Consider the following 70,442-nt stretch of genomic DNA (forward strand, 5'->3'; position numbering starts at 1 on the left):
AATGAACCGCAAAAAATAGCGGACGGACCAGCGATAAGCGCTGAAAAAACGGACTCGCGTTACTCGTGTGACCAGTCGCCTATGGCACGTTTTTCGTGCCATAAGTAGCACCTGAACCCAGCACCTCAACCCTCAACCTCAACCCAGCACCTCAACCCTCAACTTCAACCTCAACCCGGCACCTATCTATTTTCCGGCGCTATTTTTTCAAGCTACTTTGTCAAGCTATGCTTACATCTAGCGGAGGGAAAATTAAGCGACCCCGAACTTACATTGTGCCCCATAGTGACAGAAATGTGGCAAGTTGTCTGCTACACTTTTTTTTGCTGAAGCAGTCGCGTGGCTTTTTCTTTTTGCTACCATTTTTGGGGTAAGAGTTTTTGTTTATGAATATTGGTGTTAAATAATATGCGTTACATTAAAGAAGGTAATCCGGTCTCATTTATTTTTATTGAACCGAATGTTATTTTTGGGGTAGAGCTGGTTATCCAGTCCCATTTTTTTATTGTGCCACATCTTTTGTTTAATTTGACATTTTTTCTGAATACTGATGTGACGTGTTGGGGAGCTGGTTATCCAGTCCAATTTTTGTTATTTTACCACATCTGATATTAAATATTAATTATGATATTTCATTTATCAAATAACAAAGTAAAGAAATTCTGACCAGTTATATATTGATGCATACAACCCATTACATCATAGTTTAAACAAAGCTAATAATAATACTCCTGATTACTCATTGCAGAGCTCAAATACTACCTTTTACATTACCTATTCAATGTAATGTCTGATGGGCCAATAATCTGTGTCATATGACTTGCACTTCTTGAAAATTTACTCACAGAACAAAGTACATTTATCCTGTCATAGTTGTTGACTGAAACTCGTTGAACAAGCTGTAAGTACACACATACAGTTTTTGTATCATTTCGTAACTTTTACTGACTGTTTATGTTTGATTCATAAGCAGATTTTTTTGGCATTCACAGTCAAACATGGAAGATTCACATTCACTCAGCAATTCTGAAATTGTTCACGATGAAACAGATCTAGCTGAAAAGAGGCTAAATGAAGCCATGGCACAAAGGAAAAAAGAATTACAACACATGAAAAATATAATGGGGAGACAAATGAAACAGAAGAACAAAGAAGATCGAATCAGAATTACTCTGTTCAAAGTAATTTATTTGTCATTAATTTGGTTACGTATGCCTACTTAAAATAATTATGTTATATTATTACAGGAATCCTTTAAAGGAAAAAAGGAAGTACCTAAACGAAATAAACCATGGAAAACTATCGAATGGCAAAACTATTGGAATTCTTTGGGTAGCCACGAACAAAACAACCTTGACAGGAAGAAGTCCCACTGCCACAAGAGTATCTACACCAAAATAGATGAAATGGCTGAGAACTTCAATGCTTCAGTTGTATGTTTAATTCGTTATCCCAACGGAACCCAACATACCAAATATGTTTTAGCCAGTGGTGGGGGAATTCAGTTTGCCCAATCAGATTTAAAGATTAATTAAATTACATTTCATACGTGTTTTATGGTCAATTCAACATATATCAAAAGAACATGCCTTTGGTATGTTTACTGTAATTATGTATTTTTATCCCATTACAAGAATTCCAATCTCCTGTCCTTACTATTCGCTGGAAACCCTTTTAAATCAAACGTAATTTTATTTGATAGTTTCAATATTTTCATGAAATCAAAAAATTTCTGTATAAAATAGCCATACCCGTAGCAGAGCAAATCAAGGCGACGAGGAGGAGAACGTTATTTTTTTAAAACTTGTATCAAATCCTGTTGCCAAGACGGATTTAAAAAAAGAAAGGGCCAGATCGAGCTGGATTGAGCCGACATTGAATTAATAAAATTTAAAAAAAAAACGGGTAAGACGACGACACAAAAAAATGTCGAGAAAATAAATTTTCTCATCCAACTAATTACTCGATTTTATATTTCAAACTATAAGTTCGAAAAAGTCTCCGTAAAGAAGAAAGGGTGAAAAAAAACTGCTTTATTGCCGGATTCAGAAAAACGAACAACTTTAAAACCATATCAAAGTTGTATGATATCTGGTTACATACGTCAAAAATGACACATGCGCGGCAACAAAAGAGAACATCTCTAGATGCCGATGCTAGCCGGAATGAGAGCTTCTTCCTTTGTCTCTTGCGCCCCTCTACCGGACATTTCTACGCATCCCTTAACACAAACAAACTAAGCATATATTTTATCCAGATTGCAAAAAATCCAAAGGAGCTCTTCACATCGTATTTCCTTGACATTTCAATGATAATTCTAGACGAATTATTTTAAAGCTATTGCGCGTGTTTAAAAGCTTTGAAGAAATTGATAAAATTGGGAAATTAGTTTATGGTTATTTCCATTTATTGGCTTACAAATACACAATCTTTAAGGCGGATATGTAAATATCTTGCAGTTTCTTTTTGTTCATTACATGTCTTATTCGACCATTTACCCATTGAAAATGACTAAAAGAAATGTGTGTTGTCTTTTATAAAAGTTTTTGATGTCTCATAAGTGTTATACCCAAGGATGATAAATTCAACATTGAAATAGTAGCCACTAGTAGCGCGTATATTGTTCGTCAAATTTTTTACAAAAAGTTTATTTTTTAGCGCTAGATGGAGGTAAGAAACAATCGGAAAAATAATCGACAAAAATTAAAGGAAAATCAAATTTTTCCCAGAGAAATTTAATCGCCGATTATTTTTCAGCGATTATCGCTAGCAGCTGATTATCGGCAAAAAAAATCGCGCGGTAAGTCTGAAGCTACGAATCCAAAGGTAAAAAAAATATATGTTAAACTTCAAAACCCGTTCAATATGTTGGGATAAATTTTATTTTGATCGAGATAGTACCAGCCCCATGAATAAATCTGGAAGCTTTCTGGGAATGCGCTCCTTTATATTTTTCAGTAGTGCAGCCACTTGATCAAAGCCGCCATCTCCGTTACCCCTTGTCTTTCCCAAAAATTCAGGATGAAATGAGTCTGCATTAACAACAAGAAAATGTGTTCTGCACATTCGTATTCAAGTTTCTTAATTTTTTATAAGCTTGGTAATTAGGGAATTTAACAGCAAATTATATCCAAAAATAGAGCGAGATTTGAAGTTTAACACATATATTTCCTGCTAGGTAGCATAACCCCTTCATATTGAAAAAAATTGGAACAGTCGTAGTCCCATAAGACCCCTTGTTAAATTGTGGTAAGTGTTTTTTTTTTGGGGGGGAGGAGAAGTAGGTGCAATGTTTTTCAGTGGGACTGCGGTTAGGGTATAGGCTATAGGGGGACAACCCTCCTTACCAGGACTACGAATCCGAAGTACTTCTTGAACACGATTTTTACTAGAAGTGTGTTTCCATCAGAGTCTAACTTGTAGATCACCATGTTTCCAAAATAGACTTCATCATTCAGAATGAAGATCTGTTTGATCTTATTTTTTCCACATTTGTCTAAGAATCCAAAGTACTTCTTGAACAGGTAGATTTCTTAAACCATGATACAGTTGAGCATTTGATGTATCCAGCAAGCCCACAATCTCTCCAGTAGTGACTTAATTGAAAGTCATTAAGCTCACCGTCACACGGGCTTCGGCTCTTGGTACCCAATGATCTGGTTTACTGTCCAGCTGCTGCCGGATGTTGGAGATCTTTTTGGTGAAGAACTGCAAAAATCTTTCCGCAAGCTCAAGAACAGAGTTGTGCGATGGCAGCTTAAGGGTTGGCTTCTTCAGAAGAAAAGTCTCCACAATCTTTTACAGTGACATCATGGTGGTGTTTTCGTAAATTTGAATGTCGAGAGAAGTCACCTTTGCAGCGTCAATCGCGTCGCGCAGCTCCTGTACTGAAAATAAGACGAGAAAAACATAGAAACAAAGTAGAATAACTATAACACCATTGGGACGTTCTTTTAATAACTGTAGTGTAAATTCTAAAAGAATCAGAGCATATCCAATTATGTAAGTGGGAATACTGCATGTCTTTCTAGTTTTTTTTTTAATTTCAAACTTCAATGCATCACATCATCACACAGACCCGTCAGCAAGTAATGATGGAATTGTCAAAGCTAATATTGAAGGTAATTTCATTAAATTAATTGCACGTTTAGAGGAAATATAATGAAAGTATTGTTTCTAAATAGAATACGAGAGAATATAATCATTCTCAAATGAGAGAAGAAGTTATAATCACAGTCAATATCGACAACATTCCTGATGATCAGAAAAAACATGGAAAAAGGAGATTCCGTTGTTCAAAATATTGTTAGAAATCAATTTGGACCTTTTGGAATGTTTAAGTGCAGTCCTTTTCAACAAGCTCTACATATAATACCGTAATCTGGTGTTGAAGTTGCAAAAACCATTTTTGCAGCAAATGTGATTATAAAATTCACATTACAGAACCTTTTCACCGTCGATATGTTATAAGGAACGAGAAAATGAAAAGTCTTTTATCATCCAAACTCTTTGACAGTAACTTGAGGCCAGAATCAAAAGATAAAACGCAAATTTGAGTTTCATAAATATTTTAAATTAATTGTCTGTTACATTTTCAGATATTGCAGTTCCTTGTTTCTTACCTTCATTTTGCATAAATTGCGGATCATCAGAAATTATTTTAAAGCCTCCATCCAATGGTATTTCTGTTGTCAACCAGCACAGGGGTTTTACTTTCATATTTCATTTAACACGCCTACATTTTTCATATCGTTGGATAATCTTAAAATTGCGTCATGGCATCACTTGGGTCTTAAAGTAACAATAAAAAATAAGATATTTTATTTTTCTTCAGATAATAAAAGAAATCTTTTGCTCTTTTGGAACTTGGAACAAGATCTTCTCTACTTGGTTGCACTTCCGCTGGTGGATTTATGGAACTAAGGCAGCAAAGCACAAGAAAAAAAATAAAAGTAAGCAATGCAATAAATCACTATAACAGTTGTAAAAAGAAAAAAATTATAATTAATACTAAACCTGTTCAGAGAACTATCGAAAACATTTGAAATTCGATAAAGCTCCTCCATGAAAAGTTTGACAGCCTTTTCACCATCCGCAAACTCCCAGCCTGGCCAGTGTTGATCCTTAAGCCTTTGACGCCGGAGGCCCTTAGACCTGTTGCTGCCTTTTCCACTTTCTCAGCAGAAACTTTTTATGATTTTCGTCTCTTATTTTATCCTGCTCTTCCAAGTCCACCCCTCTTAATCCAATACCAACTTGTGTTCTCAAGAAATGTTTTCCTGCTTTGGCTCCTTCTATAACGAACAATATGAATCTGTCTATTTCTTCTAGAATTTTCCCTCATGGAATAAAACTCACTATAATCACCCCATTATTGAAAAAAAAACAAGGCCTTTACCCTGATGTGCTCTCTAATTATAGAGGTGTGTCCCTCTTTTCTCTCCAAACTTCTTGAACGTGTTGTTGGTAAGCAGCTAGTCCTAGAATTCCATTCCCTGTTTGTCTCCATGCAATCTGCTTACAGTGCTGCCTGCTGCCCATTCCACCAAAATTGCTCTTCTAAAAATTTTGAGCGATCTCCTCTCGTCTCTCGACAATGGTAATGCCGTCATTCTCACTCTTCTTGATTAAAGCGCTGCTTTCGACACCATCGACCATGGCATATTCTACTGGATCGCCTGTCGGCTCGTTTTGGTGTCTCTGGCCTTGCTCTTGCATGTTTCACTTAATATCTGGTCAGTCAGTGTTGGTGGGGTCACTGCAACTCCTACCCCCCTAATCTATGGTGTTCTGTAATGTTCCGTGCTAGGCCCAATTTTGTACATTCTTTACAATTCTCCCATGCACGAGATTGCAGAATCAGCGGGCATCTCCAATCATTATTTTACTGATGATTCTCAGGAATACGAGTCTTTTATCCCATCGTCGTCTACAGCCGACCAACAACGGTTGTAATTCTAGTAAATTAAAAAAAAATTGAAATCATTGATGATTTGAAAAGTTCAATTGAAATTCAAGATCAAGTTATCAAGAATAGTGAAATGGGCTTATTAACTTCTACTAGATCTTCAACCCCATCACGAACATTTGAACCTATTCCATTGGTATGATTTAATAAATAAAACTCTATAAAATATAACATTTAAATCTATATGTAGGCTACTATTAGGTATGCACTAGAAATTATGAACAGTCACAGGTATTTAGCTTTATATCTGTTATCAATTAAAATACCTAACTATAAAACAAAAAAATAATCATATTAATAAATTTCCAGGATTCTGATATTGAGATGGATGAAAGTAGAGAAGAAGGCAAGGTTATACCGTCTGTACCAGAGTCAAGACCCACGCAACTTCCATTGTCAAGTTCGACTGTCAGGCCAGGGCATACATCCATCCTATTTGAGTGTGGTGATTTTGCAATGCCAATGATTATTTCACCAATAGACTCTATGGCAGTCTTGGCGGGAGCGTTACCTTACCAGTAGTAGCTTTGACAGAGACTCCCGTTGTTGATTCAATTTCCAATCTGGGGGAATGCAGCAGTCGTTATGAAGTGCCCATACCACTAAGGAAAAGTACTGTCGAGTTAGCGGAGCTGGTCAGAGATATTTGAAATAACGCAGCTATTCAAGATGATCCGGACGATACCGAAACATCAGATGACGAGGAAAATTGGCATACTAAAGAAAAAGCAATGAGCAAGTATTCCATTGTGTTCTGGGTGTATGGACGGAATGCCTAGCAGAAGCCGCACTACTAGCGTCAAAATTATTTTTTAAATTGGACCATTCAGGCCCATTTTTGCGACATTCAGGCCCTGGGCTTGAATGGTAGGGGACCGAATTCGGTATTATATAATGTAAGGTATTATAAATTCAAGTAAAATAAAAATTTATTTAATTATATTAGTCAAAAATTTAATAGACATATAAAACAAACAACAACACACAAGATTCTGGAAACGGTCAGGCAGAGGAGGAGGACACAGGAGAAAATGAATCAAACGGCGAGGTAAAAATAACAATATATGTGATAAAAGTGCACTGGTAAATAAATCTGGATTTGAATAAATATGAAACCAACACAACCGCTGATATATAAAATTTAGACACTCCCATGCCGACCAGCAACGGGGTTATAACAACCAATCGGCGTGCCTCGCTGATCAGAGAAAGTGGCTTGCTACCAATTGTCTCAAAATGAACGAGGACAAGACTGATACTCTCTTCGTATCTGCCAAAGATAGCGTTAAGAAACAACTGATGTCATCGATTCCACTAGTGTTCGGTGGTGCCCACATCTTTCCCTCTCCACTGGTTCGAAATCTTGTGTGCTGCTTGACTCTCACCTTTCGATGGAAGTCCAGATCAACTCCTCCTGCAAAAAGCCTACTACCATCTAAGGCGAATTGCTAGGATCAAGAGGTTCCTCTCCCAATCCGCTATCGTTCAACTGATTTGTGCCTTTGTGTTGTCGCAACTAAGCTATGACAATGCCTTACTCGTCGGTCTACCCACCGATTGCATCGCCAAACCTCAGCGAGTACAGAACTCTGCAGCTCGACTAATTTGTAGCGTTCGTCGTTGTGAATCCATCACCCCAGTTGTTCGCTCCCTCCAGTGGATCCTGTTATCCAGCGAATAGTGTTCAAGCATCGCTTGTGTTTCGCTGCTTCAGGCTTGGCTCCCCTGTATTTGAATGATCTAATCAAACTTCGTGAATCTGATCTTGGTACTCGCTCCTCATCTCAGCTTATTCTTTTCTCCCACCATAGCCGTACGAAGACATTTGGCAATCGTGCCTTTTCTGTTGCCTCTCCTCATATATGGAATTCCCTCCCTCTTGTGATTGCTAGCTCTTTTTCCCCAAACCTCTCAATTTTCCTTTTCACAGTTCAGATATCAATTAAAAACCTTCTTGTTTAAAGCGTTTTATGTAAACTAATAATGTTTTAATATGTCAGAGCTAGTAGCGCCTCTAATCACTCATATGGAAAAGGCGCTACTCAATACCAAATGTAATACATTGTTATTATTATTATTTGGGGAGGAATCTTCCACAGCTTTATGTTGTTACTACTCCCTCATTTCATCTGACACTTATTTCAAGGTGAAAAGCCTTCTTGGCTTTAAAGGGGGCGAGTGAATGTAGTGTTGTATAGTTATATTTTGGACCGCTAGGCGGCTGCTGTTTTTAACAAGTTAACTTTCCAGTTTTAAAGTTAACTTTTTGGTTTTTATATTATACTTTTTATCAACTTTTATATTCCAATTTTTTAGTTAATATTCTTTTCTGATTTATAAATACATGTTAAGAATAAAATTTTATATCGTAAAGTAAAAGTGGAGGTTTTGGGCTCCCATAATTATGGGCCGCGAAACAAATACTTTTTCTGACATTTGTGTTCAAAAATCGATTAATAATTGGATTTGAAAACAAATTGGTATTCGATTCGAATATTGGAACCAAGTTGAAAATTAATTCAAAAATTTAAAAGTGATTTCATAAATTGTAAAAGTTTTGAAATTAAATTTCAAAAATTGAACATGTTTTGAAATTAAAGTAAAAAACCAAAAAGATTTATCAAATTTGGAGTTTTGTCAAATTTACATTTGCATATTCAGTACAATATTTTATTACTGAAATGGCAATAACCTTTCACTTGAATTGTCAAACAGGAAGTCATTAAAGATTTGCGAATAGTCAGCACTCTTTTTCTTTCCTTGGCCTCAGTTAAATGATTATTCATTTCTAGAAAGTTTTCACAAGACTGAAATTGTGAACCAGGTTAACCAAACCCGGGACAGACACATCAGCTGAAACTGTGGAATTTTAAGGTATCACCAATTGAGAATGTTCTAAAGAAACCAATTCACAACACAATTTATTTTGTAAGCTCAGTTTGAAATGAAATATCTATTACCAGTCACACACGTTACACGTTGTGCATCTTTAAGCTGTGAAATAAACAAGGCCAATTCATTAGGAGTCTTTCCTGGCGTATCCCTAAAAAATCGCCATATTTACTTCCATTCAATTTTCCCCTATAATATGGAACATGTAGCACAACTGTTACGCAAGTACAGAGAATATCAATTTAAGATCTGTCAATTAACCCATTCTATCGGTCAACTGATCAACTTTCCACCAATAATTCATTCTACAAACTCGCTGGTCACAGAAACAATCGTTACGAAATTGAAAGTCTCTTCAGCATCATTGTCCAATTTTTCCTTCCTTCCACATTGTAAAAGAGTTTCCTCAGATCTACATCCCAAGCAATCATTATTTCATGGTAACAGTGACATAATCACTCAAATATAACTTTCTTTCCACTGAGTTCCACGGTTTGCCAGTTATATAGACCTTGGTATGACGACACTTTAGAAGGCTGCGAATGATTATGTTCCTTTTTTCGTAAACGTTTTTGCACGATCATTCCACTAAGTAAGCTTTATTTGTGTATGATAAGAAGTGCAGAGAATGGCTATTGTGCATACTAAAATGGCGCCCACATTAGCATTTTACCGTTGTCAATCATTTTTCATTGTAATTCATTAACTATTCTCTGTCTCATTCGCGCATAAAGACCAACTATTTCTTAAATTTTGGATCATAGCAATAGCTTTCTTGATTGACATTTCATCCAGAATCAAAGTAATATCTTTTCCCTGCTTTCCGTGTGCCTCTTATTTTTCATCTCATTTAATTCCGGAGGAGCTTCCAACTGGCGCAAAGTAGTACCGAAAGACTCTAAACGGATGTCAAGGCAAAGACCGATCTTATTTTTTTCATAAGCAGCGTTGGACACATAACACAGGACACAGGACACCCAAGTAGTTGGACACGTTTTGGGGGATTGCGGAGATGTTAGCAATACCTGTAACGTAAAAATTTTCATTCATTTCTCATTTGTATTTCATTCATTCAATTAAAGGCTGAAAAAAATACTTGGCTGAAAAATCTTAAAAAAGATACTCAATAAGATAGTGATAATGAGGCTGAAGATGATCTAGAAAGCGATAGCGATGAGGATTCAAATCACGGCAGTTGTAATGAAAATTTAACCTGTCTTAATCAGTTCCTATTTTATTCTTATAATTTTTTATTCCAGTTTTAACTTTATCATCTGAAAAAACCGTATATTTAGAATGTAGAAACGTGCCTTCATTTCGCTTCTTTAGATTTTAAACATTAATGGAAATGGAACACACACCAGGTTATATCAGTGAAAAAATACCAAGTGAGCACCCGGATTTTAGCTTTGTTTTTAAGGAAAGGGGCTGGTTTAAGTGCGCTTTTGGTTTGTTTCGCCACTATATTTGGTAAAATATCAAAAGAACTATTTGTCTACGACGCAGACAGCCGAAGCACGCAGATGATACGCTGTGGGATTATGTAAATTTGATACAAGCGTTTTAGATTTTATAGTTACGGACTATGAATAATAATAATTATTATTATTATAATAGATTGTATTCATAAATCGCTTTTTCCAATTGTTTATGCTCAAAAGCAGCTCCAGACGAGGCAGAACAGGAGAGGTTGGAGCGTGAACGGAGGGAACGGTCTAGAGAAAGGTTGGAGCGATTCGTGGAAGAAGATCGTTTAAGGAGAGAGCAGTCAGAAGAACGGCGAGCTCAACAAAATCAGCCAAGAGATGGACAACCGGCAGATGGGCAGCAGCCAGCAGATGATCAGCCAGGAGATAGGCAGCCAGTTCAGCCGCCGGGTCAAGAATCGAAGCAGTTCAAATTCACGGTGGCCAGGAAGAGAATGAAGGTCTTCAGGAACTGGATGACAACCTCTTTAAGCGCGCCGGAAGCCAGGAATCTTCGTGATAGTTTCATTCCGAGTTTCCCTAACTCTGGTTTTGATTTAGTTTGTCCCCAGGTAGACTCTTCTTTTTCGCGCCGCTTCAAAGACATTAAAACTCCAGAGATGTCCAAGGCGGAGGCTACGGAAAGGTCCCTGAAAGCTGAACAGTACAAAATTTTGGATGTAGCGCGTCTGCTTTTATTCCTGAGAGAAAAAATTGCGGAATCCACAGATTTGAAAGATTCTCCATTGGCAGAAGCAGCAGATACGGCCCTGCGTCTCTGGGGCCACACGTTTCACAATGTGACTACCAGCCGACGGGAAAACTTGCTGAAAGTTTCGGATCCGAAATTTCTCTCCTTGTTGAAGGAGCCCCACCGATCCAAGCCGCGGGAGTGTGCTTCGCTTTTTGGTCGACACTTCATCAAGAACATGGTGAAGGATGCAACAGACGACCAAACTCTTAGAAGCATTAGTAGCAGCCATGGCTCGTCATCAAGGCCTAGAGCGGCCAGCAGCGGTTATCGTGGCACCTCAAAATCTCATCGTGGAGGAAATTTCGGTCAAGGAGGCTATAGCAACGGCTATAACGGCGGATCATCTGGCACCTTTAACAGGAGCAGAGGAAACCACTCAATCAGGTTGGAAAATTTATCTTTACCTAATTATTCCTTAGATTCTCCGCCCATTGTGGGAGGTAGATTAAAACATTTTGTTGATTCCTGGAAATGTTTGTCGAGTGATCCCTGGATCTTACAAAGCATCAGTCAGGGTGTAAAGTTAGAGTTTTTGGCGAGCCCGTTTCAAGCTCGTAACCAAAGCAACATGGAAATGGGGGAGAGTCAATGGGCGCTCTGTAATCAAGAAATTCAGGATCTTGTAAGAAAAAAAGCTATTGAGCCGGTTGAAGAATCGGAGCAATGTTTTGTCAGTGGGGTGTTTATTATTCCCAAAAAATCGGGTGGGTTTAGGCCGATAGTAAACTTGAAAGCTTTAAATAAATTTGTCTGTTCCCCTCATTTTAAGATGGAAGGGGTTAGTTCTTTACAAGAGATCATTCCTCCCGACGATTTTTTTACAAAAATTGATCTGAAGGACGCATATCTTACCGTGCCTCTTCACCAAGAAGACAGAAAGTTTATTCAAATCAGGTGGGGGGGGGGCAACTTTTCCAATTCAAAACGCTAGCCTTCGGTATAACATCCGCCCCCCTTTTATTTACTAAAATTCTTAAACCTATTGTGACCTTCCTACGGTCCCAAGGTTTTCGTCTTGTCATCTATTTAGACGACATTTTGCTATTAAATTCTTGCAAAAAGGAGGCGAAGCGGGAATTTTTGGTTGCCACGGAGCTTTTAGAAAAATGTGGTTTTTTGATAAATGTAGAAAAATCTATCGAATCCCCCCACCAAGTAATCGAATTCCTGGGGTTAATTGTAGATTCGCGTAACCTGTCGCTTTCCTTACGCGCGGAAAAAGTTGACGAAATCGTTCGTCTGTGTCAAAATTTGTTGTCGACAAGTTCCGACATTGTAGTTTATTTATTATTTATTTTTAAGTAAGAGGACTGTGTTAATTTTAGGCATGTTGTCCCTAATCGAGATTTTCGACCTTTTCCAGACCTGGCAACTCAGCATCCTTGGGTCTATCCTGTGCCTTCACTTACTATCAGTAGAGGCGTAGAGCCACCTGCTTGTCACTCTGCTGACTTTCTATTGCTCGCACAAAAAAGACAACCGCATTCGATTGGCATTATAAATTATATTGGTCCATTCAGGTTCAGGAAATATAAAAAAGAATTGAATAGATTACAGATGACAATTTCCTGTTATTGCCTTGCCAATGAATATTTCGGAAAATGTGGTCAAACACAAATAGCTGGGTGCATTATATTGGACAATTGATTTCAAATATAAGGAGGCATATGTTGTCTTTTGCTTGGTCCTTTGTTCCGTTGGCAGATATCTTCTTTTGAGTATTGAACATCACAAAAGGGTCTGCGAATCTGCGATACAAAATTACTATAGCACTAACACAATTTCCCGTTGAAGGAATATAACAAATTTCACAAGGAATGTTTCACTTTGCCAATTACACCATAACCACAATTCTGAACGGAGAAACGTCAATCGAAACCCACAATTTTTGTATTCCTCATCTCATTATTTTGCAGAAGTCAATCTCATTATTCCTCTAGAGTGTAATGAGTGTAAGTAAGAAAGAAATCAACAACTGGCAATCTTTTTTTTTATAAAATTAATCTGTAAGATTGCCCTTCGCTTGGGGGACGGCTGCGGCTCTCTCTCCTGGTCGAGTCCATTTAATCCGGATACATTGTCGAAAATAGGACAGCTAAGAAGATAATATTTTACACGCCAAAATTACCATCACGTCATCCACCGTACGGAATTTCCATAATGAGCCATAATTTAATAAATAAGATTGGAAATAATTTTGATAGATTGGAGCTTGTTTGAAGCCCAGTCCGATTATTCTAAAAACGGCGATAAATAAAGAAAAGAAAAAAAAAACAGTTCGATGTACAAAGACAATGGAGCATGAGCTATTAGGACGAAGACGGGATGCAGATGCCCATGAACGTCCGTGCGCACTTGTTGGTGGTTACGCAAACTTCGCCGCTCCTTTTCATGGCTTGAGCAAAATTCCACGTCTGTTTGACGTCAGCGGCGCCAGTCGAGCGCCAAGAGGCGAAATCTTCAAAAGTGCAAGTGTCCAATTCTTCGCTGATTTCTTCTTCAAACAGACTGCGGGGAAATAGAACAAAACAATGGTCGTTTAATTAGACAACTCAACCCGAAATGCGTGGACACGTGTAAAGGTCAGCATTGGAATGAGATGGACAGACAGGGACAGACGTCAACCACTGATCTAACGGCTTATAAGCCGATACCATTGCTACATATCCGAATCAACAGTGGGAGTTGGTCGATTAAGTGCCGCAGGCAATGGCATACAGTAACCTTACCAGTCTATATATAGCAATGCAGCAGACATAAAAGCTCTATAAAGTCTATACGCCCATGTTTCCCTTTTTACCTTTTTTTGGGAATAAGCTCCACTTTGCCACCGATGGCGCACAATCCCGTGACGTAAACGTCTTCCAGGGGGAGGACGGGAGTCACCTGAGCGGCCGCCAATAAACGCGGCACTGCCGGCCTGCCCATCAGGTAAGCTCCGCCAAGCATGAAACGAGGAAATTCCTTGAGAGGCCACGATTTTTTCGTGGTTTTGTGTTTCTCATCTGCGACGAAAGGAGAATAACAAAAGAAGATGAGAACATGTTGTATAAGATTGTGGTCTCTCCTGGGCTCAGCACAACAACAACATTCAATTGATAGATTATAACATATATACATCTGTGCCGGCCGCATTGTATCGGATTGTATTGCGAATCATTTCCGATTCACCCGCGGAGCACACTCGGCTGGCCCGCTAAGTAATTGGCCTAGATATCTAATTCGTCGTCGTCTACTATGTATACAACTCACCTGTCGTGGTAAACGGGTTCATGCTGTCGATCAAGCTGCCCGTAATGGTGGGCCTAGCCTTTCCTTTCTCCATGGCCTTGAGCATCGTCGCTGCGCTGACGTAGACGTCATCATCGATCTTGAGGATTTGCTCAATCTCCGGACAGTGGCGGTCGATCCAGACCAGGCCGGCCAGCGTCTTGAAGACGCTCTTCTCGATTGGCTCCTGCACGTTGGTCTGGATCAAGTCCCGGTGAGTCCTGCCTTCCTCCTCGACGGCCCGCTGCAGAGTGACGTTGGCCGTTTGGCCGACAACGAAGACGACGTCCACTTTGCCGCCGACCAGCTGATGCAAATCTCTGATCCACGTCTCTCGCGCCGCCTGCCGCTCCTCGGTGTTGGCCGCCGAGGATACGGCCATGATCAGGTAGGTGGCGTTGGATCGGCACGTGTCCACGTCTTCCATCGTGAAATGAAATCCAATGTCGACGACGACTTTGCTGGACGGGATTGAATAAGGCGACGACATCTTTGATTTGAGGGCTGGCAGCTTCCGGCTGGTCAACTTGACGTAATTGCGATAAATCGTGTTTGATTGGTCGACGGAAACTGCCGGCTGGGCAGCGGCGGCGGCGGCCCCGGCGCTATTAAGCAGCGCCGACATCAGCTGGCCGTTGGAGAGGAATTGGCTCAACAAGTTGAGTCCGCCAGCATTATTAGTGTCACCAGAAGCGGATGAGGATGGTTGCTGTAATTGTTGTTGGATGGACATCATTTTAGTGGCAAGACCGAGAATAACCCTCGGATCCAGCTTTTGGCTGGCCACAGCTCCTTTAAGTAGGCCCAAGGCTGTTTTGGCCATTTGAGGATCAAATCCGGCTTTGGACAGTTTGGAACTCAACATCATTTGTGATGCCATTTCCAGCATGCGCATGTCGGGGCTGCTGCTGGCCACTCCCTTGCTGGCCAACAGCGACGACGGATCGGCCAGCCCGTTGGTCAGCATCTGTAAGCCCATTTGGGCTAGATTAGCGTATTGGGATTTGGATTGATCGTCGACATCATTAGCAACAGGCGATGATGTCGATTCTTTAACATTGGCGTCCAGCACAAGGCCCTTATTCACCTCTTTGGGATCCTGCTGCGTCGATTTGGGCTGGACGGCCCGCTGGCTATTCTTGATGTTGTTGAAAGCGTTGGCCAGGAGATTCAATCCGAGTTTGGCCATGGGATCGTTGGGGTCGTTGGATAACTTCTTGGCTGCCATGGCCATCAAATCCATGGCCGGTTTCTTGTTGGTCATGAGGTGATCGAGCGCCTTTTTGGCCGCGTCTCCCATGGCGGCCTTGGCTTTGATGATGGCCGGGTTGAGGAATTCGTCGCCCGCCCGTTCCACCTCTTGACCCACTGATCGTGACCTTTGGCCAAGGTCAATGTCTGAGAGAACAGCGGCGGCCGCGGCGGCCCCGCTGTCCATTAGCGAAATGTCGCCGTGCGGATGTGGCGGCTGCTGGTGCGGATGCAACTGTTGCTGCGCTAACGGCTGCTGCTGCTGGTGGCGCTCATCCTGTTGCTCCAGTGACGAAACGGGACTGTTGCTGCTGCCGCCAGTGCCAGTGCCAGTGCCAGTGCCGGTATTGGCCGTCACCACCACTTGACTGTGCAGGCCGTTGAGGTAAAAGGAGAAGAGGAAGAGCTGCATAAGGGCCAGTGTGATGACCAAGCCGACGACCCGATTGCGGAAGACGCTGCTGAAACAGTAATGCGCATTGCAGCGATACATGACTTCACCGAAAGGCATTCTCAACTGCTGGGCCAACGTCCGTCTCAACGAACGTGACCGGTATTTCGTCTGTAGTTCTCTCACTTTTGCTCCGTCTCCTCTCGCTGTTGTGTGTGCCCGTTTTTCTTCTTCTTCTTTCTTCTTCTTCTTTCCTCTTTCTTCTTCTTTGAGATGACGATTGGCTTTTCTTTTTCTCTGGCTGAGCAACAGCAGCAGCCTGGTTTCTTTTAGATATATCCGTTGAAAGATGGATAAGAGTCGGGCGGCGATATTAAGTGCAGCAGCGGGCAACACTCACACACAAACCCACAAGAGGAGCCGACTTAAGACACACAACCCGGGCTGTGATGTTGGCCTGTTTTCTTCCCCACGAAAAGAAAGAATAAGAGAAATAAAATTAAAAAAACCGGACACACGAGAGAGAGAGAAAGCGGATCAGCAATATAGTGCAAAAGGATCGATATCGATCGGAACTGCCAATGTCGTGCTAGTAAAAAGAAAAAGGGTTTAATCGCGGAAAACACAAAGAGTCGAGCGCAGGCGAGTCACTGGCTGGTCGTCAGTCCACTTGGAGCTGGTCAACACACACACACACACACGAGCCAGGCCAGCCAGAATAAGTGACTGTGTGTTATATAGCCACACACACACACACACACACTGCCCACCTCTCAAGAGCGTCAGCTCAGAAATGTTTGCAATTCTTTTTCTCTGGCACAAGACGACAACGATGGCCAAATAAATAAACTAAAGTGAAAAACAAAACAAAAAAAGCCGCACACTCCAACACACGACGAACGTCAAAACGAAATCAACACCCACACACACACACATAGACGTCTATAGGGGGGTTTGTTAAGGCTAGAGTTCACTGGAGCCAGCGACGAGCTGTTGTTGTTGAGTTCCTCGTCCACAAACGAATAGAAAAATACAATTGGGGAAAAAATCGAGAAAGATACAGCAAGGGGCCGTGCATAGAAACTCAGGAGTGAGGAAATGCACCAAGAAAAAGAAGAAAAAAAATACTCCGTTTCAAGCGTAAAATCTTGCGACTCGAACCACCTGTTGAAGGCGCACTCAAAGACTCTTTTGCTTTTAAAAAAATAAATTCACTCGGCAGCTAATACACACACTCAAATTGTGTCTTATAAACTGACGCCGAGCACCGAGTCCGGCCTCTGTATACGTGGAGCCCTAAATATACAATACAGTTGTTTCTTCACAAAAGTCGAGAAGAAACAAAAACAACAATGTCTATTTTTCTCGCAGTCGGGAAGTGGGCGCAAACTTGGTGTACGTATTTATTGGGACTTTGAATGAGCAGCAGCAGTCGCCTTATTGCCCAGCACTGCCCACTCAGGCCAGCAGCAGCAGCAGTGCCCCTGCGGAGAGAAAAAGAAAAAAAAACGGAGCCGCTTCCCATCGGACTTGGCGCGCGGAGCCATTTTGGCCCTGGTCAATGCCCGCTCGACAAACCACCAGACCAAGAATCCAGCAGCAGCAAGCGGATAGAGTAGCTATCTTATGGCTGCCTTGTATACATGTACACACACACATAGTACGTAGAAGGAGGAAGAAGAAGGGGGGAAAAGACAACGGTGCAAAGGCAGAAAGGTGAGAGCAAGAGGAGAGAAGGAATAAAAAGGGGGCGCAAAAGGAAATGCGAAGAAAATGACGAAATGGGTAGATAAGAGGGAGGAGCCGCCAGGTAGGCAATCTAAGGTATATCCAATGGCGAACAAGGCGGAGGAAAAAGGGTCGCCAAGAACCCAACAGTTTTGGTGCTGACGTACACCTGAAAAAAAAATGAAATGACTGGAAGAAGAAGAAGAAGAAAATTCAGGGAGAGGCAGGTAAAAAAGAAGAAGAATGAACCGTTATTCGACTACCTGTTTGTGAAGGCCAGATTGTTGGCCAGCCAGAAGATATCCATTGAGTTGGCCATCAGCTGGCATTATATTGTTCACGTATACTACACACACACACCACCGCGGGCCTTGTACCGTTAATTCCGTCGCCGCCTTGGCTCGGCCAGCAGCCTGGCATAATTCATCGCGCCATAACATTTTCCCTTCCAACATTTGAATGCAGTGACATCAGCACATATCCGACCTGACTTGATGGACGACCGGTCCCACGATTCACGCATACACCTTCAAAAAAGTGACATATCTTTTATCGTTCGCTGTCAATTCTTGATCGTCGTGTTTATAACACAGAAATCTGTCGAAAGAAACAAATTTGTTCTTGAGCGCGAAACCGAGTGACTTTTTGAATGGCACTGCGGTGATAATATCATAGCGTAAATTAGTAGAAAAGTCCACTATCACTGTAGGTAGCAATTGGACAAATAATTTCTCTATGTTAATTACAAATTTACCTATGAGAAATAAAACTCTTTCTAGCCCTCAGAGGTTGCCTACTAAACAGAAAATAAACAGCCATAATACAAACACTCTGTTGCAGCTTGCAGGTTACATCGTCAATATTATGAAAAGAGAAAAAATCGTAAGGTTCATGAGCAAGAAAACCGTTATATACTGGTTATGAAAATCTGAATTGTAATGGTCTTAAATGCTTCACTGTTCTGGTGTGATAACAGTAATGGAAACATACCTTGTATCGACACATTTGTATACCAATATGGGCTTCATACATGTGATATAGGCTTTTTACAACATGAGGATCTCGAGTATGGAAAGTGACTGGGCGCTAATAGTCAATTTATTACAATGACTGACAGGATGCATCTAGAATTTGAAGAAAAAAATAAGTTGATGGTAGGGCTATAAACATTTTAAAAAACTAGGTCGAGATAAACCTACATGACATGCAAAGCTCAATTTCATACTTGAAATCACGAAATAAAGGCAACCAGTAAAAAGAAAGTCCATCATATAGAATCATAAAATATACACCTAGGGAAAAAAACAGTGTAAATTAGTAGAAAAATCTAAAGATACAACATGCAAAAGTCACTTATCCGAATTCCAAGTTGTCCAAGTCACATTTCTCTGCATTGACAGCATCAAAAACAATGACAAACGACAGCCGCCTACGACATTTGTAAACAAACAAGAGTTAATGGCTCTGAACAAACACAACAAAAAATTATAAAATGAACAAAAACACCAACAGATTTGAAAATCTGCTCAGACACTTAGTTTTATACGGAAAATTTAATAAAAAATAAATTAAAACGAACAATAGCCCTGTTAACACGGGATAATTCTGCCCAATTTTGCAGCCAATCACAAACCGGCGGGAACCACAAAAATTTGAATTTCGACCGAATTAATAAATATATAAAATGAACAAAAACACCAACAGATTTGAAAATTTTCTCAAACACGTAGTTTAATACGGCGAATTGAATAAAAAATAAATGAAAATGAAAAGTTTCCCTTTTAACACGCGATAATTCTGCCTAATTTGCAGCCAATCACAGAACGGATGGAAACCCCAGGGACACAATAAACATTTTGGGGCCCATAACCAAGCCTTCAATCTTTCCCAAGGAAGTGAGCAAAGTAGGAGACAATAATAAGGAGTAGTGCAGTACTGTGAGAGCCTTTGTGAGAACCTATACGTCATATGTTCGTATATCATCGTTATTGTCCCCCGCTCCCGCGATTGTAATCGAGATGATTCGTCATTATGCAGGGCATTATCTGACATATTCATGACGTCGAATGGCATGGCGATTACGCGATCGGTCCGAGCGTGCCTTTGTATTCTTCTTCTTCTTCTCTTTCAATTGCATTGAAAATCCTTCATCCCAGCGCTCTTTTGGTGGATGTGCTGCCACTATCATGGACCTTGTGAAACATTCGAATATTCGCTAAACCGCATCGTCTCTCTCACTGTAAAGACTCTTTTGGTTATTCCTTTCTTCTTCTTCTCTCCTTGGCTGTGTTTTCTCTCTCTCCCTTTCTCTTCTCTCCACATCTCTCTCTCTCTCTTTTGTGTACATCTATCCTTTCTCTCTCTTGTCCTTTTAAAGGAAACTCATCCCTGCTGTTGTTGCTGTTGCTATATATTCCCGACGTGCAGCAGCAGCCACCGCCACCGCCGCCGCCACCGCTGAAGACGCCCAACAAAAATCAATAACTCTCTCTGATTGAGTTTACGAGTCGAGCAGTCTGTAATTGATGGATAGTTGGATTTCTTGAAATTATTCTCCTAACGGGGGCAACACACACACTGGGGGGTTCGTCGGTCATTTGTCAGGTGTTCTCTTTGCTAATCAATAATCAGCAGGCGACGCTTTTTCTATTTTCCTCTCTTTTGAAACCCGTTCAAAACACGACGACGACGGAGGAAAAGAAAGAGAAAGAAAAGAAGAAGGAAATAATCAGCCCTTTTTCCTCTCATTATTTCCCGGCCGCTGATTGCTGATACGATTCAGCTGTGAACTAGCGCAGCATTCTCCGAATCTATAATAGACGTCTCTTATGTCACACCGCCATCACGACGACTGCTGCTGCCTCCTCCTCCTCCTCCTCCTCCTCCCGTTTTCTATATATCATCAGAGCTACACCGGCAGCAGAGAACGACTAATGATTTGTTTGTCGAATATTTGCCCACCTCTTTTGGACTGTCAAACGCATCATTCGCTGCGCGCGGGGGGCATCAATGAAAGACACGACGATGGGCAAGTCGAGGGAGAAATATCAGCCATAAATAGAGAAACGACAGCAGAATCTCCACTCAAGATGGCCGTTTATAACGTCCGTCCTTCATTTTGGGCAGGAGAAATAGAGGTGTACGTCGCCCGACGGCCCACAATGCCCTGTCCGATAAACGATTCCAGTCGTCCAATAGACAAGACGAGTCTAAACGACAATTTCATTAAGAAAAAGGCGCTCGACATTGGAAAAGAAAAAATGGAAAGAATAAAAGTTTCTGCGGAGCGGTTACGTTAGAGGTACACATCTCGTCACCGGTTGTTGCAGAGATACCGGGTATGTTGTTATAGCGACAGGATATACCTAAAATAGAGCACATCATATATGTTTAGATATCTATAAATATATACGAGACTCTTAAGGCTGTGCGCAATATGTTGCTGCCGTATCTGAGCGGCTTGATGCACCAGCCAAACGAGAGACTTTCGGTGTAGTAGTACAGACGCGGCTGCGTCGCAAAACCTGCGCAATCGTTCCATCTTCTCGTGAGTTGGCGTCAAGATCCTACCACCTCCCCTCCTCATTCCCCCACTATAGGCTCTCTTATCCTCACCCCCCATGTTCTCTCTTATAGATGGCGGCCGACACCCCGACGCCCGTCCGCCCGCCCGTCACCTTTTCTATACTATATCCCCCCCCCCCCCCCCCATCGTACGTCTCCTATAGACTGACGGCAACCTGATGATCGCTCTACCAGTCATTCGTTACCCACTCTCGTTGCGCCGTGGATGGCCTCTTCCGATAGTGCTTCCATTACACCAGCATCAGGTAAGACTCAAAACACGGCGCCATTCCTTGCTCTTGAAACCCAATAGCACAAACAACAAAGACGACCAGTATAGTAGATAGCTAGTATATTACACGTTTCGACTTTGCGTCTCACACATCTCTTGACAAAAGTTGCCGTATGATGTAAGTTATCAAACTTTTGACAAGCGACACTTAGTCATACCATTATGTGAGCTGCTGCTCTGTCAGTTGTCCATTGGAGTACTAGGACCTGATTTTTATTCACTCGCGGGCTTTGTGGCTTCCAAAAGGGAGATTGATGTCGCAATTTCCCCCCGTCATGGAATTAATGGATCTCTCTTTTATTTGCTGCTATAGACGAAAATAGAAAGTTGCGCCATTTATTGATACCTGCTGCTGTGCTGACGGCAGTCTAGAGCTTACAGACTTTTTTTTAAGTAGTATAGAGCTATAAGGTCTTAAGAGTTGGTGTTTTCTTTCTGGGTGGTCTAATCTTTTGTTTAGGGATGAACATTTGATGTTATCAGCAATTCTATTAAAAGAGTCTTAACTGGTTGGCGCCTATAGATTTTTTTAAAGAGAGATTTCCTTAGCCTTTTGGAGACTGTCTGCGCTTTAGAACCATTTAACTTTTTTCCTAGGTAAATGTGACTATTAAGAGTGGATTTGATCACACCTTTTGTTTTATTGCTGATGGCCCACCCCACATGATGGCAGAGGCCATTAGAGTCCTAAAGCAGAGTCAGAGTCAGACTTATAGTCGCCCATAATTCAACCGGTAAGATGTCCCGTAAAGTGACGGGTAGTAGCCGCTATCGATTATTATTGGTGAGTTTATATGGGGACCACACAACAAAGAGAGAGTATGGTGGCGCTAGCCTCTCCTTTCAATGACCTTTATGGCTTTTGCCTATTAGGACGACTTGATCCTCATTTGTTTCTCTGGCCGGACTGCTGTTGCTCTTCTGGCAGCAGACGCCGATTTTCCTGGCCGGCCGGACGCGCGTGGGGTCATCGCAAAATCTATTGTTCCGCCAGACTACTGCATATGTATATCTATACATTCTCGTTTCCCTGATTGTAAGCCTTTGTGCAACTATTATAACCGCGACATGCCCGCGAATCGCAATCTAATCTGATAACGCCGAGACTGCGTGACCACTCTGTTATACACGCACTCGGCGTGACCAGCAGGAGCACGTCGCAGAAGACGAGCAACAAGAGGGGCCAGGGGCCTTGTTATTGTGTGTATTAGACCTACCCATTTATATTGTGCGACTCTCTCGCATGGTGATGGATGGTGTTGCGTCCCGTAAATATACAATGGGCCGCTATAGCACAGACTAGAATATAGAAGTTCCCAGCGTAGAAATTGTTCGGGAGAAATCATGTTTCTTTGAACGACATTGACAGTTTAATATTTCAAAGCCTTGACATATTTGTATATACATCTCTCGAGTCTCGTCGGCAAAAGCTTCTTCTACAGTACGTGCACACCTATACTTTGGGCGCAAGTTGGGCGAAGAAAATCTGTTGCAATTTTCATGGACGACAAAGTAGACAACAGAGTCATTTTTCTCCTAGCTGCTGGCTCTTCACTGTAATCATTTCAGTTTTTCTTTTGCTTTGGCAGTTTCTCCTGCTGCGAGAAGAAAAAACAAAAGAAAATAGGAGAGACGATCCCATTTTTTTTTGTCTTTTTTCCAGGACTTTTCTAGAGATTCCGTTCCGTCTCGGTCGTCTCCATAACCATTTTAATAAGGGGATAACCTAAACCGGTAGTAGCTAGTACAGACGGGAAAAAAAGGAAGGCGACGCAATTTACCGATACTATGACGACCCCCCCACGTTCCGCGTGCATAGTTCAATTTAGCCCGCCGAAAAATTGTTAAAAAGATAACACGTTCGCCCAGCTTTTTTTTTTCCGGGCCGAGAGGAATTGAGGTTAAACATTCGTTCTATATTTTTGTTCTCCAAGGTTAAGTGAAAGAAAAGATAATTTGTTTGAGAAAAAAAAGACGCTTCTTCTTCTTTCTTCCATGTCTCTTTTGTTTTCAGACGCACACACAGTTGAAAACATTTTCTTTAGTAATAACAAAAAAAAAATGCTTTCGCGTGCGCAAATGTTTATCTTTCCCTTTTTTTTAAAGGTATATATTTTCCTTTGAAAAAAAAGTAACATCGAATTTTTGTCAATAACAGACATCTAGCTAGTACAATGCGATCGGGAAACGCAGCAGATCTTCCACAGAACGCCCAAACTACAGCTATACAGCCTACAGCCTACACGAATTCACACAAAGATTCGTCGTGGGGTGAGGGGTCCTGGTGTATACATGTATTGTAGGCTGCTATACGCGATCTATTATAGACATCAAACATCAGCAGTTGTATAGACCTTTCAATTCTAGTCTTCCCTGTACAGACTCTATAGTGCCTAGTAATAAGCCTCTCTTTTGGCCTGTATACGGACTGCATGGAGTATTAGAGTATAGTATCGGTATAGGTCTCGTGTCATATACGGCAGTATACCTATGCCACATGCTCGAGCGGGTCTTCCAGTTGACTGCTGATTTATTACCTCGACGTCGATAAACCTCTCATGTATCAGTTCCATCATTGGCAACGTTCCTTTACCTAGAAGTAGACTATATATACGGACAATAATAATCGGCCCCCTGCATTTCAGCAAGGAAAGGTATTGCACACACTGTCGTATGGACATAAACAGCGCTCTGCAAAACGACCTCGATAATTTCTGATCAATTCCCACCGTCGGTGCGTATATAATGAATGACAATATTCATAGTGTTCCTGAAAAACCCCTATACTTACTATGTATATATGTACACTGCGTCTTGAAGCACACCATTAAACACCGACGGTTGGCAGACCTGTGTGTGCGTATGTTGAACGCATTAATAGTTTAACTTAAGGTTTTTTTTTAGACTTTTTTTTCTTCTTGGTCACGCTCAGTGCAGATATGCTGACATATACAGCCAAATCAACATGTGGTTTACCGCTGCATTATTTCATGTTTGTTGGTTTAAGAGTTAATTTGATGAAAGTATGTCTCATTCATCTAGCCTACATTTAAAAATGAATTGATTATTTTGTAATATCCAAGAAAGAATTTAGGTTTTCCGTATAACTGTAAAGATGAGCCTCTGTCTAACGAACTTATCCCCATATAAAACTAGAAAAAAATTAAATGTTTGGTAGGCCATAATTCCTTGGTTTCGGTTTATATTGTCTGTCTGTGCTGCTGGGGTGCTGTAATAATCGTGAAATCAAAGTCAGTCACGGTAACCTGGTAACTCCATCTGAATTTAAGATTGTCGCATGCTAATTATTTTACACAGACTACAAGAGAAAGCGGCGAGAGTGAAGGAGCAGCCGCAGGAGCAAGTGTTGAAAGAAGCGGAAGCGAATCGGAAAAAGGCGAGAAGAAGCGGAAGGACCAAGGGGCGTGAGCAACCCAAAAAAAGTAGGCTGGATGCTGATGATGGACGTCTACTACGCCGTCTGTCGGTTCTGCTGTTGCTGTCCCGACAACAGCGACCACGAGCGCCAGCAAGACTGGCGCCAGCAGAAGAAGGATATCGAGTACGTTCTGCATCAACAAGATATCAACGCCTCATCCGCCCAACAATCCGGCGGCCAAAACCTTTCGGCGTCTCTTCATCCGAACAGCGTCGGTACCCCCACACACAGTGCCAAGTATGTACCGTATTGCCTATTTAACCCAGTAATATGTGCTCGATTCTGATAAGCTATATACACAGCAGAGCTCAGCATCAGCTATATGCTTAGCTATATATTATAAAAACGCGCTATTAACAGTCGTTAAGCATTCTTTGTTGATGCAACTCGTAGCGGGAGACACACACACGCATGTCTCTCTCTCTCTCCCTCTCTAGACTGTATACGCGCGTTCGATATTGATTATGATAAATGTTTGACTTTATGGAATCACTCGGTGAGCGTCGACTGCTGCACATTTTCGTTGCCACGTTGAAACAGTTTTTTTTTTCTTTTTCTACTTCTTTGCCTTTTATTTTTTGACTTGAAGCAATTATAATCTGCTGACTTGGAAGAGCAGTCTGAGTCAAAGATCACTTGCAAATTTGTCTTAAATCAATTATTACAATCAATCAAGCGCCAAAATTTCTAGTCGAGGTAGCACTCGAATTGTGTTTCATTAATCTGAAATTTTTCTTGTATGGTCTTAATGGGTGAATCAAAAGCACGTTTACACAGAAGATGTACATTTTTGCGCATTTAAATATAAATGCGAAAAATATAGCTACTATAGAGTATTAAAATATAGCTACTATTAAAAATATAGCTACTAGAGGAGTACGTCTTAGACTTGATTTCAAAAACATTTTAAAAGTTAATTGATCGTCATAATCTTTTGATGCAATAGCCGGTAGCTTTAGGCACCCTTTATGCAATTACTGTTAAATCAATTTTGAATATCCCATAACGCTGGGCGATATTATACGCTTGGATGGCGGATGTATGCCAACTAGCAATCTCCTGATGCTATGACGCGAGTGATGAAAGGAAATGATACTAATCTCATCCACTGACTACCATATATTTATAGCCTTTTACTATACTAGACTTGACTCGTTCCATTCTTGTCTGGGTCGTACAGCTGCAAGCAACAAGCGGCCAATAAAATTCAGTCGGCGTGTCGGCAACATGTATATTTTATTGAAATATATTTCGAAATGGTCATTGAAGGTCGTCAGAAGGAGCGACGGCCGGCGGAGCCAACAACGCCACAGCCAGTGCCAACGACGGAGGCCAGCACGGCGAAGAAGAAAGTCACCTTCTGAAAGAAGTCCGCAGCAGCAGTCTCAAGACGGAAATGTACCGCCAAATTTGGCAGAGACGAGTCCTGTGGTTCGGCCAGACATTACCTTCGTTCGAAAGTCGCAGCACCATCGAATTCTGGAGCGGATGGACAAACCGCCCGTCCGGCCAGCATCAGCAATCAGCTCCCGGCGCCAATGGCAGCCATTCGGCCACCACTCCACCTACGAGCTCCACGACCAGGCGCAAAAAGTACCAGTAAGCCTTTTACATTTAGAATATAAGAAAAAAACACATTATAGATATCCCTTTTACTTTTTTTTCCTTCATGATATGAAATTCATTTTTTTTTAAATGTCATAATGTGAAAGGTCGTTGAACTTTATGAAAGGTTATTCATAATTTACTTGTTATTGATTGATGGCGACAGCTTGACGCCAGAAGTGTCTATAGAGAGTCTCCAGCCGGAATTGTACGCCCAGACGTCGGTCGAGTCGATGGAAGGCGTGTCAATGGACGCCGGGCTCTGCGGCTACGGCGACGTCGACCTCCATTTTGACGGACCCATCGAAGCGACGCCCTTAGGACAGATCCACTTCTCGCTCATTTACGACGATCACAAGAAAATCCTCCTGGTCAAAATCGTCGAAGCTTGCCACTTGCCGCTGCCCAAGCCGGCCGTCGTCGCCGCCGCTGTCGTCGCCGCCCTTCCCGCAAGCGACGCCGGCCAGCAGCAAGAGCAGCAGCAACCGGCCCAGTCGGCGCAGGACTCGTCCTTCACTCCGAGTCGGCACCGCAAGGATCCGCCTCATTCCAACCCGTAAGTTTGAATCATATCATCAGCACTGTGCAAAGTCACATATGACGTACCAGATTATTTGGTATCAAGTGTCGATGTCGGATGGTCGGATCGATTCCGCTCGTTTTGCGCTTAGATTTGATTCATTGAACTCGAGACTGCGTTAATGCCCTCTGCATTCCATCCCATATAACTTTTCACAGCGGATAGATGCTGCTGTATATCGATCGAATAAATCATTCCTAGAGACCAGTCAGTACCATGCAGTATGCACCATCAGCTCTACATGTGTACATACCGTACACAGTGTATACACATTTAGAATAGTCATGCTGTGAATGGTATATTAGTCTAGAGTTAATTTCACTCATGAATTTCTTCGAGAGTGAGAGAGCGAGTTCCTTGGAATCAGCAGCACTCCGATTATGTGAATACCGGATGATAACCCTTGCATCAAATGATTCAACTGGTAGAGGTGAATTGATTCGGCGCTCTAATCTAAAACGGTTTAGATGTTACATCTCGAGCCGTGCAGCTTTTGTTGATAGCCGACAACCAAGTGTGTCACTAATATTGCGAGGCGTTTGGACGTTATTTCGCTCAGAAGTAGACGTGCCATTATTCTTGGCATAATCGTAGAGAAGGTGACAAAGAATATGCGGAATAACCCTGACATTAAGTCAGTATTACATGACGAGAGACTTGACAAGAATACGGAAGGATTCACAAGAAATCGCTGAGCAGGCTAATAGTCCCTATTTATTATATATATAATATCGGTGTATAAATCTCTATAATACGCCGTCATGCAATAAGTCTAGTCGCGGGCTATATAGTTACATCCTACTACTCATACGGCTATTATGTGTGGCCTCTCCTATTTAGACAATAGAAAGATCGATGTCGGCGGGAGCTTATGCAGTCGCTTCTAGCCACTTATATAGCCCTGCGTCACGTCACATTAACCAATTATATTAACCCGTGCATTATTGATCATCATGTGATGTAGCAGAAGAGGTTTACATCCAGGGCTGGATACTATATTAGCCTATATAGGTATAGGCTATAGCAGCAGCCGATTGCCAATGCCATCGCGAAATTTATGACGCTGACGCTGTCTATTAAGTCTTGGAAGTTTCCCCGGAATGATGGAGATTGGAAGAAGAGATGATCTATCTGCCTGGCTGTCTATAATATGCCATTGCCCGGAGCACGGCGAAACTACGCACTCGTCTCTCACTTGCGATGGAAACTTTGAAACTTTCGGAAGGGTTTCAAAAGGATATGTACTGATGTTGAAGCTCATCAGCAGCCGCCGTCGAGCGTTAGTCCTGCTCAACGTTGATGAGCTCTTTCTTGTGCGCCATATTCTCACGACGACTAAACAGCAGTGAAAATATCTATGGGGGGGGGGGGGTCTTTGAGTGAGAGTTTGTTCAAAGCACCTTGAAGTGCTATATACCTTGAAAGTATCTGCGTAGATATGTATACGTACATACAGCGGTGATGTGGCGACATACTGATGAGAAACTTGTGCGTCTCACACGGCCGCTGAGCCGCCGTTGCATCACCTTTAATGGCGCCCTACCTTTCCGTTTTCATGCCGAGCTGCTGGAGAGGATTCCCTTTCAATCAAGTTATTTGACACAAGGTAAACAGCGTTGCAAGGCGCGCCTGAGACGCATCTAGAATACACATTATAGACACACAGCCAGCACAGCTAGATCCTACGTATACTAGACCGTAGACGCATCATGAAATTCATAACGCGCGACCAGCATCAGCAATCCGCCCTCGACGGCAATGGCGTATACTGATTCAAAAGGTAGAATGTAGATATCTATTCCGGCACGGAGCTTATATCTAGTGGACAGCATATATATACCGCCGGCAGCTATCGCTAGCTCATCTAGACTCCTTTTCGTCGTTCGCATTTCGAGTCGTTTCTCCTATAAGGAAAGCGTCGCGACTTGGGTGAACTCATTATGTGCTTGGCGTTCATATCTGTTCTCATATTGAAGCAAATATTTGGGTCGAAATATCCGCCATCATATAGTCTCACTCGACCTCTGTGTCTGTCTACACTCTCCGGTGCGCTTAAAAAATTCTGAATCCCGCCCCTCCGGAATCCGTAGTGATTCCGGACGGAATGTTTCCGAAAAATTTCTCTGCGCTTGATTCGGTTGATTGAACAAGCGCCACCAATCCATCGACAGCGTCCAATATCCTGTATGCATAGCCTTAGAGCTGATCTTTGGCCCAGCGCAGACAAAAGCGGCGCGTTTTTGTTTGCCAACGACGGATCGGAAACTATACACAACAGCAGCACACAAAAGAGTTGTAGAGACGATTCATATTCTTATAAAGATGGGTCCAAGGATGGGTCGTAAAAGAGATGAACCTGATGATAAAAAAGAAAAGACAGCAGCAGCAGCAGCAGCAGACCTTGTTGTATATACGTTGTAATCCGGCAGGGGGTTTTTATTTTGTCCTTTTGAAAATAATCGCATTGTTTGGGAAGCGATTTAGCTCCAGCCCTGGCGCGCATCTTCTAGACCATTGCGAGCTGCTTCTGTCGGTTGCGGACCGGTCGATATTTCGCCCAAGCTGAGACTCTACTGCTGCTCCTGCCACAGCGCACAAACTCAGCGTTGGCCAAAGCAGTTGGCATTTACAAAAGACAATGCACATACGAATGGCTGTGTGTCCATGCCTCATTTCTCCCCTCGTCTATTCTCCCTCCCCCCATCTCTTCCGCCGTCTTTATATGTACAACAAATAATAGGAGAACTATAACTCGGGCAATTCTCTCTCCTCTTGTCTTTGTATTATTCTCATCTGGCCCATGCTGCAGCACCTGTACCTTCTTCCCTATATTACATGCCCATGGTCGTTTTCTAATTAGTATAAGTCATCATAATTTGATTATGATTCCGCTTTCGTACTTCCTTCCCCCCCCCCCCATTTACTTCCCTTTGTTTCTCGGTTTCCCCATTAGTTTTCTTCACTGATATTTCTTCGGTCTCTACACCCCACCATTCCCAGTTATTCATATTTATCCAACCCCTTTTGTTCCGTATAGACTCATAACGTGCTGCTCGAATTTCAGATCGGATACAGTATATCTATATCGAGCTGAAAGACCATTACGAAACTGCAAAAAGGCATTCGTGGGCGATCCGTGGGCAGAGCACAGATCTATGCAGCAGATTGATGCCCTTAAGGTCAACCAACTATACATTTCCCTTTTTTGAACAGAGTGTCAGCCCAAGGGGGTTTGTCAACGAAAGTCATCTTAACGCAAATAAATCCTGCTCCGGTTTTTTCAATGGGAATAACATGAAGTTATTCACTACAAAAAAAGCCTCAAAAACTAGACAATCGCTCCAGTTTATTTGAGCTGCCAACCGCTTGTATTTTGTGCCGCAATTATTTCAAGATGATGGCTTCAACATTTTGTTTACTAGATAATGTGGGCAGTTGGGTGAACGTAGCAAAACCGCAGCCAACAAAGGACATGATAGTAGAGAAAAAAGAAAAATAGACGCTGGTCGCCTCTATGGCTCTATCGCAAATTGGCGCTTTATTCCGGATAGCTCGATTTATTTTTTTCCTTTTTTCGCCAGATACGTTCGTGTGTATTTGTTACCGGATCAACGTGATGGCCGCCAGACACCGGTGCAACGCAAAACCCAAAATCCGGTCTTCAATCACGGTTTCACCTACGAGCTGGCCCACCGAGAAGTGCTGAAGCGAACGCTGATGCTCAAAGTTCAGGATCTGAATCGATCGACCCACCGGCATCACGTCATCGGCCAAGTCCTCCTTCCACTCTCCGATCTCAATCTTATCAAAGGAGTTCACATCTGGAAAAGGATCCGACCCACCGATCAAGTAAGCCTTTATAAACAATATCGTCCGCTCCGGCGTCCAGCAGCACTCAATTCCAGGTAAAGAGAGAGAGAGTGTATTGCTTTGCCTGTAATCTTTATATAGCGGCATATATAGTAAACAACTTAATTCAAATAAATAATATCCGCTGGCTGGGCTGGTCCGGAAATATCCCGAAAACTCTAAAAAAAAAAAGTAATCATTTTTCTAATTGGATTTCAAAACGGGGACTTATTTGTTGATGGTTTTATTACTTTTCCATTGTAGCATCCTTTTGCATATGTTAGAAAAGCCACGTCCCGTCACATATTTTCTATGATATAATGGATCGTCTATACAGTTATATACTTACATTGCGTAAGGAATTGGAATGGAAGAAAAATCACACGATTACGTCGGTCAGTCTACAAACGGAATTGAGGTTTTATTCTCTTTTGGGTTTTCTTTTTTTGGGTTTGGAACGATTCGTCTGAAATGTCGGACCATTTCGATCGCTGCGTGTGCAACCGTTACATGACGTCTGAATAGGGCGCTGTGTCAGACAACCAGCAGTCCTGGCTGTACCGTTTGTTTGTGCGTTTCGAATGCTGACGACAGAAAACGGAAAGGGTTCTCGATAATAGGCATAGGCTGCTGGGCTACTTTTTATGATGTACATAAATATATAGATGAATGCTGGTTGTACGTATATATTCCGAACGATATATGATTGCGCATCGGAAAATAACGAGCCAATTAAATTTATTACAATATTGTAGTAATGATCAATTGGAGCGAAGAACTCTTTGGCACAGACTATGTACGTACACAATTTGATCCTGGACCAAGTTTTGTGTCAATTACACCCAAACAAGCTTCTTCATATATCTGTAGCCTACTTTAACAATCCGTTTCCGGTCTGAAGATATGGCAGAATCGAAATTTTACGATAATAATGATGAGCTTGACAGAGTAGCTACTCCCCCCCACAGCCCATCAACGTAACTTTAATCTTCATCACCGGCCGAAAGTTGTGTCTGACTTGAGGCACCAAGAAGTTTTCAATTTATTGCAGATTTAGTTAAGAGACTAGATAACAAGCAAAAAGTGGCGACAAAGTAAAATGATACATTTACATTTGTGCATTAATCTATTTTCCGACTATTTTCTTTGCTGTGAAAATGGATCACTACAGTGTACCGTTTGAATCTATTTATTTATGCATCGTATACAGGATTCGCATTCTCCCGAATTAGGAGAAATTCTTGTCTCACTGACGTACCTCCCCTCTGCCCGAAGACTCAACTTGGACCTGCTCCGAGGAAAACAACTTTTACAAACCAATTTCGGAGGCTCCGGTAAGTTAGTTGTTGGTTACATTGTCCACTATGATATATGGGCTCTATAACAATTAGTATAGTTGCGCAGAAAACACCAACAATGGTAGATGTAAGATATCGCTTCAAACTCTGCAAGTAGTCTGCAACAATGTGCTTCCTCAAGGCTATATACTACGTAGCTGGCATATATCTAACTCTTATAATATCGATCAAGGACTTAACATTTACCAGCACTTAGAGGCTGATGACGACAAAGTTCAACTGAGTACCCCGGCAGGACGTCTTCAGTGTTGCGTACAAGTGCCCTTTTCTGAGTATATACGGTACATCCCAAGCCCTTTATACATGGACCCAATGATTCTTTACAATGTTTGTCGAATCATTTCGGTCTTTTCCCTGGAATCAAATCTCATAGGAATATATAAGTTGACGTAAAGAATCCACACGCAGGTGGAGGCATGAAATTTTGAGATGGTATATCAAGCAATCATAAGCACTGATTTGATTATTTCCTTCCGGCTGTGGACTATATCCGACTTAAAATTCTTTTAACGCTGAAATATTCTTAAAAGCCGTTTCGACCTGCAAGTTCTAAATCACTGCATACTGTCCCCTCTAATTCAATGCCTCTCGCAAAAGTTTCACCTTTATCAAATAGCTTAACGGCTATTGAATTAATATAAGAAGAGTATAAGGGCGATATAGCTATCGGTTTTTGGAAGATCCGCTTATACCATTCCACCCAAAATGCTTGAACGAGCAGACTGAAAATTTGTGACAAGAATGTTGATTCTTCACTCGTCCGCGCCCATCGATTACTTAGTTTATACGCCTACCTACTTATTACGGTTTCATGGCCTCTTCGTTCAGTGTTATACTTGCAAACTTTATCCAGTGAGAATTAATTGATTCGTCGAAAGAGTGTCCCCACAAACCAAATCGATCGACCGTACGTATTTGTTTACCTAAATTGTTTTGATACTTTTAGAATCTGACGAAATATTATTTAAAAAATCGATACCTGCCTACTCAAGCCATTATTTTATTATTGAAGTTACACAATTTATAGTTTCATTTCTGGGAAATCAACGAACTTTCAGCGGCAAATTCTATTACTAAAATTGTATTGTTATTATTCAACACTGAACTTACCTATTCGCATTTATCCGCAAATTAAATTTGGAACGCCAGATTTGTTAGGTGGAAAGTAATCACATATCAATCGAAAAAAAAAAAAAACTAATGAAATTAGCTAACGAAAAATGGATCGAGGCATTTCTCGATAATTAAATACACACACAATAGGTTTGTTCAACATTTTTTAGATCTATACACATCTCATTTTTGAAACATGAAAAGATTTTTCTTCCTCTTTCCTGAAAATTTCAGAGCAGAATATTATGCGTCAGTTGGAGAACTGAATTAGCTTTCTGATTCGCTAGTCCTATTTTCTATAGACCAGCACCAACCTATATCCCAATTGTCAAATATAATATTAACTAAAGAACTTGTTGAGTTGACATGCAACTCTTCGAACCCGCTATTCTTCATTCACTATTCACTATTCGTCTTTCTGCTTGTTGCTATATTGTCATGTGTCCGTATTTATAAGACAATCTTCGACCTTTTGACTCCTATTTTTTTCAATTTCACCAGTGCCGTATGTCAGGGTCTCTCTCGTGGTGGCTGGCAAGCATATCAAGACGAAAAAATCATCTCGCAAGAGAAACACCATCGATCCTGTCTGGGGCGAAACAATCAGGTACATGCATTTATTTTTCACGATGCATTTAATACGATTTTTTAAATATTGGTTTTTTGGCCATACCCCATGAAAAGTTTCAATGTTGCGGCAGCCGAGTTGCCTGAATCTAGCTTGGTAGTCAGCGTTTGGGATTTCAATGGTGGAATTGCAAAGGATGATTTCATCGGGAGGATCGTCCTATCGGCCAAAGAGCCATCAGGTATTAGTTGCATTCAATCATCTCCGCAGAGACTAGCGCGAGCTGTGGCGCAGCTCGTTCAATTTGCGCTCTGCTTATATTCCTTTTGATATATTCTCTATCTTGCCTTGCCTTCGCCTTCTTCTTCTCTTCCCAGAACTCCCTCAGAGCCTCATATACCGCTACTCTGTCCCTTAATACTGATACAATCTTTCTTTTCAACTCATTGGCTTGGTCGCTACTCTGCTGCGTTATCCCCGGCAACTTGGACGCTCTCTCTCCCTCACACACGCACGCACACCTACACAAATCAATACGTCTTATATAGGCGAAGAAGAGATGAGTCACTGGAATTGCATCTTGAGCGACGACCGGAGTTCGACTGCATATTGGCACACGCTCCGTTCGCGAGAAGAATGCGATCAGGTTCGTTTGTATTTGGTTCACGCGAGCCGTTTCGCTCTTTTCAGTCATCTTGTGTTGCAGCTATTTCTCTCTCCACCGGCTTGAATTGATTTGATTTTCTCCTTGGCTATATTTTAGATTTCTCCGGCGTCGGTGACCGTTTGCTGAAACACCTTGCAAGAACGAAATTAATAAATGAATAAGAAGAAGACAAATTTGCAAAACAAAATAATGACTCGAAAGAAATAAAATAAAAGTCGTCGCTGATGTGCTGGCTTTTCGGCGCGCCAAATATAAATGCACAGCAGTGATTCGCTGTTATTACGTCGGTTCAAAAAAAACTCCCTCTGGTCCATACCAGTCCTTCCCTGTTTCCTTGAAATATATATAAATATATATATTACAGTATGATCTAATAATATACATCCTTTTCTATGATTTCGTAATAAGTGGTTCCAAATCGTTCTGATTACGCGTTTATGTTATGAGTTGTCAGTATATATATATTATCCGTATCGTCATATGTTACTATATCGGTGATCTCTGTAATAACACATACAAAATGTAGATTATATGCGTTATATAAAGCAAGACCATGATTACAATAAGAAAATATTATTCAACGCTCAAGGATTTCCATATTTTTGTGTGAATGATATATGGTTTGTAACAAATGTTTTACGAAGCAATCCAGTATTTTGTATTACGTTTAGGCGCTGACACTGACATGGATTTCCAAAGGAGAAAACAAAATTTTCAGAAATATCTGTGGATGCGTCATATTATTAATATAGGCACGTAAAAAAATAAAAATGAAAAGTTTCAAAAGTTATGGGACAAAAAAAATATCGAAATCAAAAAAGTAAATGGGTAAAATATAATAATGGGGAAAAGCAGTTGTGTGCTTGCGACGGCACTGGCACTATAATTTCAAGCAGATCATTATTAATACTGACGAACGAGCTGACGAATGACAGGTCATACCGATCTAATCCTGGATCCAACATATACCTGCTCATACATCACGCTTTCGTTATGCTTTTGCATGATGTAATTCAAGAACAAAGGAACACCAGGGGAGGCACGCCAGTTAAGAAAAGAAAAAAAAGAAAAACTAGTAAAGAAGTACGGCACTGTTCGTTTTCTCCGTTGGCAAAGGTTTGACATATTTCCGGCGTTCATCCGCATTGACAAGAACCAGCAAGATGATATTGGCCACGTGACTTAGAGCCGACCCGATAACGAACCTAATGAACGAAAAACGGGAAAGACAAGAGGAGGCCGCGGCCAACAATTAGCGACGAGTTTTAATAGTCACCATCTTCTGCGAAATGGTACATATGGCCGCCATTTCGCGCAAAATATAGCAATATAAAACATATAATAGTTATATAAACTCACCAGAACGAATAACCGAGATAGGCTCTCCCTTCAGAAGTCCAGTGATTATCCCGGTCTTCTTGTACCAGAACGTTGGAACGGAGACGAAGGTGAAACTGGACGATCCAGGCTACCATTGCGGTCACCGAAAACACGACTAAAAATGGACAACCAAAAGCAACAATGCGGTGAATACCCCACAATTAAAGACGCATTTTAAAGCGTCGTTAACTTGTAGGACTGTTAAGTATATAATAGGACTGTTACTTGAAAGACTGTTCCAAAGAAAGAGTCCGGTTCGTCCGGCAATGGTCTCAACAGGTGTCAACGTCGTATTCACAATGGCCATCAGAGCTCCAATTACGGCGAACACAATCGCCCCACTGACGCACGTCACGGTTGTGACCCATAGGCCAAAATTCAGAAAGTCTGACTCGCCACTGAAGTTTTCTATGACTTAATTTATGAATAAGAAATGAACAATATTAACATTTTAAGGTCGTTAATCATCACCAGGCAAATAATTTCACTAAAGGAAAGTGTAGCTAATGATTCAAGAAATTTGGTGTCGCTTTTCATTTCCGATTTTAGGGCCACAAAAATAGTTCATTGAACGAGCTTTTTTAAAAAATTAAATCTTATTGCACTTGAAATAAATTTTCAAACAAAAAAAGTTTTTTTCCGCGCTTGTTGGCTTGAATTAAATGTTACATAATTGATTAGCAATTAAATAATTTGGGTTGACATATGTAGTCCATGCAGGCTTGCGCAAACATAATCTGATCAAACGGAGATGCTACGCACTTTCCCGGCTTGAATTGTGAAAGTCTTACGTCAATCGACGTCCTCCTTTTTTTTAAAATGAAAAACAAATCGTCAAATTTACTCTCACATATCTTTAGATACAGTTGTTGGCGTTTGTCTGTGTACCATCCGATCAGTTTACCGTTCAGTGACTATCGGATCTCGTGCAAAGATTACGTGCATTCGTGTTTTCATTTCATTAGAAATAGAAGTCCCTTATTTCACTGAAATGAAATAGGGGTTTCCGACGCTTTAAAAAAGCCGAATTACAGCCATTTTCGTTTCCAATTTGGTGCGTCTCGTAGGCAACGAACACAATAAGAGTTTCTATATAGTATAAACAATGGTTACTCGATTCGGGATACAATAATTGGAAATACCAGAATAAATGTCACGAGTTCAGAAAGGCGCCCACCGTTTGACGTCGGCTGCGTAACAACAAACACACTGCAGCGCCCTGTTTGATATTTATTCGCTTCCCCCGCAAGAAAAACAAATTGGAGATAAGAGAAGAAAAATGGCTGTATGGCCTCAAAGGTGATTTCAACTGCGAGCAGCAGCAGGAAGGAATTTCTGACTCGTTCTCAGCTGACCGTGTTCGAGAATATAAGCGGTTGAACTCTTCCTATATTTTTCCTGAATTTATATAGCAAGCCTCCCTTTCACCTCATTCTCTGACTCCTCTTCCATTTCAGAAGAAGTACCGTTAGGCAGTAGGTAGGTAGTATGTCCCCGTGGAGAATTCAAAGGCCTCTTGCCTTACCAACCGTGCATACGCATAAATATGCACCTTCTTTTTTTTCATTTTTTAACCGACAAAACAGAAAAACAACAGTTGCTGCTGGGTTCCCTTCTGGCGAAGATGAATAATTCCAGTACTGAAAATAACTCTGACATGAATAGATATTTTTCTTCTTTACAAAAAAAAAAAAAAAAAAAAAAAATAGCTGGATGGATAACTGACAGCCCCCGCTTGCACACACTTCCACCTAGGTGCAAACAAAACACGCGAGTGAAAATATTTTTGGGGAAAAAGTAGATTTATGGAACGGAAATCACGGGGCCGGCGAAAACAGAGCCAAGAACTATACAGACAGCAACACAAGGTCACTGCGGTTTTGCACCTGGATATTATTGAAAATGATGATTTTACTTTTATTAGCGACAATAATCCTTACAACGCGGTTGAGAGTCCTTTTTTCGTACGCTGTTCTTGTTGGTTATTTTCAAGGTTTCTATTTCTCAATTTTACCCGCGGGTTTGAAATTTTAAATGAGCCAACTGCTATATGAGTTGCATCAATAATTTTCTAAAAAGTCCAAGGCTATCCTCTGTTGACATTATTTCTAATTGTTGACGTCTTTACGCTCTACTGCCAAACTGAAAAGAGTTTGACTAAAAAGGTAAAACGAGTTGCTGCTTGATTGAGGTCGCTTGATGTATACCTATAGAGTATATAGCCAACTGGTACGGTACCTGATACTGGATAAGTTCTCCATCCGTAACCGACGTTGAGTTCTCTTTTGCCTTTGAAGAGACCGAAAAACACATGGCCGTCAGACTCGTACGGGTTAGTCACACGCTTGACATCTGCGTACACCCATGAATCAGTACTGATGGAGGCGGCCAGGAAAGCTGCCGACAGGGAACAGCCGAGAAAAGTAGCAAAGATCAAACCGCGTTTGTACAAGTTCATGATCTCGTGAAATCGGCAGACAGTGGCGACCAGCGGCAGCACCGTCCCACTTAGACTCTGGAACGCTTATTCTTTCTTTCAATTGATCAAATACAAAAGAGACTGTTTCTCTTCAATGACAAGTCGGATCCATCGATCGTTTGTTGAGGCGGAGCAACACCGAAATCGTCTCGTTTCTTTTCAGTTCGCCATGCCACGGGATCGAAACTATTTTTCAAAGTTGGGACGCACAATGTACACATAAATGTTCTGTTGGTGATCAAAACAAACAAACACTGTCGATTCAAACGAGGTATAAAAGCGCTTGCCCTCCAAATGAACGTCAATTGGCTTTTTCTTTTGTCTGCCCTTGTGTTTTAGGGGAAAACACAAAGAAGCTGCTCGTCTGTTGCAGGTGAAAATGACAACTGAATTTCCGCTCCGGAGCCAACCCTGGGATATTCGCTACCGGCTGGAGCTCGTCACAAGTATACGACGCCTCGGGGTGAAAACGTACCTGTGGGGGAGAGAGGGGACTATCCAAGATCCCTCCTCTTTCATTTTCTCTCTTCTTTTGAAAGCTTATAATTCCGACCATTCTGGAACAGTCTGGCTCTACCTCTACCGACCTATCTGTGTCATTCTCTTACAAAAGCGGAAGTAATAAACGAGCAACTATTTTGAATCAACTTCTGATTCCATTGGTTCAGACGGGATGGAAAAACTGCACTGTTCGGGGAAATAATAAAACTTTTCGAATAATATTTTTTTTTTGTGAAATATAAGTGATGATCTGAAAAAGTGACATCTAACGGATGAAAATTGACCGACTAATAATAATATTGAAGCAGACACTTTCAATAATCTGTCAAATCCAACAAGTGTTACACCAAAATTTGCTTAAAACTTTGGCATCGATTCAAAAATTTTATACCGTTTCATGAAACTGGTTTCATTCATGCTGATGATTTCCCGGTGATGGTGGAGGATTACTTGGAATCTCTTGTAACTAGAAAATGACGATTAATCCTAGAAGAATCTTGTGTCTGAGTGGGAAACGCAAGAGCGGAAAGGACTATATCGCTGAACTTTTGCACGGTAACCATTCTATTCAAACATAATCATCACAGATTTTCAAAACAAATTCTTTGTTTTAACATTTAGCTGGAATACCAAATAGTATCATCATCAGAATATCTGCCCCTATTAAAAAATATTGGTCTGAATCAAAAGGATTAGATATGGATAAGCTTATGAGTGATGGTGCGTATAAAGAAAAATATAGAACTGAAATGATAGTTTGGGGAGAAGAGAAACGTGCACAGGATTCTGGATTCTTCTGCAGAACTGCAATTGAAATGTTGAAAGGTTTAAAACTAAAAAACAAGTGCATAAATATCTAAACATTTATAATGTTGAACATTGTCATGTTTTAATAATAGGCAGTGATTTTCCTGTTTGGATTGTATCTGATTTAAGAAGAGAAACAGATCTGAAATTCTTCCGCGACACATACCCCAACCGTGTTACCTGTGTTAGGATATCCGCATCGTCTGAAGCGAGAGTAAAGAGAGGCTTTGTTTTTGCAGGTAACAATATTAACAAGTACATTCACCTTAAAAATAAATGACTTTTGGTTAATTATTATTTTTACCTGACATGGGAATTTGCAGCTGGTGTAGATGACACTGAATCTGAAAATGGACTAGACCACATTCAGGATTGGGATGTTTGTTTCCAAAATGATGGTGATCATCTGCTCTTGCAAGGCAATCTCGACCATTTGACCCGAATTTGCCAAGAATCATTGTAGCTTTAACGAAAGCATTTTGTAGCCATTCAATGCGACGCATTCGTAGTATCTCATTTGACTCGTTTAATACACTTTATTTCGAGATTAGTTATTATGTTATTTGACAGCAGGTACGTTAAAGATTGTTGTCGATTTCATGTATAGTCTGGTAATGATGGGGATATCTACGGAAGAAAAGGTCATTAATATATTCTGCTTATCCTATCTTCATTATCGTCATCTTGAGCATCTGTTTGTTTCACTTGGTGAAAAATTACTTCTGCGTTTTTTTCTTCAATGTCTGTTGCTAAAAATTAAAAATAAAATAAATGACTGAACTATTTAAAAACCCTCATAACAAAATTAAAGAAGCAATTCGGACTAATACCTGGCACCTTCCGCGTTCTAGACAGTTCGTTCTTTCGCAGATACGTGTAATAAAAAATGACATAAAGGACTCCGCATATTCCAGCTGCTATTCCAAACATGCGAAAAGTCTCACGAGTTCCGTATGAAGCGATAAGGATACCACCTATAAAACTACCCGTTCCTCTGCCTGAAAAAAAAAAATTTTATTATTTTCCCCAAATGATTTTCACGCTTCTCTTTCAAAGGGGAAACAATGTATCGAATGACTTTACCGATTGCGTAATGGCATGAACCAGCCATTCCTTGAAGAGTAGCCAAAAGCCCGGGTGGGGCGTATTGAGCGCAATACATAGAGCAAGAAACTCCCATTAAATGTATGGTAACCTGTTTTTGTTTTGTTTTTTTTTTTGTTTCAAATGAAAGGACATCAGATTCAGGTGAAAGGAACACATAATTTGGTGGAGATCGGGATTACCGCTTCCAAAGCTTCAAATGGTAGACTCATCCAAGGATCCCTAAAATAAAAGTCTTCAAGTTATGAAAATTCCCATTTCAAGGTCGAGTTAGTTACACATTGCAAAATCGCCTTTAGAATTTTGTGGTGAGGGTCATGTACAGTACACTTACGTTATAAAGGAGTATCCAATAAAACGGACGCTGTAGATGAAGAAGGCGGTTATCAAAATCACCAATTTTCCAACTTTCTTAACAATAATATCCGACACGTAAAGGAAGGGTACTCCCACCAAAGCACCCAACGTTACCGTGAATCCTAGAGGTCATACAATTTGTCGTTTATTAAGCGATCAATTATGGTTTCAGAATTATTTTTACCTAGTAAGTAACTCGATGCATTCAACTGTTTTATATTGGAAAAAAATGCTCAATTAACATGTGCACATAAGACTAACAAATACTATGTGATATCAAACCTATTGCAACATTTACCTCAATGAGGAAAATAAAGAGAAATGCTAAAAAATATAATTAAAAAAGAATATAATGATTGATTAACAAATATATTGGCACCAAATATTACCTTCTAAGAAACCCCAATAAATTCCCAAGAGAAGCATCATCACCATGAATATGTCTATGTGAACCTGTGTTAAAACCAAAACATTAGTATCTTTCATTTTGTTCTTAACTCCACAATATTATTCTTACCAATCTCAACACCTTTGAAACGTTCTTTAAAAAATTTCCTTCTGATTTCTCAACCGACACTTCGAGGAACAGTAAGAATGCGATCACCAAAACAAGTAGCAAATCGGTAAAATAAAAAGCAACGGCGTAATCCCGGATACCTACAGGGAAAAGCGCATTTATGAGAGGTTTGAATTCCTATAAGACAGTTGTCACCGCAATATTAGAAAAATGTATTATTTTGTGTGCAGTAGGTTACGAATGTGTAGTAAGAACATTTACATTAACATTTTATTATAAGAAATTATTATTGGTACAAGTAAATTTTGTGGAAGTAAATAATTTTAAATTAAAACAAGAACTAAATGTAAATTCGTTGGCTATTAAGGTACATATTTTGCGGTTAGAAAATTTAATTTAGTTGTCGTGTGTCTGATATTCAAATTAATATGTGCCGACCTTTGACCCGTCATAAGAAAAAAAATATGGCAATTAATTAAATTCCTGTAAAAAAATTGCGAGTAGGCCTAATAATCATTAAAAAATTAAACCCATATTAAAAATAAGTTTTGTGTAGCTCCTTTTGAAAGCAACCAGACAATTATTTCCCAACTCATAGACAACTGAAGAAGCGGATAAAGAGGGATACAAAAACTTACCATTATTTAGAGTAGCCGCCCAATCTAGAAGAATTCCTGTAGTCATGGCAAAAGCGGCAGATCCTAATACTCCAAAAAGTCTCTGCCTTCCCAACTGTCCTTTGTATTTCTTGATTAAGCAGATTGTGGTTGCATCGAGCATGGTAAAACTCGTTCCAAGTGTGGCCATTGCCATGATCCGGAGAAATAGATAAAGCCAGAATCCTTTATTGTGTTTGGCATAATCGTAATTGTCCGCTGTCGATAGTGACGAATCATCGTCCTTTGCGGAACACGCAGGAAGCAACGGTTGCATCATCAATGCCGAGCACTGAAGAGGGCAGTCACAGCTCAAGGAAACTTCAGAAGAATTCGATAAAAATAACTGATTGACTGGAAACAAGCAGAAGCTGGAATCTGCAGACATGCTGTTATTTTCCAGTTGGAGCTCTAAAAACACGTCCTCATCTAAAGAATGGTAGCAATCGCTAGTTTCATTTGTTAAGAAGCACGTATCCGTGCTATTTGCTTTTTCTTCGCAGGATGGAATGCACTCCGAAGTCATCAAACGAATGGTTGGTTGACCTCTTAGCCAAAGATTATCATACGGACACGTATTATTCGCGCAATTGTTTGGTAACTCCAGAAAAGTTCTTCCAATATCATCGCACATGAGTTTTACCGACAAATCATTTGTTGATGATTCATTGCTGTTAGTCACTACTTGAGTAGGATTTATCCCATGGGCATCAATCGTCAACAACAATGTGTGAAATCCGGCAGTAGCAAATATGCTACCCATTAGAACTACTTTGTAGTTGCCTATTTTATCAGCAACCATTCCTGTTAAATGAATAAGGCGTTTAAAAATATTAAATTTTCAACACAGATGGAATTTGGTACAAAACATACAAAAAATATGTATACGACGCATAGGCCTACACAAGAACTAATCTGCACTACTTTACTAGCCAAATGGGAGTTATTGGGATTTTTTTTCTCAAAATTTGTTGTTTTTATATTTCCCCTTAATTTTCGATCGAGCTTCTCGGCCTTCCTCTCTTCCCGTTATTTGACCTCTAATATACAAAGAAACCGGAATCGATCCTGTGGACTTTTTGTCCCTAGAGTAAAAGATATGATGCATTAGATCTACAAACTACATTAACCAAACATCTCATCTATCGTTATCTCATCTTCATGAATCGCTCGTTCCCAAACAAACAATTAGTTGTTGTTTTTTGTTGTTGTTGTTGCGAACAAGCGCGTACCAAGACATCTGTTATACTGCGGAGGTGCCAACAAGGGATTTATTGACTCAAATGGTTAAAAACTCCCAGTTCCAGATTGTTTTTTCAAGACTAGATTAGATACTTGGAAATGTGATACTGCACTGGAACCAAGAGAATGACTAGGCCTATGTAAAGAATTTGAGTCAAAATACTGCTCAAACTGACAAACTCTCATCCACTTGCAAAAAATGCAGTTGGATCTTTGCTTGTGGTTGCGATGACATCGACCACAATAAGGATTTAAGGGGACAATTCAGTTTTAAATATCGATGTAAAAAAATGCCGAAAAATGCAAAATATTTATTTCACCTGCAATGGGCGGGCCAAGGCAAGAAGCAAACGGAAGAACGGCGTAAATGATCCCTACTTCTTCAATGGTAATTCCAATTTGGAGCATGTGAAGAGTTATGTACGGCAAAAGGACAGCAGAAAATGCTACGTTTAAAGAAAATAAAAGGAATAGTTACCAGAATGATTTCGTATCTACAAAACAATGAATCAAACCTCCGTAGAAAAGAAACATCACAGCCTTCAGGGGTAAGAGCGCTCGATTGACACGCAAGTGACCCTTTACTTGGTCCCAACGTGAGGGTAAAGTGTCCTTCTCGCTTCCCGTCATGTTTAAGAAACGCGCAAGTTTTTTAAATGAAGAAACTGAGACAACAAGTCACAGCCAGCTACCAACGAAGCAAAGAAACTATTGAATTGTTGGCTACCGTTGGTTCATATAGTTTCTTTGCTGTAAGCTCCTCCCTTTCTTAATTTGCAGCCAGTTTACGTAACGCAACAAAACATATTCCCTATTCACAAACAAATAAACATTGCATATGTTAAAAAATTACGCCAATAAATTTTATTTCTTGCCACAGGGTTGCTAGGGGACTTGCGTTTTCAATCGCGAGAGCGTTGAGACAAGATGCCTTCCTTTAACTAGTGAAGAATTCATAGCGGTACGTACAATCGCAACAGAATGCAGTCGTGCCTGAACACACAGTGCGTTACCATAAGGATTTCCAACGAACGATTCTGAAATTTTGAATAAAAAGTTTACTTTTGACGCATGTTATAATCAAGACAGATGAATGCATCATCATCCTTCACCGATCGGGATTATAGGGCATTCTTATTGCCAAAACACGTTCGAATTTACTCTTCAAAAAATAACTGCGTGAACGAAAAGAACATGAATAAAGGTCGCCTTTGTACTAGACGCATATGTAGAAGCCCAATTTCCAATGTATTTTTAAACAGCATTTACGATTTAGCCTTACACAGTTCGGTGGAGTTGGATGTCACCGAACGGGTAAGTAAAGAAATGAAACAGTCGAGCTATCGAATAGAAAACGCATATACTGAGTTCAAAAGATTGGATACTTAAATTTTTTTGTAATATAAACACGTCAATTTTTATGTGGTTAGAAATAAGGCGCTAACTGGAGACACTTAAATAATTAGTTATTTTGTTTTTAACGTGGCCATTGTGGCTGGACTAGGAAGGACGAAGTTCTAGATAGATAACTAAGCTGACGATTCCGGCTATCGTCAGAGCAAGACCAGTCAGGAAACAGAGCCACTTGCGATGTGCTTTCTATGAGATTGAATAATAAGACTATAGTTGTAAATTTATTAGCCAGCATCTAGTTTTAATATTTTACTTGATGCGAAGAAGCTTTTTCCAACTGCTGGCGACCTTCTTCCACATGTGTATAGGTACGGTCTATATTGTTTTCGATCGAGTCTAAAAAAGGCAATAGTAGTTTTAAACAATTATTACTGTAACAAAAAAACAACACTTGATACTTATGTTTTCTCCCTGCTCATGGACCATAGCACTAAGTTCTTTCATAATTTGATTCACATCAATCATGTCAGATTCGATTTGCTGAATGCGCTGTTCTCTTTCTATTAACATTTGTTGTTCAAATTCCACTTCTTTAAGCTCTTTGAGCTTTTGATGTTTTTCCTCTGCCACCCTTTCCAAAAGATTTTGGCGGTCTGAAGTAGGTTCCTCTTCCCAATGGTTGTACGGAATTGTCGATTTCATTTTGTTGGCAACTTCCTACATATTTTCAATTACCCACATACTAATGAACACCACAAAATAATAAAAAAAAAATCTTACCTTCTGTAGAGCACTGTATCTCTGTAGTGACTTTTCAAACTCTAATTTTAGACGATCCACTTGAAGATGAGACATTCTATCACCTGTTAGCCTGGCAGTAGCAGCCAGTGTCACTAACTCTTGACTTGTTTGGGTGACTATTTGATTTGCACTCATCTGAATAACATGGCTGTAATATTGGCCTCCAATTAATACAAGTAAATCTAATATATATTTTTTGCATTAACATACACACTATCACGCAAACCTTGGTTATCTTTCTCAGTACCAAGTGACTTTAATGCCCTCTCTAAATTCGAACCACTTCCTTGGATGGTGAATAAGTTGCTTGATATGGTTTCACTTAGCTTAACAAAACAGAACATCTCATAAGCAAATTTATCGTTCATGTAATATTGTATGTAATTACCTGATTGAATTCAGATCTGCCCAAGCTTGGATTTCGTGGGCGGCCACCACCAAATACCACTTCTGGAGTCTCAGCAAGTGCCCCATAGTTTGCTCTAGCCATGATCAATTTATAACTAAAGTCGAGAAATATTGAAGTTTTATAAAAAACAAGAAATATGAGAAAATTTCATTCATGTATATATGGCTTCAACATATCCTGTCAAAAGAAGGACTCAAGTCAGTAGCCAAAAAAATTGAAAAAAACATTAAATTATTACATGACTTACGAATATCATGAATCAGTAAGTAAGAGAATTTTAAATATTTTCAGAAATTCAGTGATTCACGAAAAGTTTATTCCAAGGACGTATGACAGTGCGCAGGGAAATTCGATAGGTTTTTGAAAACAGACTGAGACTGAGTAGCTATGCTAAGTGTTTGTTGACTACAACTTTCAACGTAGAATCGTAGAAGCAGACAAAAGTAGATTAATTTTTAGAGGACGAGAATTCGAGAAACGGAATTCCAATAATATTTAAAAAATTGCCGTGTAACGTTTTTTATTTTTGTTTGCATTGTAAAATTTAAAACGAATACCAATAATTGTTTCAAAACCTAAAACCCAATCAACTGCAATCAACTGATGAATGTTTTGATTGATTTTTAAGAATTAGCCTTGGATAAGAAGCTTGGTAGGGAGTGCCATCTAGTTATAACATGTGGCATGATAGTTGGTGTCTCGGTTTAGAGGATAGAGAATTCCGGTACTACCTTCTTCATGCCATATGCAACTTTATTGCGGCTAACGATAACTCTTGATGAGAAGCTATTAATTTATGTAAAAAATACGAGAAATAAAAACCATTAACAAAAAGATTTATTTATTATTTTTTGCATCATTCTTCTACTCAACTAATTTTCAGATTCAATTGAATAAGAATAACCCGATTCGAACGAGTTCCCTTATAGATCAAAAAGTAGTAACAAACGAAAAAGTCGTGCCCAGTTTACGCAGATGCGCATCACTTCGGCCGATAGCAGAAATTTTGTTTTGTTTTGCTTTGGTTGATGGTGTACGGTAATACTACAAGGAAAATGCGACTGCAGGAATGAAGGGACACGGCGCAACTGCGCATGCGCGTAAACTGCGCATGACTTTTTGCTTGTCTGCTACTTTTTGGTTGTAATTACATCAATGGGTGAATAATTTTTCTTTTAATTTTGAATTTTTTCTTTTGGCTTTTGCTAATGCAAATAAGAGAAAGGTTTTAGTTAAATGATATAGCCTTCTCTATTTTTAGAAAAATAAGATTTGATTTAGTTTGTTGCTCTTAAGGGATAAGGTTCTATGGTGTAATGGTTAGCACATCAGACTTTGACTCTGATAATCTGAGTTCGATTCTCAGTAGGACCTAATCTTTTTTAACAATTTCTTACATTTGTTTATTAATTCGATGCCTTGCTTCGCCCATTAGTTTACTATAATACCGATCCTTTTTTAACAAGTGATCCGCCACTCAAAGAGTTTTTTTTTTTTTTTGGGGGGGGGGGGGGGGGTTCAGTTTCTGGTTTTGCGGAAATCATCGCTAAGGGTAATTAAAAATAAACAAATAGATGGATTTTGTTTAGAATTTTTCGCTAAGTCGATGAAAACCGCAATCGCCTCCTATTTTCGTTTGGAAGATATTAAAAAAAACTGTGTATGGGGGGGGGGGGGTAGAAGAAATTTTGATTTTTTTTCGGTTTTTGTGCAGCAGTTTTCTCGTCAACTGCTGTACCTAAAAACCATCTGATTGTTTCAAAATGATGGGATAGCCCACCTCTTTAAAGAAGCCGAGATATTAACGATTGAAAATTTGATAAAATTCCCCAAAATTTCTTCGTTTTCTGGTCATGCCGGCCTTCATCCTATAAGCCACTTAGCGCTGGCGATAACGAGATTTCCCCCCTTTTTGCTTTTAGGGTCTGTTGGGGTGACAACTCCCTTATCGATAGGTGTAGGCTGACGTTATGAGGGAGACCTACTAGCTCGGCTATCGCCCTACTGGCCCCATATGGTCGTAGACATTTCGAACGCCGCAGCTTCATGCGATGAATGTGTCAGCCGACTCCCGTCATTGCTGAGAGAACCTCTGTAACCCCATAAAACGGTAACATTGCATTTCGAATTTCTTCATGCGGTTCTCAGCGAGGTAGACAGCCGCCATTATTTAGTTGTATCGACAAGTTCAGCGGTTGGCTGGCCGTCACCTTATTCCCCGACAAAAACACAACCGCTCGACGCCTCAACAACTCTTTCCGGTTATTTTTCATGGATACCAGGGCCGGTTCCCCAGTAAAGATTTACTCCGATGACAGCCCATTCGGAGCAGCCAACCTCCAATCTTACCTACGACAATGGGGCGTGGCGTTCGGATCTTCCTCCCCCCACAATCACAAATGACAGCCCAATCGGAACAGCCAAACTTCAATCTTTCCTACGAGAATAGGGTGTGTCATTCGGATCTCCCCCCCCCCCCACAATCATAAATCCAGCGGCAGGGCGAAAACAGCTATAAAATTCATGGAAAAGCTGGCCATCGGCTCCAGATCCGGTGGCCAACCGGACCCGGACAAACTAGCAAAGGCCATTCTATTATTTGGAAACGCCCTACGTTTTATGGAGGTACCTTCCTGGCCCAGCAAGTGTTCAACAGTTCCATCCGAGAAAGCTTGCCCGCCCACCGATAATCCTTCGCCCCCGAGTGGCAGAGAGCTGCCGATGTTTTGGAACAACGAATGCATCGCGCATTAGCGCTAACAACAACCCGATGTTTCAGCTCATCATTTAGCCGCATTACCGCTGGGCGCTCACATGCTTGTGCAGCATCACATGACAGAGAGATGGGACCGCTGTTGTCGTAGAAAATGGCGACAACAGAGAATACATTGTAAAAACTTCATCAGGACACTTTTACCGAAAATTGAAGAAATCTTTAAAAAATCCAAAACATTACCTTTTACATACCTATTGGCTGCGCCGTCGTGATCTCAGAAATATTTTCTTTAAGTTTGTCAATATAAAATTGATGTCTGCCGGTTTACGAGAAGACTACGTAGGTATTTCATGATACACAAGTTTTTAAATAAACGATTTTTTTTTATATTTAAAATGTAGCAAATGGAGAAAGTCTTAATAGGTTGCTGAAAAACTCTCGATCGCAAGTTGCATTGATGCTTACAAACGGAAGAACATAAAATTCACCCCATTAATTTAAATAGAAAGCTACCCACTACAAATTGGGTAAAAAATGTTAAGGCAAAAGTATAGCGCAGGAAAAAAAACCTTTAAGAAGAAATTTTCCTGCTAAATAGTTTCGGGATTACACATACCGGACAATAGCCAATAGGGGGGTTTGCTACGAAATATCGAAGCAAGCATCTTCCTATCACTCAATTACCGAAGTATTGCATTTATTGTGATTATTGTGACTTCAAATTCAATTACTTCTAGCTTGAGTCAACACACTAAAAGCAAACACCCAATAAATGAAAACTCGGTGTTGAAGGATTATAGTTTTGCAACGGAACTAGTTTTACCACCTGTTCAACAAGTTTTCCATTCAATGCTAACCAAATCAATTGGAAACGAACAGTTTGAATTTCTTTTGAAATTTGAGCTAACAGTAGTACGTTAATTTATAAAACTTCAATATAATGTTTAAAATAAATGGTTTTTATTTCAAAAATGTTTGATGAAAAGATGAAATGAAATCCCATCTTAGACGAGGTGATATCAATCTCTTCGCACAAAAAAATCAATTCCATTCACATTTGTTTCGATACCAGAAACAATACAAGCTTCGCTATCTCAATCACCAGACACTAATGCGACTACCGCAAAAATTGGGTTGCCAAAGGATAATTTAATCCTCTAACAACAAAAACGAATCCTTAAACTAATGGAAGATTCGAAACAAAAATTTTTTGATGAACGCCAGGATTGGCTTAAAAAACAAGAAGAAGCTGATTGTGGAAATAGGAATTTCAAAATTTGGAAGAGCAAAGAAAGGAATACGAACGCAAACGATCTGTCTTCCACCGCAACATGGTTAATGGGGATCTTAAAAAAATAAAAAAAAATGAAAAAAGTTGAAAGAAATACTAGTTTTCAAGATCGTGACATCGAGCCGCGTAAAAGACGGCAGCGCTGGCATAAGAACTACTAGGGTGTTTCATTTTGAATTTTTTTTTGAAATGGCAATGCGGCATTTTAAATTGGGGTGCCCAGTACTAAATAATGATAACTACAAAATTTCAGTTTTTTAAAGAAATATTTGACCCTGCAAGCCGTGAGAAAATAGCTAAATTTTCATTTTTCTTCCTATTTTCCCCTGCGCTCGAGATGTTGTACTTGAAATTTTTTAGCGGCCTTTCGTATTGAAGTTCTTAAATATACAAATATTATATGCTCAAAACCTTATATTGATCGAAGAAGTTTTAGAGGTCGCAGAAAAATTAAGAAATATGCAGCAACGTAAACCTCAGATTGACTCACCTAAGTTGTTAACTAGGAATTCCAGTAATTCCAGATTCCACAGGTTTGGAAGCAGAAGGCTTTGAGTTGGTTATCTGCGATAATTTCTAGGTAAACATGTTCTAACCCATAAAGAAATACTCATATTTTAACATTACGTTTTTTAGATAAAGGAATTGATGGCAGTCGAGGAATTGAAGTCAAACTGAGACTGTGAATGCCAATCCAGATGAAGTGAGTGTTTAATCTACTCACAAAAAATCTTTCAAGAAAGTTAATAAATTTTCTTAAATTGTAGGTACGTTCAGAGAATCTCCATCATACATGTTGAAGTCAAACTGAAACTGTGAATGCCAATCCAGATGAAGTGAGAGTTTAATTTACTCGCAATGAATCTTTCAAGCCAAATACTATATTTCTCTTAAATTGCAGATACGCTGTTCAAAAAATCTCCATCCAACATTTTTGGGTCAAACTGAGGCTGTGAACGACAAACCAGCAGATGAAGTGAGTATTTAGTTTACTCTTAATAGATCATTCAGTCAAGTAAATAAATTCCTTGCAAGTTTTTGGTCCGTTCAGTTTATTTCTTAGCTTCATCAGCTCCATGCGGGGAAGTCTGCTACATGTCTGCTAGATCAGACGTGTTTACTGGACAGCTCCCAGTTTTCAAGTGAATACTAATTTATTTGTGGGTTCTCTGGCTTTTCCATTCATCAATTGTGAACTGTGAATAAGCTGTGCCTACGATAAAGTGAGTCAAAAGTTCATCAATACTGCGTCGAGTGTAAAGTAGCCAGAAATTCCCCCGCCCCCTCCCAGCAATGTAAAAAAAAGCGCAACAGCTCTGTTGTGTCCCCACTTCAGTCACATGCTAAGCAATCTAGAGAAGACGGGGACGATTTTGCATTTAGTTTCAACGCAGCCTTCGACTGCGACCTCGAGTAGTTTCTAGCGCAAGACAGAGACTCAATTATAGCCAAATTCAAAAACCACTTTTCTAACACGAAAGAGCAACTCGAAGCAACTCGCAACGATAGCCACCGCCTAACAGTCGATTTTACTGCGCTCCATGCCAAACTCAACACGGTAAAGTTAGCTCTGGCCGATAAAGACGTCCAATTGTTCGAAATGTCGCGCTCGAACCAATCGAACAATTCGGCCACAATCAAACAAACGGCTAAATCACCCGCCCTGATACCCAACGCCACTCTAGCTAAGACCGATGCGCCTGCTGGCCTACCCTCCTCTGGCCCACGCAAGTGGCTAGCTAAGCCAAGGATCGTCGATACGAAGCCAACATTAATTGCATGGCTAAACAAGGGATTGTCTAAAACCGAAGCCTCACTAGATAAGATTGACTCCCTCATGAACCTTTATCCTGATGGCCAACAGTCCAACAATTCAAGAAGGGCAAAGACAGAGTCACTCTTATTTTCAAAGACATAGCGGCTAGGGACCAAGCGAGAACCTTTTTCAGCCAAAATAGCCAACATTTCCTTTTCAAATCAGTCTCCGTCTCCCAAAAATCCTGTCCGGCGATCGCTCGCCTGAACGGACTAAGCGATATTCAGACAATAAAAGGTACAGACAGCCAAAGCGAAAAGCGTCTGCGGAGCACCGCGATTATGGAAAAGCTACAAAAAGAAAATCCCGCCCTTCAAGAAAATTTAGTGTCAGTGAGAATTCTATCAATCCAGCCAACTACCTCCTCGTTTTATGTAAGACTGGGCCTGTCCTCGAAGGATAGTTGCGATCAACTCGTTGAGAGAGGCCGCGTTACCGTCGATAGTCGAACACACGCAGTAGCCATGGCTTACCCGTCAAAAGAAATACGACGTTGCCTCCGCTTGCCAAAATTGTGGACATCTTGCACGTTTTTGAAATTCAGCGGTAAAAACTTGCGGTAAATGTGCTGGCCCCCACTCCACCAGCTCCTGTACGATGGCACCAAAAGATTTCAAATGCGCAAACTGCTCCAAAAATCACTGTGCAGGATCCAGGGTCTGCCCCGTGAATGCAAAAGCTATTAGTCATTATCTTAACTATATCTCATCATGACAGCCTGCACCAGAATTCAACCGGCAGAAATTAGGTGCTTACAAATAAATATGCGGCACGCCCGAGCGGTGGCGCTCCATCTGTCCCAACTGTTAATCGATATGGATATCGACATCGTGTTTATTCAAGAACCGTACAAGTCTCAGATCCCGACGTATATTTAAAATGTGTTCCAGACCTCTTCGTACAGCTTCACTCCCTTTCTCATGATCACGCATTTGGAGTGGCCATACTGGCGAAGCGCTCCCTAAATCCCTCTCTTCTCCCACTTGCAATAAACAACTGTGGTGCGGGTGCCAAAATTTCAGTTCATGGAAAGCCTCTCGTCCTCTTCTCGGTATATTGTCGGCCATCTATAAACGATCTCCAATCCTTTCTTCTCGATCTCTCTAGATCACTCACGCCTACAATCGCTAGTCAATCAATCCTGTGCTTTGACGCAAATGCCAAAAACCCGCTCTGGAACAGCAAGCTCCTAGACAGTAAGGGCATTATCTTCGAAGATTTCTGCAGATCGTTAAGCCTTGATGTCACTAACGTCCCACTATGCAATCTAAACCACCACCCGCCTAATTCGTCATTTCCTGACATAACCGTCGCTGGAGTCCTGGTGAATATATCCAAATGGAACTTCCCGGATATCCCCTCCCTCTCCGACCACCCGTTCATTTCCTTTTCGGTCAATGTAAACAGAGAAAGCAGCTCGGCTCAAAAGCAGCACAACCCTAGGGCTATCCCGCTTTTGTCGGTATGCTATACAGAAATATTTCTTACGTCACTCGAAAAGGAACTTACGAACCTTCCCGCCTTAAATCTTACTACAACTAATATTTCTCCTGCATCTATAGACTGTTTCACTTCCTGTTTAGCTAATCTGCTTCAAACCTGTGCGGTGAAAAGTCGTTTACCATACCACCCATCGATGGGAAAGGCAAAAATGCCTTGGTGGAGTAAAGAACTCTGGGCTCTTCGCCACCAACTGCGACGATCCTACCAAGCCAAATGCTCCTTTCCGTCGGACGAGTATATCAAGTCATATAGTGCTCTCAAATCTAGGTATCAGCAACAGGTCCGACAGAGTAAAATCCAAAGCTGGAGAAATTTCTGCTCTAGTGACCTCAATAGCGACCTTTTTGGCTCGCTGAAGAAAATTACAAGTGCCTCCTCAAACCAATGCCCTTCTCCGCTTATCAAAACCAACGGAAAGACTCATCCTGACTCAGACCAAATGCTGGCAGCTTTCAGCAGTTCTTTCTTCCCTAAAGAAGCACTTTCTTCCCCACTGCACCTATTATTTAAGGAAAAGGTCCGAAAGAAAATTAACAAGCCTCTGAAATCATTTATGACCATTACTAATGTCGAGGTGATAACTGCCCTAACCACCCTAAAATCCAACCAATCGCCAGGCATCGACAGCTGCCCGGCAGAATGGCTAAAATGTTGCACGAGTCTAATATCCCAGCACGTCACTGCACTTTTCAACGCATGCCTTGCTTCTTCATATTTTCCAGCTGAATGGCAAATTTCCCGGGTAATCATTCTGCGGAAACCTAATAAGCCACACTTTGACGATCCAAGCTCCTACCAACCCATCAGCATCATATGCTCAAAATCGAAAGTCTTTGAGCGCATCCTCCACTCTCGTTTAAAATCACTCTCTGAGTCCGCCCCCAAAACCTGGTTTAACGACAGCCAACACGGTTTTCGAGTCGGTCGATCGACTGAGTCAGCCGGATCGACACTTGTCCAACTTATTGAAGGCAATCTTAAGAAGAAGCTAACCACTTGCTGCGCGTTCCTCGACATCAAAAGCGCGTTCAGCACCGCTTGGCAGCCCACGATCTTAAATGGGTTACTAAAAAAGGTTGCCCTCTCTACCTTATCAAAATTATTAGCAGTTTCCTACATTCACGCAAAGCTGAGCTCTCATGCGCGGACGCCACCCTATTAGCTACAGTCGACCTAGGCTGCCCACAAGGCAGTATATACTGTCGCCATTTCTCTGGAACGTCCTGGTAGATAGCCTGCTTGACGCGCATTTCCCTTTCGCCTATAAAGTCATAGCCTATACTGACGATCTGGTTCTCTGTACATGGCATTATGACCCGGAGATAGCTCGTAGGAACCTGCAGGCTTCGATAAACCTCGCCGTTTCGTGGGGAGCAGAGGCTAAGCTTACGTTCAATGCGGCTAAAACTGTGTATATGTTTTTCTCTCGTAGACGACGGAATCAATTAGACCCCCCTCGAATCCATGTAAACAAGACACCAATTAACCCCTTCAGTAGCTGCACTTACCTCGGGTTCTCACCATCGACACAAAGTTGAACTGGCGTGAGCATGTAACGAAGAAATGCACCAGCATCAAGCGTCTACTTTTTATTGTAAACAAATGCTGTCAGCTCACATGGGGCATTTCTTGAGAGAAACTAATCACAATTTATATATCCATATTCCTCTCCAAGTTATTGTATGGCTGTATCGTCTGGGGTGGTGCATCGAGACATAATTGGTGCATCAAACGGGTCATGGACGTTCAGGCCCCGGCGTTCAGGCCCTGTCAGCCCTCATTCTGGCCAACATTTTACCGCTCGACTATTCTGTCAAGGAACGGATCGGCCGGAAAGTATTGATGCAAGACGACTCCCCGATAGCCCTCTCATCCTCGGCTGTAGTAAACAACATAGTCTCATCAATCCGTAATTTAACACATCCACAAAATTGCAACTACACCGATTTCTGTCGCAGCGCGCTATGGGACAAGCTAAAGCTGGACTGGAACAATGAGTGGGTAACATCATCAATTGCCCGATAGCCAGATTATTCTTTCCCACCGTTACACACTCAGCGATGCTGGCCAAACGACGACTGACAGCAGCCACTGTCCAAATTCTAAGGGGCCACTCAATATTAAATGGCTACCTGGCCAAAATAGACAAACGGGGGTCAACGCTTTGCGAGTGCCAAATGGAGGATGAAACTGTACCCCATTTTCTATTCCACTGCAGCCTCCATCACACATCTAGATAAACCTTCAAAAACAAACCTTGTCATTATGCGCCGCTTGGCCACCTGCATTCCACAAAACAAAATCCTCTGGGATGAAATGGTCAACTTCATAACCGTCTCCCAACGTTTCCGTATCCAATAAGCTGATGAACCCTACACGCCAATTACGGAAATGAGCCGGGCGACTCCGACCAGAGTAAGGCCGTTCTTAAATGACCAACCAGACTCGTGGACGAGGAGCCAGTCCGGACTCATGCCGCCTGGCCAGGGTACCTTCAGTTATTATGACCAGACTCTACCAAAGGTGGAGGTCACGTCATTTCTCGTCCCTTGGACTAAAGAGATTGGACACATAGCTAAAGTCGGGCAAGTCGGGCGGCTCTGACCGAAGTTGGGCCATCCCAAAAGATGGCCCGATTTGAAGACGAAGAGCCAATCGATACCGCGCCTACGCACATTAGACCATGCTTCACTTTTCTTTTTGCCTCCCCTTCTTCCTACCTCCTTTCCGGTTTGAAGGAACGATGTTGTGTTGCTGTTATTTTATTATATAACTTAACGCTTTGTACGAATTGTTAAACATTCCTATTGTAATACACAGGCAACACTCATTATACGAGTACGCCTTTATACATAAAAATAAAAATAAAATATCAGCTCCACATTTTGGTCAATCTGTTGCTAGAGCCAATCCAAACGAAGTGAGTTGGCCTGTTCTAATTAATAACACCTTTTTAGGAAGTTACTAAATTCCTTATACATGACAGGTTCCTTCAGAGAATCAACAAGCTTTATCTACTTCTCGTTTTGGTCAATCTGCTGCCGGAGAAAATCTACAATCTTCATCAGCTTCGAGTTTGTTGGTAGAATTTGATGTCACAGTGGAGGAGATTTTGTCCATTCCAACTGTTGATATGGGAAATGTCTCCTTCGTACACAAAGCCCCTTTTTAATTTTTTTACGATTGGTCCAAATAGCATCTATGTTTGCTTCTACCGGTGACTTTGTTTGCCCATCTTGAGTCCATCCAGCTTATTTGAATATGGTTTTACTTGTCCCTTGACTTTAATCTTTATATTATGCCTATTCAAATATGAAGTTTTTTCATCGTTACATTGTAAAAAGTTAGTACGTCTCAAGTCTGAATTTAATACATTTGAATTTCTCCTCTATATTTTGTTGTATACTTCTTAAGATTGGTAAAGAAGAGAACAAGCGTGTGAAGGGGTATATATGCAGTATTCTAAATAGATAAAACGGCTACTTCCGATAGTAGTGCTCGCAACGTACGGCCATAAAAGGCCATATAGTGGTGCTCGCAACGTACGGCCAAATAGGAATTCTACTATGACAGTTATTAGTTGTGTCCCCTTCTTTCTCAGAAGGGTTCCTCAATTAATAAGTCTTCCGCTTCGCTTATACGCTTTCCATTTCGCATCTTATCAGTAGCACTAAGTAAGTAGCACTCATTTGTTAGAGAGGGCACAAACATACCGTCAACATCGACCTAAACAAGAATTGTTTTCGGAAGCCGTTGAAAATCATCGTGGCTCACATGCAAACACTAGTGGCCCTACAGAAACCCAGAACTTACCGAGTTTTTCTAAGAAAATTCGTCAATTCTCTAGTCCCAGTCCTTTGAATTGAAGCTCTTAACAAAAAGCCAGTTAGCCAGGCTCGTATGCCGATTTTCTCGTCTGCATCTTCCTCTACAAACTCTTAGCTGATCTGCGTCGTAACTTGGCACGACAAAGTGAGATGAGTTAGATCTCAACACCTTTTGGAAGAGCCTGCTGAAAGAGATTGAAATTCTCGAAGATAGTGAAAGCTCAATCTCTCACTCATCTGCTTTAAAACCCTCCAAGAAACTCAACGTCAATAACATGTAAAAGAAAAATCTTTTGTCCCTTCTGCATTGGAGAACTTTGGCCCACTGACGGCGATACAGCAAAAAATGTGGAGGAGCGGTACGAAATTGCTAAGGTAAAAAAGCTCTGTTTCAATTGTTTAAGAAAAATTCACCAAGCTTCAGCGGTTTCGCCATCCAAGTTTAGCTGTCGCGAGTAACCGAGCTCACCACACCAGTATTCACGAAGCTAACCCAACCCGATTTACAGGTGGTACCATCTTGTCTCCTCCAATGCATGTAATGTTATCGGATACAGACGTTCTCGAAAAAAAAACTCTTTCATATTGTTAGAAACAGCAATTGCCATTGTACAATCGCAGTTTGTCAAGCTTGTAGGAAAAATTTTAGCGTACATAGGAGCTCGGCGCACCTTCGTCACCTTAAAGCTTGCCAAAATGATGAATCATCCAGCTCTCAGACAAGAGAGTCTCACCTATTTTCGGTTTTAGTTCGTGTCGTGGAGTTGCCGAACACTGCGACGTTGTGCAGAGGCCTATTGGAAGATGGTCGGCGATCGGGTCATTCATGGATCGGGTCCAATGGTAGTTGACTTTGGAACGGAACGAAACGGGCCACCAAAGATGCCAGTAGTGAATCAACCGACCCCGGCCAGGCTCGAAGAGCCCAATCTGGTCGATGAAGTTGACGAAGAGGAGTTTACTGAAGTTGCCCTCAAAGACGAAGTGGCGAGACGGGATGCTGCGCAAAAGGCTTAGTTACCGAGACCGGCCGCCCAGACAAAAGGAACAGTGAACCGTGCCAGCATGAAATTTTCGACGGATTGATCAGCCGAAAGTCCCACCAAATAATGGCAGAAAATACTGATGCAAATCGATGGTAACGAGAAATCGTCAGACGGCAGATTTGGGCAATGTTCCCGAATTTTTGCTTAAAATAGGCCGTCGAAAGGACACATTGTGCGGCGGAACATCCATCACTTTTATATACAGGGAAGGCCACCCTTTTATCAAAATGATAGAATTGGGACTTAAAGGGATAATTTCGATGACTATCGAAATTACACAGTTGGATCCCAAGATCATTTCGGAGCGGATGGTGGCTAAAGACATTGAAAGTAGCCGGTAAAATTGAGAACAGAAGACGGAATAAATTTTGGTGGAAGGCATCTGGAGATGGAAGATGACCGGAATAACGGAGCGTAGAAGAAGAAGTGGATCCGGGACTTAAACAAAATTCGGAGCATTCGGACTTAGAAGAATTGTACTGCCAGATGAAAAACCCAGAGGCTACTACCTAAGAGGAGAAGCCGTGAAGACAAGAATAGAGGCGAGACTCGCGCCTCCTATAGTCCACATTAATTCAATTTTATATGTGTCAACTATGATTTAATAGTACGGGGTTGCTTTTTCTTTTTCCAATTACTAGGCAACGCAGCAGCCGATGTCACAGCATGAAAGAGGAGAAGTGCGCGAAGTCTCTCCCCCTCTAACGAATGGATTTTTTCACCCTAGCCGACACCTTTTGCGCACTTTTTCTTGGCTGGCAGCTTACGCGTCTTATTATGTGCCAGGTCGATTGACTAGTAAGACAGAGTAGTAGAAATATACTGAGATCAATTCGGAACATATCTAACTTGACCTCGTCACAAATGCAACTATAGTCGCTATCAAAATTCGACGAATCTTCTATTCCCGTAGGACTTAACCACACGTGATAACGCCCAATAAAGCGAATCTCCTTCCCTTCAATCCGACCGTCAAAACCGTTTGGTGTTCTGCCTGAATATCAACGGCCTGTACCCAATCTTCGTCTCTACCATCCTTCCAGGAGATTCCGTACAACGCTTCGCGTAGAACTACTCGATTCACTTCTTCACAAACTTTAAAATCAATACGTAAAACGGTTTTACACCCGTGCTAATATAGCACGAGCGAGTTTCCTAGACTCGCAAATTTTCTCGCTTGCAGGATTGAAGTGACTGAAGGGATTCCAACAGTTAGTGATTGAGTTAGGGAGGGCTTCTCCCAAGTGGTATTCAAAATTCCTTGTGAAGGAAGATTTGAATAAAAATTCAACTCACTACACCCCAGCTTAGTGTATGAACACATGCAATAGAAGTCTTATCGTATAAGACAGTCTATCAAAAATTACAGAAATTTAATTTTAAGTTAGTAGTTTTGGGCTACTTCTCCAAGAGTAAGTTAATTCAATCCTGCAACAGCTCCCCCAAAGGGATTAAGAGTTCACTGTCTAACGCAGATGTTTACGAGATAAGAGTTTACCGTGATAAAGGATAACTGACAGTGACCTGACGGGACATCACACAGACAAGTACATACATGGAATGTAATAGTTTGTAGACAAGAAATAAGACAAGACTTACGCGTAGCACGAGTTTCAATGGAATGAACGCTTCAAAAAAAAAATTATACCTGTGCAGGGTGGCAAGAAAGACGGGTTGAAATCATCTTCTAAAACATCAATAGGTAAATTAAAAAAAACAATTTGATAGAAAGAGAATTATCAAAATGCTGTCTGGTAGAAGAGGACCAATCCAGTTTGGTAGGTATTTTCTCTCCTTAACGTTGTAAGAACGACGTTGTAAGAATAGAATGTAAAAATTTCTTTAGCATTGCCAGTCCTCTTTGGTGGACAGGGTTCCGTAGTGGCAGTCTCACTAAGAACTGTTTCGGGAGTGGGATTGATCATGCTGTAAGTTTTGGTTTCTCGATTCAGTTTAGGAATCCCCATATGCTAACAAAGCAAACTAAAAAAATGATTTATTCAATAATTAATTCAATAATAAATAAACAACAACTTATACTCCTGAATAATAGTCTTACAAAATGGCACAACCAGTAAATTGATAAAAAAAGTAAACTCAATGGAGAAATAACAATCAATTAACAGATCAACCACAACGACTTGATGTAACTTTGAAGAAGAGCAATAAGTTGCAGTCCCTTTAAACCACCCTAGTTGCGGATCAGAAATATTGTAAACATAACTTTGATCAAGAATTCGACAAATAATTCTCGCAATTCCAAATCAATCTTATTTCAGACGAGGAATTGTCAAACCCTTTCCTTTTTCATAAAATCTTTTGCTTCCTAAAAGATAATAAGACAAATAGATTTTAATTGTTAGATACTTTTATCACTTGGAAATTTGGGTGGTTTGCTTTGAAGAATTGGAAGCAATGGAATGATTCTATCCGCCCAGCTTTTGTTTTTTGTTTGGTTTAAATTTTTCTGAGATTACTTACGAATTGCACACATCTGCAACTCGTCTTTTAAGAAGACATTGCAACTGATGATGGGCTTGTAAGTAGAACTATCTGTTCTTGTGAAGCCTCATGATCGAGGATGGCTTCCTACCTCCTTGGGTTAATTTATAAAAAAATGGGAGAAAGGGTCAAATCCCATAATCCCACATAACAAAGTTTTTGCTTTTTTTTTATGTTCTTTGCTTTTCTAAAAGATTACTTGAAGCAATCAATTTCTACGAATATTATTTACTTTTAACTAAAAAAAAATCACATATCCTAGATACCAACAAAATAAGATGCTTAAATAAGTCTCTTCATTTTATCAAGCAAGCATTCTTTATCTGTTGAGCTCAAAGTATCTATGGAGCTCTTAACATCAACAGGTATGGTTAGCCTCCTTCCCTAGAAAACTGACTTACTTGATTTTCTAGCACTTTTGTTCTGTCATCTCTGTATTGTGCTGTTGCTCGTTCCCTCTGAAATGCACCCCACCCCACACCCCACACCAGAACTCCAACGTGGGAACATATTTCTCCAAATCTGCATGTCAATATTAATTGAATGTTGTGTATTTAGTACATAGGAAATATTTGAGCATACCCTGAAATCAATAGCAATACCCACAATCCACACCACCATGGCCATGTAAAACAACCCGACAATTAAGTGGTGGCTTGCTAAATGCCATAACCGGTAACCTGTTGTAAAAAGTTTCATTGCGAATAACAATGCAATGTATTACACCATGTATATACATACTAATTCCCTTATAATACTATTCCCATTCGAAAGTTTTGTTGCACTCATATCCGTTAAGTATCCATCTACATTTTTCTTTAGAGAATCAATACTCTTTACACCTTTTATGGGTTGTTCAGTTAGTTTGGTCGTTTATAAATAAATAAAAAGAAATAATATCATTTCTTTCAGTGTTTTTCCCTACTTTTCAAGTCTTCCTTTTTTTGTCAAAAATTTTACTTTTTTGTGTTTTAAAAGGTCACTGCTTCAAACTAATTTTTCGTAATTTTTTGTAATACGATATATGTTTGGGATACGATATTTTTTCTGCTAAAGATAATTCTGACGCACATGCAAATAGTACGATATCTTACATATTACAGTGACAACCAAAACAACGTAAAGATATAAAAAAATTTGAAAACAAAAAACAAAAAAAACGGAACACTTCACCATATTATCTTCAATTTAACAGATAAATTCATTATGTAAGTGTTTTTTCCTATTTTTTAATTTGATTTTATAATTTCTATGCTAAATAACTACTGGTCAGTAGTTAGTGGAACAAACTTTAAAGCTCGCGAAGAAGATTCAATTTGTTCTGTGATTTGATCAGTTGCAACTTTTTTCATAACGATGCTTTCCAAAACTGCTAGTATACTTTAAGACTGCAAAATTATTCAATGCATCCCTAGTGGGGCTTTTACGTTTGAAACTGGTCTGGTGCAACAAACTCATTTCAAACCCTTTTTTATTTGTTTCAAATTGGTGCTGCAAACACTCATGCGGAACACTCATTCAATATTCGTCTGACTCTGGAGATTTGACTCTGGAGATTTGCTGTTTGAATATGAAACCTATAGCTTATAATGGGCTATTCAAGTGTTGACCAATCAACCTTTTCTGGCAATAAGTACCTTGTAAGTCTGATACTGAAATTAATTTTTAAATGGTTGAGAGAGTATAGAAGATCCTTTTTTCAGTTATTGTTTTTAAATATAGACTTAAATGGTTGGCTATTAAAGACCTTGCTAATCTTCTTTTTAGTTCTTCATAACCTCCATTCTAGTGAACACAGAATTTTTAAAACTCCTAGAACAATAATTAATTCTGATTTTCAACATTTTGGACATATCAAAGAGCTTCTTCTTATTGAAATCTGGTCCTATTGGGACCAAATTACAATTCTTAATTGACGGGTTCAATCAAAGTGAAAAAGCAGATTTTTGTTCAATTTTTTGTTGAGTCTTGAACTCGAATGTTATATAGTCACCCTTTCCCTGTGTCAAATATTAATCTTTATTTAAAACTTTTTAAAATAAACTTAAACCTGAAGACGATTGAGCATTTAGAAGAAAAAGAAATTGATGTAAATGACCAAACATCGTGCGGTAAAATCCTTCATTTTATTTGTGATCAGTGAAAGGTATACAGAAATTGGCGAGACTGTGAACACTCACATGAAATTCACAGCGATGACCTCTAGACCTCGGATCGATGAAAGTTTTCGACCAGATCAAAATCAAAGGGACATCTAAATAAACCAACACTTCTTTTACTCTGTGAATTGATATTGTAAGAGGTTTGCTGATTGACTATATGCATTTTAATTGTCTGGGTATATTTGAGCGATATTTAAGAGTTATTTTACATGGGAAAATTTCCGAAGAGAATTCACAAGATAAGTAATCATCTTATTAAAAGATTGAATAATTTAGTTGAATTATTTTGTATCTTCCAAATGATTTCTGCCAATAAGGACAACCATAAAAGAAGTTGGGTGGCTGGAAAGCAACCAATTATCGGACAATTTATTTGTATACTAGATATTATTTCGAAAGACGTTTTTTCAGAAGGTGATTATAACGATTTCCTATATTTCTTTGTTGTTGTGCGACTTTACTTTCAAGTTCTAAAAAAACAGATGGTATCGTAAACCAGTGTCTTCGGAAATATGTTTACGATTTTTGTGTAATTTATGGTGCTCACTATCTTATTTTCCATTTTCAGAGTTTTTCCCTTTGCTTCCTTTTCAGAGCCCTTTCCTAAATTCTACGACTAGTTATCGTTATTATACATTATTGTTCATCTTATCTTCATTGTATTTTTTTGGCACGGTGAGTTAAGTCCCAGCTTAGGAATTAATCTATCGTGTTATTTAATCAATTTATTAAATAATAAGATAAAAAATAATTATTAAAGATAATATAAAAAATTCATTACATTCTTTTTGGCCTACGAAAATAAGTCCGCAGCACAGGTAGTAGATTTTGTTGCATATTATGTTGGATATCAACCTTTTCACTTTGAGTCAACTGTAGAAAGAATCTGTGTATTCACTCTCAAGAGCACCACACGCCACACCGTCTTCTCCACGTACAAGAAAAACTCTGGCCCCCCCCCTTTCCCGTGCAGCGTTGCCACTCTTCCCAGTTTGCTGCTTTTTATATTCAACACATTTAAATCAGGTAAAATAGGAGAAGAGTTTGTTGATTTCTTATCATTCATTGTTTTACATTTAACTGGTCGGTCCATAAAAGATGTATAATTGTTTTGCATTATGCAGGAATAAGTTTTTGACTAATTTTACTTCTCAGATTATGTTCATGTGTTGAAAGAAGCGGGTTCGTTAGAGTTGGAAAAGAGTTGGTCGTCGATTGTTCACCAGTTATTGTTTTCATTTTCAATCTCTTTGCTCTGATGATCATTAACTATTTTTCCTAGCGCCAATCAAACGTAGATGGATAGATAGTTATTTTTGGAGGGCCAACTGACATTCTGTAAAAATTCATCTTCAAATGGGAATCCGTTTTCTTTTTCTCTATCCTGAGTTCAGTTTTGGCTTTGGTACTGTTTTAAAACGCAGTAATAGTTAAGTCACAAATCAAATTAATCAGAACAGTAGCGTGATGAATGTCAAAATCAATCCGAGGAAGTTTTTCAATTAACTATAGTGTCAAGAATATCAAAAAACGCATTTACACAAAAAATTAAACCAGTTTTATAGCACGATAGAAAAGCTTTTTCAACTAAGCAATAAAGGTTTATTTACAGAAAGTTAGTTTTCAACATTTTATTTCGTGTAAATTTACTGGCAGAGAAATTACACGAAATCCTTAAAATCTCATAGTGTTTGCGCACACATTTGACATGGAAGTCCCTTTCGGGAAGTGGTTCGAGCCATATAACCACCGATGTAGTAGACGATGTTTTCATTGATATTTTCTCCTTCATCCAATCGAATTCTATTTCCCTTTCAATTTTTGTAATTATAATGTATAACAGCACGTATTTTTAAGATTTATTGCATTCTTATAGTTAGCTTTTTGGCCTTGCAAGTATAGTTCGTATAGCCATTGGGCAAACGACGACAGCTCAATCTTCTCTTCATGGTGGACATTTCCTCATTGAACGGTTGCTTTCGTTGGGAAGTACAATGTCAGAAGTCAAAACAGTTGTAAAAAAGGCGTGCAAGTTGATTTATCTCGGGGGCCATCAGCGGGCTCGGATCAATTAAAGAAATCGCGACTGTTACACTTGAGTGACTTAATGTTGTAAAACATTTATACCGGTTGACCACATACCTCCAAGCAGTTTTGGAGGTAGCTCATTCGAAAGGATTTCAATGCAGCTGCACACGTTCGTGGAAATATCTTATAGAACATTCTTACATTAGAATATGATAGAAAACTGAATCAAATCTAAGTAATAAAAACCTGGCCGTCATTCCTTTAACTTGCATTTTCTTTTTTATTCTTCTGCTTGACGTGTACCTTCTTGATTTTATGGCATATCTTTAAACCTTCAAAATTTGATAAATCCTTGACATATCCACTTATATCGTCGCTCGTCTGCTACTCCTCAACATAAAAACATTTTATTGAGAACACGGATAAAATATTTGTAGGATGTCGTGGGTTTCCAATGGAAGGTTAGCAGTGAATGGTTTTCTGAACAAAATCTTGACGATGACGATACCATAATTGATCTTCTTAGGAATAAAGAGCAACATCTCCAAGACTTATCATTGCGAAATCTCTATACTAAATTTCTAATAATCTCAAATATAAATTGGCATTTTGAGAGGCCATACTGACGATTGCCACACAAGCGGATGCAAGTGGAACCACCAGTAGAGGAAGTTGGCCTTACGGTTATAGCTTAAGTGAAATTTGTCCAATATATCAGTTTTATTTTATTTTGGTACGAAAAACAGCAATACTTTCAAAAATGTTGACTTTGAGTGAATCACTTGGTAAAACATTTAATTGTACAACGACTGGTAGAATGTACTGGCCGTACTGAAACAGTGCAACAACTTAACTTCACATTTATTAGTTATTTTGATTGGAAGCTTACAGCTGGCATGTTAGAAGAAGACACTGTATTAGAAATCTTTCAGAGCAATTACTTGAATCTATCACTGTGAACTCATTAACTTGAAAAACATGACTTCGTTGGAATGATAAACAATAAACAAGTATTACGGATTCTGTATATTCAAGTTTAAATAATTAAACTCTAGATTTTACGAGTTCCTAAAATCATTAAAATGACTAGTGAAAAGGACATAGAAAGAAAGAAAATTGTAGTAAATCAGTGGAAAAATTTTGTAGTTCCATACGAAGATATTTATAGCAAAATGAATGTACAAAACTATGTCACTTAGGCAAGCCGTTCTTTAAAGAGAAGTATGGAGTTTTCAAAAGAGATAATTAAGGGAACTTCACCATCGTGAGTTTCCTTTCAAAATTATCGTTTATTAATTTGTATGTATTTAATTTCTGTATATTTAGATAGAAGAATGTTTAGTTTGCAAACAATTGTTCGTAGTACTTGAAAATACTCTCCATCGCTCATACCAGACATGTGAAACTTCAAAGAAGAATTACGCCACACATATTGCAAAGCGAATACGGTAGTTAGTCAATTTGTCTCATTATAAAGTAGTTATTTTATAACCAGATTTCAGAATTTAAAAATTTAGTGGAAGAGAAAATTGCGTTGCTAATAGAGGAGCTGAAGAAGAGGAAGGCTGGAACGAGGAAATGGTGAAAATATTGAAAAAGGAAATAAATGTGCTTCAGATGAAAACATTATTCTCCGCCGTAACAACGGCATCGGAAATTATTACTTCTTTATCTAGATTGTTATCAGCATGAGAAATTGCATGAAAAGTATGAAAAGTCAAACTCAATACAATTTATACTGTGTTCCGAATAAACACCCTGGATTTTTCCATGTCTACCGGTTAAAGTAAAAAATTTTAATAAATTTAATACATTAAAATATTTTCTAGTTGCGGGACAAAAAAGGAAGTCTATATGGCGATGATTATGAAAAAATTGGAATGAAGTTTTCGGGTTTACCGTTAAGATTGAAGAAGTTAACTTAGCGAAAATGCTTTATGATTCTGTAAAAATTGGTAGAATCTGATATTCAAGACTACCAGAGTCTATACGTGTACGTCATTTACAAAATCTTATTCATTAAAAAACCTACAATTGATGAATTGTTTGGCTTTCTTAGAAATAAGAAATTCTTCCCCTGTGCAAAAATCTTTTGGATATCTAACTTTGTTAATTTAGAATTCTATCAGCATGAAAAGGTGAAAGCAAAACTCAATATAATATTTACGTTGTTTATTATAATAAACGTCCGGAATTGGTCAAAGTCTATAATCTGTTTAAAGTAAATATTTCAAGCACAGATAAATTTAATTAAGTAAATATCTTCTTATTGCTTGACCAAGAAAATAAGGATTTAATAAATAGTATTGAGCACAATTCGAATTAATTAAAGGAGACTTTTGAAATTTTTGGTTTTATTGTAAATATTGTAAAAGTAGAATCAACGAAAGAACTATTAATAGCAAAGTGGATGCATTGGTAATGTCTGAAATATCTGTTGAAAAAAATCTGTTGAAATTGAATTGTTCTGTTGATAATAAAAAAACGATTTCATCCGTTCCTTTATAGCCTTCCAAGGCAATGTTGTCTATGTATTGCCTCATCTTTTTGAAATAATAAATAGCAAGCATAATACATGAGCACAGCAAGTTTAAGAAAAGAGCTATATCTTCAAAAACGCAATCAGATCATTCAGGAGATCCGTTTGCATGGTAGTTATGAGACTGGATTAAAACAATGAAAAATTAAATTTTAAAATTGATTATCAAAGAAAATTATACATATTTTATACCAAGTATTTCAAAAGGTGAACCTTAGAAAATGTTCTTTTTCATGGTGTTCGGCATTTAAAATTTGGCGAGGAATTCTGCGAAAAGCACGCATTTTACTTACTAATTCAGACACCTCTACCGAGTGGTCTACCTACTCAAATTGGCCCACTTGGTAGATGATAAAATGCATGCCATATCAACTCCAGACGCCGCAACCGCTCCACATAAGTAGGGGATAGCCCCTGCACCACCAGTAAGGGAAGAAACAGCCACATCTGCTCCTTAAATACCAGCTATTTTTAAGGCAGCGATTTGTATCTCAACCTTTTCATGTGGCAGAAAGGTTGACAGGCTCTTTCTTATTGGGTCTCGGTATAAAATTAGGGGCATGTCGGCCCTTTCAGGTGGTTCCAGGGAAGAAATTGCATAGGCATCGCTATTTTACTATCCCATTTGGGAAATTAAATATTAAATTTAATTGTTAGTCTTTTTTTAGTCAAAACATCGACAAAAGCGCCCGACCCCAAGCCGCCATGCGCTGGCACTTCAACGGTTAGCAATACGCCACCTACCTTGATTTCTGACCAAGACGTAGAGGGGTACAGAAGGTCGAAGGAAGCCAAAACTACAAATTCCAAAACACCAATTGGCCAGGCAAGTGACAAAATGGTCTGGAAATTTAAAAGTAATTCTAAAAAATAATTTAAAAAAATATTTAATTTTAATAATTTACCTTTTTTTCTTCATTTTCTATGGTCCACCAATTCCAGCCCCTCCGGAATTCCCAGCGCCTCCGGAATATCCATCGCCGTCGCTGATTGCCCTGCCGTAGTCTTCTCCACCTTCTCTGTGTAATCAATGCCAGATTACGAAAATGATGCAGATATTGGAGAAGATGTTGGAGAAAAACAAGTGTACATGCAAATAGCATGTAGCACTTCCTGCACTGGGTTTTACTGTTTCGCCCAAAAAATTCAGCTGAACGAATAAATTTTCTTAAAACTTGTCTTTGTTTATTTGATAAACTCTTTATTTTATTATTTTTTTTGCATGAATGAGCTCGACGTTTTTTTATCGGTTGTGTTGGATATCTATGTACGGGAACGCGACTTTGCCCCCCCCCCGACATTGTAGCAAACATAGTCGAATCATTAGGTTAGGTTAGGTAAGGTTAGGTTAGGTAAGGTTAGGATAAAGGATGGTAAAGTAAAGATGGTAACATCTGATCTATCTGTTTCAGAGTTCCTGAGCATCTTGACCTTCGTTTTTGTCACGGAAATAACGACATAATTGGTAACAGTAAAAAAGGCATAAATAAAATCCTAAGACTGATTAAGTCCCTCCCCGTTTGCCACTCCCTTTCGAATGGTCCTGGAAATCGACGCATGCCAGAATTTAAGAGCTAGTCCATTCAACGTTCTTCTGAATGGTAAAGACAATTTATTAAGTGATCTATTATTTACAAAATCTCTCATTCATTCGAAAATATTTCACACTAACCAGAAATTGTTTTGATTTCTTGGTCTTCTTCGCCTGGGTAGAAATCTTTTGCATCTTCTTTAAAGACTGAATATCCATTGAGTAATACAAATTACATAAAATTTGTCAAGCAACACATAAATTTTGATTCTTTCAATTTAGAAATTGGGTGTGTGCTCATCAAAAACCTCATTGAAGTCATGAAATTTAAATATAGCGTAGCGCTATCCAAATGATGTTTCAGGTGAAAAAGGGAGTGCACGAATTTATCATGAAGAGTGAGTTGTTACAAGGATGTAATTTTAAGGTCGCGCCTATTGGAGTCCGTAATCCGTACTCCTTCTGTGGTAAATTTTGCTATTGGAATCCGAAATCCAAACCCCTCTAACGGCTAAAAGTGCTATTGGAGTCCGTAAACCTAAACTGTGGTGAAACCTCCCATCTAGCGACGGCTCAAGCAGTCACCCTTTAATTTCCTAGGAAAAGAAAAATAACTTGAAAATCAATTTCTTAATGTGGTATTTGAATCCCACTATCGTAATTAAATTTCCTATGGCTTCAAGCCTTTCTCCCAAGTTTCGCCAAAATGAAAAACGATTGTTTCCTTATACTTGATTTTTTAAAACAGACTGTTCCACTCACTTTTTTAATAAACCATTCTGATCAATTTGAAATTATGTCTATATTTATTCTTTTATTTACCAAAGTTGGAGCAGATCAGCCATGAGTCATTGCATTACAAGTTTGGGAAATATAGACAAGGTCGCGAAGACGAGCTTGAAAGGGTTACCGCTCCAGATAGGGTAACCACATAAACAAGCTAAGGGACCATTGACAAGATCAGGGAAAGAAGCGGAAGAAAAAATGACAACAAAATGAAAGGGAGGAGCTATACGAAAGTAACAATGACAGATAAAGACTGTTCCGAAATCGCCGCACTTTCGAAAGATTTACCGGATGCTGATCACATTTTATGCCACTTCCATGTTCTGAAGGCCGT

General features: G+C 39.9%; 6 protein-coding genes and 1 non-coding gene across 11 annotated transcripts; 3 read left to right on the forward strand and 4 right to left on the reverse strand.

Moving 5' to 3' along the window:
• Positions 1-12,569: 12,569 nt before the first annotated feature.
• On the reverse strand, positions 12,570-17,522 carry LOC124204129. The gene is made up of 3 exons (XM_046601141.1): positions 14,333-17,522; positions 13,881-14,085; positions 12,570-13,588 (listed from the first exon to the last, which is right to left on the reverse strand). Exons 1-3 carry the CDS (start codon positions 16,110-16,112, stop codon positions 13,390-13,392), a joined length of 2,184 nt encoding a protein of 727 aa, XP_046457097.1. The 5' UTR covers positions 16,113-17,522; the 3' UTR covers positions 12,570-13,389.
• Positions 17,523-21,425: 3,903 nt separating this feature from the next.
• LOC124203468 (synaptotagmin-17-like) lies at positions 21,426-35,343 on the forward strand. 2 transcript variants are annotated; one of them, XM_046600139.1, is made up of 10 exons: positions 21,426-21,550; positions 24,895-25,252; positions 26,285-26,614; positions 26,787-27,176; positions 30,782-31,049; positions 32,260-32,383; positions 34,022-34,127; positions 34,205-34,329; positions 34,637-34,734; positions 34,852-35,343. In XM_046600139.1, the coding sequence occupies exons 2-10, from the start codon at positions 25,029-25,031 to the stop codon at positions 34,879-34,881; spliced, it is 1,695 nt and encodes a 564-aa protein (XP_046456095.1). In that variant the 5' UTR covers positions 21,426-21,550; positions 24,895-25,028; the 3' UTR covers positions 34,882-35,343. The 2 variants fall into 2 exon arrangements, with proteins under 2 accessions (XP_046456095.1, XP_046456096.1); XM_046600140.1 differs by having other exon boundaries at positions 26,285-26,608.
• Positions 35,344-35,389: 46 nt separating this feature from the next.
• On the reverse strand, positions 35,390-39,111 carry LOC124203471 (clarin-2-like). Its single transcript, XM_046600146.1, has 4 exons — positions 38,374-39,111; positions 36,361-36,549; positions 36,115-36,250; positions 35,390-35,960 (listed from the first exon to the last, which is right to left on the reverse strand). Exons 1-4 carry the CDS (start codon positions 38,591-38,593, stop codon positions 35,828-35,830), a joined length of 678 nt encoding a protein of 225 aa, XP_046456102.1. The 5' UTR covers positions 38,594-39,111; the 3' UTR covers positions 35,390-35,827.
• Positions 39,112-39,173: 62 nt separating this feature from the next.
• LOC124203472 (phosphomevalonate kinase-like) lies at positions 39,174-40,472 on the forward strand. The gene is made up of 4 exons (XM_046600147.1): positions 39,174-39,670; positions 39,737-39,940; positions 40,015-40,161; positions 40,246-40,472. The coding sequence occupies exons 1-4, from the start codon at positions 39,589-39,591 to the stop codon at positions 40,383-40,385; spliced, it is 573 nt and encodes a 190-aa protein (XP_046456103.1). The 5' UTR covers positions 39,174-39,588; the 3' UTR covers positions 40,386-40,472.
• Positions 40,434-44,812, reverse strand: LOC124203467 (major facilitator superfamily domain-containing protein 6-A-like). Its single transcript, XM_046600138.1, has 12 exons — positions 44,314-44,812; positions 44,119-44,244; positions 42,539-43,360; positions 41,901-42,040; positions 41,773-41,836; positions 41,682-41,707; positions 41,568-41,592; positions 41,361-41,505; positions 41,209-41,248; positions 41,006-41,117; positions 40,753-40,920; positions 40,434-40,671 (listed from the first exon to the last, which is right to left on the reverse strand). The coding sequence occupies exons 1-12, from the start codon at positions 44,426-44,428 to the stop codon at positions 40,568-40,570; spliced, it is 1,887 nt and encodes a 628-aa protein (XP_046456094.1). The 5' UTR covers positions 44,429-44,812; the 3' UTR covers positions 40,434-40,567.
• A 215-nt stretch (positions 44,813-45,027) lies between these two features.
• Positions 45,028-46,988, reverse strand: LOC124203470 (syntaxin-12-like). Of its 4 annotated transcripts, none has more exons than XM_046600142.1 (7): positions 46,609-46,988; positions 46,341-46,455; positions 46,163-46,278; positions 45,932-46,100; positions 45,610-45,868; positions 45,465-45,547; positions 45,028-45,397 (listed from the first exon to the last, which is right to left on the reverse strand). In XM_046600142.1, exons 2-7 carry the CDS (start codon positions 46,440-46,442, stop codon positions 45,299-45,301), a joined length of 828 nt encoding a protein of 275 aa, XP_046456098.1. In that variant the 5' UTR covers positions 46,443-46,455; positions 46,609-46,988; the 3' UTR covers positions 45,028-45,298. The 4 variants fall into 4 exon arrangements, with proteins under 4 accessions (XP_046456098.1, XP_046456099.1, XP_046456097.1 ...); XM_046600143.1 differs by having other exon boundaries at positions 46,600-46,970; XM_046600141.1 differs by having other exon boundaries at positions 46,341-46,538; positions 46,609-46,785.
• Positions 46,989-47,663: 675 nt separating this feature from the next.
• Positions 47,664-47,735, forward strand: Trnaq-uug. The gene has a single exon. It is a non-coding gene; the product is annotated as a tRNA-Gln (tRNA).
• Positions 47,736-70,442: the final 22,707 nt, after the last annotated feature.

Source organism: Daphnia pulex, chromosome 10, assembly GCF_021134715.1.
Source record: "Daphnia pulex isolate KAP4 chromosome 10, ASM2113471v1".
Classification (NCBI taxonomy): domain Eukaryota; kingdom Metazoa; phylum Arthropoda; class Branchiopoda; order Diplostraca; family Daphniidae; genus Daphnia; species Daphnia pulex.

Bases quoted from the DNA above. Each gene is read 5' to 3' on its own strand.
- LOC124204129 (XM_046601141.1), bottom strand. From the start codon at position 16,112: ATGCCTTTCGGTGAAGTCATGTATCGCTGCAATGCGCATTACTGTTTC. The intron at 14,086-14,332 runs GTGAGTTGTATA...CTTTCGTCGCAG, and splicing joins GAACCCGTTTACCACGACAG to ATGAGAAACACAAAACCACG. The intron at 13,589-13,880 runs GTAAAAAGGGAA...ATTTCCCCGCAG, and splicing joins GAGCTTATTCCCAAAAAAAG to TCTGTTTGAAGAAGAAATCA.
- LOC124203468 (XM_046600139.1), top strand. From the start codon at position 25,029: ATGCTGATGATGGACGTCTACTACGCCGTCTGTCGGTTCTGCTGTTGC. The intron at 25,253-26,284 runs GTATGTACCGTA...TGGTCATTGAAG, and splicing joins ACCCCCACACACAGTGCCAA to GTCGTCAGAAGGAGCGACGG. The intron at 27,177-30,781 runs GTAAGTTTGAAT...TTTTTTCGCCAG, and splicing joins GATCCGCCTCATTCCAACCC to ATACGTTCGTGTGTATTTGT.
- LOC124203471 (XM_046600146.1), bottom strand. From the start codon at position 38,593: ATGAACTTGTACAAACGCGGTTTGATCTTTGCTACTTTTCTCGGCTGT. The intron at 36,550-38,373 runs GTACCGTACCAG...TCATAAATTAAG, and splicing joins GAGAACTTATCCAGTATCAG to TCATAGAAAACTTCAGTGGC. The intron at 36,251-36,360 runs GTAACAGTCCTA...GTCCATTTTTAG, and splicing joins TCTTTGGAACAGTCTTTCAA to TCGTGTTTTCGGTGACCGCA.
- LOC124203472 (XM_046600147.1), top strand. From the start codon at position 39,589: ATGACGATTAATCCTAGAAGAATCTTGTGTCTGAGTGGGAAACGCAAG. The intron at 39,671-39,736 runs GTAACCATTCTA...TTTAACATTTAG, and splicing joins TATCGCTGAACTTTTGCACG to CTGGAATACCAAATAGTATC. The intron at 39,941-40,014 runs GTTTAAAACTAA...TTTTAATAATAG, and splicing joins TGCAATTGAAATGTTGAAAG to GCAGTGATTTTCCTGTTTGG.
- LOC124203467 (XM_046600138.1), bottom strand. From the start codon at position 44,428: ATGACGGGAAGCGAGAAGGACACTTTACCCTCACGTTGGGACCAAGTA. The intron at 41,249-41,360 runs GTAAGTGTACTG...CTTTTATTTTAG, and splicing joins ATTGGATACTCCTTTATAAC to GGATCCTTGGATGAGTCTAC. The intron at 40,921-41,005 runs GTAAAGTCATTC...TTTTTTTTTCAG, and splicing joins TTCATGCCATTACGCAATCG to GCAGAGGAACGGGTAGTTTT.
- LOC124203470 (XM_046600142.1), bottom strand. From the start codon at position 46,442: ATGGCTAGAGCAAACTATGGGGCACTTGCTGAGACTCCAGAAGTGGTA. The intron at 46,279-46,340 runs GTAATTACATAC...TGTTTTGTTAAG, and splicing joins GCAGATCTGAATTCAATCAG to CTAAGTGAAACCATATCAAG. The intron at 45,548-45,609 runs GTATCAAGTGTT...TGCCTTTTTTAG, and splicing joins TGAGCAGGGAGAAAACATAA to ACTCGATCGAAAACAATATA.